The 72089-nt window shown below is 29.3% G+C and overlaps 2 protein-coding genes across 3 annotated transcripts in view; both read left to right on the top strand.

Annotated features, from left to right (window-relative positions):
* LOC107444081 (atrophin-1) overlaps positions 1-6107 on the top strand; it is a 65926-nt gene extending 59819 nt beyond the window's left edge. Inside the window, exon 2 of one of the 2 annotated variants that reach the window (XM_016058894.3) lies at positions 2521-6107. In XM_016058894.3, coding sequence (XP_015914380.2) covers positions 2521-5442 — 2922 coding nt within the window. In that variant the 3' untranslated portion in view covers positions 5443-6107. The remainder of the gene's footprint in view (positions 1-2520) is intronic. The other variant, XM_071187021.1, reaches the window with a different exon arrangement.
* Positions 6108-30541: 24434 nt separating this feature from the next.
* On the top strand, positions 30542-62229 carry LOC107444519 (synaptopodin 2-like protein). Its single transcript, XM_043045131.2, has 6 exons — positions 30542-31116; positions 40426-40574; positions 42655-43000; positions 57804-57929; positions 59117-59334; positions 61749-62229. The coding sequence occupies exons 1-6, from the start codon at positions 31006-31008 to the stop codon at positions 62122-62124; spliced, it is 1326 nt and encodes a 441-aa protein (XP_042901065.1). The 5' UTR covers positions 30542-31005; the 3' UTR covers positions 62125-62229.
* Positions 62230-72089: the final 9860 nt, after the last annotated feature.

Raw genomic sequence — 72089 nt, 5'->3', positions numbered from 1 at the left:
TATTTTGGTTTTATTAATCAGAATAACGGTTTTTTTACTAGAAATATCATTACTATACAGTAGATACTATATTCTTTTCTCCGTATATTAATAAATAATTCGAGCTGAATATACACGTTTACTCGCACTTTAGATATTTTTCACCCCTTCTCTACCAAACATAGCTAAATATTAAATTCTAACTGTTGGCTTTAGTTACCCACATTGAGGGGGAATATAAGTTACCCTTCTTACTCTTTAATTTATGTTTCTTTTTCCTTCTTTAATGCAAGTTTTAGTAAGCTTTCCTGCATATAATCCAAGTTTTATTGAATTAATTCAATAAGACTTAGAAGGGTTCTGAAATCGAAATGTTGTTTAAGTAACCCTGCTTAGTGACGATATTTATTTTTACTCTAAGGAAAATGTTCATAAACCTGAAATCATAATAAAAATACCTTTTTTATGTATCAAATACAAAAGCATTAAAGAAGATTATAAAATAAACTTCCCATCATTTAAAAGGAGGTAGATTTTATGAGGATATCGTATTTTTATTAATTTGTGTATTTCGCTAATTCGTGATTTCTTTAGTTCTCAAAATATCGCAGGGAAATGAAAAAGTTATCTTTGTAATACATTTTGTGTGTGAAGATTGAGTCAACCGTAAAATCAACATATTTGGTTCCTCTAATTTTTCATTCATATGACTTATGAATCAGAGGAAATTCGCTTCACGTTTTCATTCATTTCTTGATTTTAAGCATGGATGAATATTCACGATACTTAGTTTAAAAAAGATCAAGTGGAATTATAATTTTGAAGTATTTAAAGAGAAATTAACATCGCAGATATAAATGCATGGTTGATTTATTTTAAATATGAATACTATATGTTAAATATTTTAAATATGAAATATGCCTTTTAAATATTATTTTAAATATATGAATGCTATAAAATTAATAACAGTATAGTTAAATGGAAATTTAATAACTGTTTATATTAACACAGTAAAAGCTTTTTAAGGGCTTCTGTGGCATCTTTAATAAAATCGAGCCCCGAGAAATAGAGCTAAGTGCTGGGTTATGATCAGGTGGTGTGTGGGGCAAGTGTACGTGAATCAAAATACAGGGTGTCCGAAAAGTGCTGTCAAATATCTCAAGAAATTCGCACCGTGTGAAATATTTTGAAAAGAAGCATTCAATAATGACATACTTGACCCTCTCTCTGTCTTTTTTTCTTTTTATAAAAGTATTTGATAGTCTCCGGTGGCAACACTTCTTTTTCTGGTGAAGAAATTAATTTTAAAGTCGGGTATTCAGTAATTGAAATAAACTGAAGGATGTGTGATACAATCATGTTTAAGACATCCTTGACATACGTTATGTAAATACGGTAAAGAATAAAATATCACACTATGTAATTTTGTACTTTCAAGATTAGTTTAAATTTCGGTAACATTAAGTTAACACATTTGCGTTATCTAAGCTATTTTTGCTTGAATACGATCATGAGACATACTATACTATAAATTCTTACGAAACAAACAACAGTACATGTTTACAAGTTCACCAAAAATGGTGATTCATACCTCTTCCATATGAAATGGCATACAGTATAAGCAATTCAGGATCAAATTACGGTAAAAATTATCGGCACTCATCGTGCTGGTACTTTTTACCATAATATTATTTTTTCCGAAACAAGTTATACAAAACAAAAATTCTGATATAGCATAATTTTTACAGTAATAATTACAGTAAAATCACTGAATTATTCTCGTTAAATAAATATTATTGTAATAATTACGGTATAATATTTTACGATAAAAATAGATTTGACAGATGTCGCATTAAAAGTTCCGGTACTTTTTACCGTAATTTGATACGGAATTTTTTAAAGTGTAATGCAATTCTAATGCTCTCAGAAATGCTTTTTTTTCTTCCGCATGACGGCATTTGAACACTACTATCTCAAGACATGGGTAAAGATGCTATGTAAAGACTGTTTCAAAAAAAAAATTTCTGAGACCAATTCTGAGTACTTTTTATTAAATTTACATTCGCACAAATTTTATATAAAAATACCTCAACAAGAATGAAACTTAAACTGAAATAAACTGTTTCAAACAAAAATCTCAAACCTTTATATATAGTAACAAAATGCCACAGTTTCATAATTTTATTATATTTTATTCCATGGTTTCTTCACATCACATACCTGACAGCTAATCTAAATTACGTTAAAGTTTTTAGAGTTTAAAATATTTTAAACTCTAAAAACCATTTTTATTTTATCATTTTTATTTAAATTTTATGGCTTACTGGTAATTTCAGTTTAGTTTTAATTTCCCTATCCGCATTTCATTATTTATTTTGATAAAATTATTTGACAATGTTCTCCGATAATCTGACTAACCGATCTAACCATTTTGTGATCTTAGAGAATCATTAAGATTTCTTGTCTTTTATACAAATTTTTGTTATATTTCACATAAATGTAAATCTTTTATCTTTTTGATAAAAATTTCTTATTTTTCAGGCGGCTCACATGACATCCCCAATTATACTTCTGTGCTTGTTTATCATTGTAAATGGAGTAAAAAATGAAGATCAAGATGCTGATGCTTCTAAAATACTGACCAAGGCATCCAAAATATCCGAACTTTATATTGGTGATTTATTGCGAACAAATGGCAAAACAGACCTAGACTCTGCCAGCACACACCATTATCAGGCATCTTCAACACCAAATTACATTAATGCCGACAAACTATTGGGCAATGTTAACAATCCCAGGCAATTAAGAAACCCTGCACAGACAAGATCGGAATATCTTCCTCCTTTAGCTGAAGATTTTCAGATTAATAGGGAAGTGAAAAGGTCCGAACAAGTTCCTGTAAATATGTTCGAAACATTCTTAGAAAAACAAGGCGGTATATTAGAAAGAAACGTTTTAGCTTCTGAACAAAGCCCTCCTCCATCTCGAAGATCATATTCTAATGATTATCCACACAACGAAAAAGCAAACTGCAATAAAAATTTACATCAAGCTAGCACTAATAAGCGTCCTGAGTATTCCCATTCGCGAAGACGACATCCTCAACAATCTTCTCAATCCGAATATGACTCACCACCCAGTCATCACCCATATACCACCAATGAAGGTGATTCTAGACCCTATTATTCAAGTCACAGCGATAGTGGTCCGGTTCATACTAGTTCTAAAAGTAAAGCTATTGATTCAGATTCAGCATCTAAATCTTTAAGTTCGTATACGAAGTCAAAAAGTTTTTCTAAATCATCCACATCAACTCCCAATAGAACTCGCCAAAAGGCTATTATTCTAGGACCACCGGGTCAACAAAACTACGAAACTCCATATAATCCAAATAAAAGCGAAGAAGACAGTAGTGCGTATAGTGGCTCTTATGCTCCTAACAGCTACGAAAATGATGCCCCTGGTCAGCGTGAAACATATCATCCATCAGGTCATCCTGATAGGTCTTATCGAGACTATTCACCCCCTGACCATACCAGACCAGCAGGAGCGAAACACCATTCACTTCCAAAAGCTGGAAAGACATATTCACCACAACCCGCTCCTTACTCAACATTAGAACATAGTTCTGGAAATCAGCATTCTCATTGCAGAGGCCCTCATTGTAGTAATTCTTATTCACCATCCAGAGAGCCTCAGCCAGAATATTCTCGCCATCAGCAACCTGAAAGATATGAAGCACCAAGTAGACCTAAACCCCATAAGCAAAGCCGACACAGAGGAACTCCAGGCTATGAAGCACAACCCCAATACACGTTAGAAAATGGACGTCCAAGTCAAAATTATGGACCATATCCTCCTGAAAGAAACTATGAGGGTCATCCCTCAAACTATCAGAGAGACGCACAAAGAATAAAACATCCTTCAGAAGGAAAGCATAGGCAACAAAACTATGACTCTCAAGGAAGTAGGCCTTCTCCATATCCTGATCAATCAAGGGAAGGATCAAATTATGAACCAAGATCACTTAAAATTTCTCGGCCCTTTGAAACATATGATACACAAATTAGGCCTAGTAGAGAGGTTAAGCCTCGAAAAGAAATGGTATACCAGAAAGACGCTAGGTCACCCACATCAGACAGGGAAATTCCATCGGTTGAAGAGAGCCGACAAGAAGGGAAACTGCCAGTTGGATCATCTACATCAAAATCAGTATCATTCTCGGAGAGTCGAAGTTACCATTTAGATCATGATGATGTCTCTCAGCCTGCCCTTCCTCACGGCCAACAAATGACGGATCAAAACCCAAGAGAAGTTCAATCTAGAAATCCAGGACACGCTATGGCATATAAGCCGTATAATTCAGAATACCCTGCGAGCTATGCCAATGAACAACGTCAACATCCATTGCATAGCAACATTGAACAACGTCAACATAAATTGCATAGCAACATTGAACAACGCAACCAGCCATTGCGTAGACCTCAGCTCTCAAACAGTCGATATCCAGAACAGCGCGCAAGTCCTCAAGCAAGAGGTGATGGATCAGCAGGTCACCATGTTAACACGAAAAGCACCCATGAATATAAAAGTGACATAACTGGGTATAAAGATGAATACGCTAGCCATGAACCATTGGAACTTGATGATGAATTTTTTAGAAAGTATGGAATATCCAAGAAAGCTAAAATAATTGTGGCGACTGCTAAACAACCTAATCTTTTCGAAGCTGATGGCAGTAAATTGAAAGAAGGCGAATCCAATGCAGGCCTTCATCCCGAAGAACCATATAGTCCTGAATCTTATGGTCAAGGTCCTGAATCTTACGGTCCTGAACCATATCAACACGGACCTTACGAACATAATCCTGAAACGTCACTCGAGCATAATCCCGAAACCCCATATGGTCATAAGCCTGAAACCCCATATGGTCATAAACCTGAAACCCCATATGGTCATAATCCTGAATCATCTTATGAGCACAATCCTGGAATATCATATGGATATAAACCTGATACCCCTTTTGGGCATAGTTCACAAGAAGGTGGTGAATCAATGGATGAATTTCCAAGCTTGTATCGCCAAATGGAATTGGCTAAACCAATAAAAATACCAGGCTCGTTTGATGCTCTTGTAAATGCTGATCCATCTTTTTTAAGAAACGTGGGATCATTTGAGCTTTCAAACCCAGCCGAATCCTCGGGAAGAGTGTCAGTGAGCAACGACGATAAGCAACCAAAATCCTTTGCTGTCTCAAAAGGAGCTGGGGAACTTATCCAAAAACATGGAGATGGGGTCAGTCGAATCATTTACAATAAGGGATCCCACACCGACAGTGAAGCTTACGACGAGTCAAAGAAGGTAGAAGAATTCCAAGCTCAAGGAAGTCAGCCAGAAGGAACGAAAGTAGAAGTTGACAAGTCACCTGAAAATAAGGATAAACCAGAGAAAACTGCGACGTAAATTCTAGAGCATTCGTGGTAGAAGAGATGACATTAAAACTTCAAGCAGAATTCAACTCTCTGTGCAATAAACTAAAAGCATTTAAAAACTATTATAGTCAAGCTAAATTAACTTGTGTGATAGCCTCAAATTGCACGTACTGATGAAGATTCATGCATTTTTATTTTTTGTTGAAATAATTATAGGTATAATGCGCCTTTAAAGTTATGCAGAGGTGTTAAGTACGCCAATACTCTTACTGAATTATAACGTTACATTTTTGAGAGACTACTTCTCAGGATAGACCTCATTCAAAACGACAAGTTCTCTGATTTGAAATTATTTTCCGAAGAAATTCAAGTCATTCAGATCAACTGCTTACACATCTTTCATCCACTCAAGCATAATTATGCAACTTACCACAGGAAAATGTTTATTTATCACGAAGTGCTTCTAAAAACATTTTGCTATTTAAAAACATTTAAAATAAAAATATGTTAAAATATGTATATAATAACAATAATATTTTCAATAATTTTCTTTTTTAAAAAATGAATTTGTTGCTTGATTTTAGATTTATTGCCACTTTTGTATATAGTTCCCAATATAGTTTTCTCTTAAAGAGCATAAACTATATTTATTGTAAATAGAGTTACAGTATATTTTTTGTATAGTTTTTTTTTAAATATTTATTTAAGATAAATAAATATTACTTATAAACATATGATCTGTCCAGTTATTTAGTTGAAGCAACGCATTTCAATTTTATTTAAGATTAATAATATCTTACTCAGAAAATTTTAGATACTTTTAACGCAGAAAAAAAAGCATTTACAAAACTATTTAAAATTTACTAAGAGCAAAAATGCTAATTTAATAATACTTTAACCCCAAGAATGAGAAACAATGCAATAAATAATTCGTTAAGTGAAAGCAATAATTAATAAAGATGAACAATTTTATTTGAACAATTTCATCAATTGCACATAAATTAAATATTTAATGTGTTCATTATAGCTACTACGTTTTAAATAGAATTTTACTTAAGAAAATATTATATTTTACTATTTATTCTTAATAGCATTTTATGTACAATGCAAAAAATTCCGAATAAAATTCCGACATAAGTTTTGGAGCATCACCTGTGAAATCCATTTTACCATAAAATCCATTTTTACCGTAAAATATTAAACCGTATTTTTTACAATAATATTTATTTAAATAGAGTGATTCAGTGATTTTATGGTTGTTACTGTCAAAAATCGGTACAGCAGATTTTTTGTTTCTTAACCGGTTTCGGTAAAAATGGATTTTACGGTAAAAAATACCAGGTAGAAAGTTAAAGTAATAAGAAATCTCAAACAAGTAAGTTTTAATCCAATGAATGGATAATCGAATATTTAATAGTTCGAAAGACTTAACTTAAATGTTCTTATTAATATATGTTGACGACAACTAGGTTCTAAAAGCAGATGTAAAAACGTCTTTCTCTCATTGAGAGAAGAAGTATAATCTAAACTACCATATTCAAATAAAATTTACCGTGTTTTTGACTCTATTGGTACACAAAAAAGTTCAGAAATTTATAACGGAGTGATTTGGTTATAATAACAATAAAATATAGCTTCATAATGTGTGTTAAACATTGGTAAATGTAATAAAATTTGGTAATTCTATCCTGATACCTTAGAGCATGGCGTAGAAACCATTTATTCGGGTTTAATTTAATTTTCAGTTTTGATTTTTTTATTTAATGTGTGGTAATAGAACTATAATTTTGAAAACTAGAATTTCTGTTATGAACAGAAAAATTACCAAATGAATGCTTTAAATACCGTATATTTTGTTTTTTATAAACCAGAATTTTGTTTTTTATTCTTACCTGACAGGTCATTACCATACCTTACTGTAATTTTACCAGATTTGCTTTATCCATGCTTGATAAACAAGAATTTTTTTTGTTGCTGGAATCGGATTTAGCACTCAAAATACGAGAGGGAAATAATCACAATAGGAATATGTAGCGCCAATAGTTTAGCCAAATGATCAAAAGTTTTTTGTAATTTTCAATTTTTGTATTTTAACCGAGCGAATTTTAAGTTTTTGAGCATAATTATAAAATTAGTTTTCCCAAAGATATTTTAGTGAAGGAAATAATATTCAATAATTATTTAATAGCCTTTAATGATTTTTAAACCTTTAATGATAATTACCTTTATGATAAAACATTTATTGATTTTCATATTATGTAACTTTCTTCAATATTAACTGATGAAATCTAAACTTTGAACGAAATGGGTTAAATAGTTTCAGAGAAAAATAATTTGAAATATTTTATGCTTCAATATTTGTTTCTAAAAATCATTCAACTGTTTTTTGTAACATCATTTGTTATTTTAATAATAAAAATGCTAAATAATTAATATAAAGTTTATTTTGCATGAAATTACCTTTGGTAAAACGAATCCTAAAACTGCGTGCAAAAAGTGTTTAATTCGTTCTAAATAAGTAATAAAGACATGGTAAGAAATTTAACACATTATAGGATAATAAAGATGAGTAACTCGAGTATGTATTATTGTCTTTTTTTGAATTTTAGATAAGCGCAGCAAATATTTTATTAAATCGATGAATAAAATTGTTAGACCAAAATCTAATTCTATTCCATATGTATTTCCACCAAAAGCTATCAAAATACTAAAATAGTCATTTCAACCAGATTTTTTCTTTTAAACTAACAATAAAGACTTTTAGATGCTATAGAAATTAAAAAGTGTAGCATTTCTTGAAAAATTAAACTTTTCTGAATGACTCATTAACAGTTCTTTCATTATATTTTTACATGCTGCGTATTTAATAATCTAGATTCGCCCAATGGTTTTTTTTAAATATACTTTTTATAAATCAAAATGCTTTAAGAATATATATCACTAAATACCTAAATACACTATTTAATATTTATGAATTCAGGAAATTAATCTCGCTCTGAGCTTCTAAAATTTGAAAGAGTAAATGGCGTTTCGATTTGAACTGATTTTAAGTTAATCTTCACAATAAAAGGTACTCCGTTTATAGCTAGTTCGAAAGCAATCATTCTTAATTTTTCTTTTGGTACTGTTGAAGANGAAATCTAAAACTTGAACGAAATGGGCTTAATAGTTCCAGAGAAAAATAATTGTTGTTGTCGTGTCTATGCATACAGTGCTAGTGCAAAGATTAGAGTCCTCCAAAAGTCTTGATAACAAGATTTGCAAGTTCTGGAGCCCGATGGCCATGGAGAATTTCGATGGGAGGTGCTCGAAGTTGAAAGAGGGAGCCGATAATGGCCTGGCAGTCAAAAACATGGTCTGGAGTTAGTTGCAAATGAGGACAGTACTTGCACATGGGATAGAATTTTATATGGGTGCGTGAGATCTTCATGCCCTTGAAATGTCCAGTAAGTAACCTAGCTATTGTAGAGGAGAGGTTTCTCGGGCAGTTTAGATCGGGGATTGTTGCCTTGCTAAAAAGCTGGAGAAAAATAATTCAAAATACTTTATGCTTCAATATTTGTTTCTGAAAATTATTCAACTGTTTTTTATAACATCATTTGTAATTTTAATGATTAAAATGATAAATAATTAATATAAAGTTTATTTTGGATGAAATTACCTTCGGTAAAACGAATTCTAAAACTGCTTTCGAAAAGTGTTTAATTCGTTATAAATAAGTAATAAAGACATGGTCAGAAATTCAACACATTATAGGATAATAAATATGCGTACCTCAAGTATCTATTATTGCTTTTTTTTTAAATTTTTGATTAGCGCAGTACAGCAAAATCTGGCATGAATACCATTTAATATTTTAATAAATCTATCAATAAAATTAGACCAAAATCTAATTCTATTCCATATGTATTTCCATCAAAAGCTATCAAAATACTAAAATAGTCTTTTCCTCCAGATTTTTTCTTTTAAACTAACAATAAAGACTTTTTGATGCTATAGAAATTAAAAAGTGTTACTTTTCTGAATGACGCATTAACAGTTCTTTCAATATATTTTTCATACTGTGTATTTAAAAATCTAGATTCATCCAGTGTTTTTTTTTTAAATATACTTTTTATAAATCAAAATGCTTTAAGAATATACATCACTAAATACCTAAATACACTATTTAAAATTTATGAATTCAGGAAATTAATCTCACTCTGAGCTTCTAAAATTTGAAAGAGTAAATGGCGTTTCGATTTGAACTAATTTAAAGTTAATCTTCACAATAAAGGGAACTTCGCTTATAGCTAGTTCGAAAGCAATCATTCTTAATTTTTCTTTTGATATGCCAATAAGATTTAAGAACAATTTATAAATCTTAAAGAGAGCAGCAACAAACAGTTAATCTCAGACGACCTTGCATGGCATACTTTAATCCATTGAAGAGTTCTTTTTATTTGTTTTGATAAAAATATACGATGACAATCAACTTTTAAAAATTCTGAAGATTTGTTCGAAAAAGAAAATTACACTATGAGGAAAATAAAGAAAGATTTACGTTTTTAAGCAATCTTAAGAACACATCTATTTATGAAGGTGGAAATATATATATATTGAATTGATTTTAAAAATAAGCTAAAGAAAGCTTTTCAAAACAGAGCATATTCTGATTTTTCTGTAAATGGATTACTAAAAATAAATGTTCTGGATTTCAATGGTACAAGTTATGGTAAAAAAGACAATTGATAAATTCAAAAATCAAAATAGTTTTTAAAAATATAACAAAAAACATATCGTGTGCTATTTTTTCAAATGTTTGTGGGCAATTATCTTTAAAAAAAATTACGGGAGCTCAGATAAAGACGAGCGATGACTGATGTATTGCCACTTACACTGAAAAAAATTCCTGATCAAATCTGGTCAAAAGTACTGCTAAATAAAATAACGATGGCCGAGATAGCCTGGTCGGTAGGGCGCTGAGCCCATGTCCGAGAGTTCGTGGTTTCGAACCCCGCCGGCCGCAGACTCCCCGTGTAGTAAATGGTGGCTGAGGTTCGTTAAATCAGTCGAGTCACAAAGTCCTCCACGTTCCCATATCAAATTAATACCTTTGGGAGTACTGGATTGGAGATTGATCGTTCTCTGATTCAGGTTAAAATTACGATCTGCGGATGAATTAATGGATGTATAAATGGGTCCGCCCTATAAACGGTTGCAACGTTTGGGTGTGGCAAAAGTCGAATTCTAGGCCATAGATGGCGCTACTGGAAAACAAGAACAATCGCAACTCTCTGCATAAACAATAAAATAACACACTAAACCAAAAAAAAAAAAAGGGACACAGTTTTTTGTGCAAACGATTCGATAAAATTCATATTTTCGAAATCAATTTGTTTTTCATTTAATTAGTTTGCTTTTTCAAAATAATCATATGTATATACAATGCAAAAAATTACGGTTAAAGCACCAACATTTAGGGAGCCCGGTACATTTTACAGTTAAATCTATTTTTCTAGAACTTGTTACAGAAAAGAGATTTTAGTACAGTTTTTTACAGTAATAAATTACCGTAAAATCACTGAATCACTCTAATTAAATAAATATTTCTTCAAAAATTACAGTATTATATTTTATGGTAAAAATATATTTTACGGATGATGCAACCTAAGTGCAGGTAATTTATACCGTAATTTGATCCGTAGTTTCTTACAGTGTGGAGTCATTATTGTACTTTCACGGACACAAAACTCTTGAAATTGATTTGTTTTATTATTTTAAATTGAAAATATTCTCTTTTTTTATTTTTATGTTAAAAGTTTTAGGATTTTATCTAAATTAAAACTGTAGATACGTTTTAATTCATTCCTCTTTTCTTCACCTTTTTCTAAGTGATACTGGAGATTTTTTCTTTCTGATCTTCAAATTTCTTTAACGATAACGATCAACGATAATGATAAAACGATAGATCTCAAAAACTGAAAAGATAATTACACGGAGACATTTAGAATGTGTATAATTTAAGCATTTTACTTTGATTGGTTCTTCAGGAAATTAAACAATTTGTTTCCAAATTCAATGAGTATTTTTAAAAAAAATGAATAATTTTGAAATTGAAAATTTTTTTAAATTCTAAGCGAAAACATTTATGATGACTCATTAAGGCTTAGATAGTCCTAACCAATATAAATCAAAAACTTTTAATATTAAAGCGTACTTTTCTGAAAAAGGTATGGCTAAAACCATCAGAATATGGTAACATTTGCCGCGTTTCTCGCTTCTGAGATCAAGTTTTTACCAAAGTGTTTTGGTAAGAAATGACAAAAAATATGGTTTTTCAATATAAAGTAAAATGAAGTCCAGGAATTCTCATGTTTTTTGGATTGGGACAAAAATTACGCATTGGTCGTCGTAAACTCAATATTGGGTCGGCTATTCAACGACGGTTATAAAATAAAGTGGCAGCTTACGAAACAAAATATTCATTTAGTTAAAATATGAGCGCAATACAGCTTTTTAAATTGCATAAATTTGTACATTACTGTAATATAAAAATTCAGGGGTTAAAAACATGTAATCCTGAAAGCACTGCGTTGCAAAGCTCGTAAAACATTCAATGTCTGTTAATTTTCATTAAAAAATAAAGATTATTGAAATTTATTTCTTCAAAATTCAACTATTGTGTTATTTTAAAAAATGGGGGAATTTTTCGTGGCATTTACTTCTTCTTCGTCACAAAGTTGCCTCCTTTCTTCAAAATATTCATAAATCATTTTATTATTTATCTAAAGTCATTTACCCATTCTAAAATTTGCATTTTAAAGTAATCTCTTAGCTCCAAATGAAGAGTTCATCCATTACATATCTTCCCTCTAAGTACTACAGAGATCTATTTTGCAATGCGGAACTTTATAAGCATCCCATTTTTCGGTGGGATGCTCTTCTTCTTCTTCCAGATACATCACATCCATCTTTTATGCCATCCCGGCGCCTTTTCAAGAGAAAGAGAGAACCTCCCACGCATATAGAAACGACGTCATTTTTAGCTGATTCTTCAAATTTCGATGTTTATTTCTAAACCGACCTCTTTTTCGCTTGTTTTCAGCTTCTCGACCCTCCGCATACACGGATAGGCATCATTATTTCCCATTAAGAAAAGAATATCGGGTTCATATGTAAAATATTTTGGGAAAAAATGGTTTAACCTGGAAAGTATCCATTCAATTTCTTTTTTTTTTTCTTTTTTTTTTAAATTCGTAAATACTCAATGTTAGGAAAACGCATCTGCTTTTAAAGCTTGAGTGAAGAATTTATATAGTAAAGTTTCATTCATGCATCTATATCAATTTGAAACAGTTTAGTTTATTATATTCCGTTTCGATCTCTTCCCCAAAGCTCTCCCCCAAAGCTTTAGAATTATTACTCAATATTAAAAAAAACAAGGATCGACGAAGTCAGCTATGTAAAAAAATAAAATTAATAAATTGCAAACAATAAAGTTTATTACTAGAATTATTACTCAATAATAAAAAAGCAAATAGAGACGAAATCACCTATGTTAAAAAATTAAATAAATAAACTGCAAACAATAATGTTTATTACTAGAATTATTACTCAATATTAAAAAAAACAAGGATCGACGAAGCCAGCTAAGTAAAAAAAGTAAATAAATAAATTGCAAACAGTAATATTTATTACTAGAATTATTACTCAATATTTTTAAAAAAGCAAGCATCACCAAAGCCCCCTCTATTTAAGGTGTTCTACTTAATGTTACGCTTAGATTTAGTACTCAAAAACTAGCAAACTTATTAACTTGAAATCACCAAGAGAAATGCACAGGAATTACGATGAAATAAAAAATTAACATTCAGTAGTAACTTAGAGAATTATTGACTGTTGAACTTGTCAAAAAAAAATACCATACAGACCGCTCTACAGGAGGCAGAAATGCAACTACAGAGTTGAAATTTGGCATGTTTAAAGAGCCATTTTCAAATAGGAGCTTAACGCAGAATTTATTTTTTCAAAATTCTAATTTGTTCGAAAGTTTTTTTAAATTTTAAACCTTTTTTGTGAATTTCGTCTCACATTTTTTTGTTTTTTGTTAAATTTTATTTTGCCTCTTTAAACTATAAGACTTAGAAACTTGAAATTACGAAGGTGTGTGAAAAACTATAGAAGGAGTTTGATGGAATGAAAAATTCAACGATATGATTATTAGTTCGGGAATTTAATATCTGTTAAACTTGTAGTAAAGAAAAACCCTATTAGCCGATCTACTGCCTACTGATATGAAACTACAGAGTTGAATTTTGACGTGTTAATAACATCATTTTGAATTATAAAAAAACGAGCGTTTTTTTCTTCAAAATTCCATATTGTTGGAGAGTTATTATAATTTTAAGTGATTTAAATGTGACTATTTACCCATTATTGTTGAAAAATTTATCTTTCTCCTCATTTCTATTTTACAAATTCCCCTTGACTTGTTGTCAAAAATAAGTACATAATAAAATGAATACATAAAATATAAGATAAAAAGTTCAGATGTTGTTCACTGTTAAATTTTTCACTTGTTACATTTTTAAAAGAACTAAAGAGAGGTAAAAACTGCATACAATGCGAACCTATACATGACATAAGGTTATAATTTTATAACGTTTTAACGTTATAATTTCTTTACGCTAAAACTGTTTATTTATTACTTTTCATTGTGTCGCACATTCTGTAGTCTAAAGTTTAAAATCCCCCCCCCTCCAAGTACAATTGGTTATTTTTCAAATCTAGAAATCATTTCATTTCGTTACGTTTAAGATATTAATAAAATATATTAAGATAAAATTATAATATTTATATATTTTATATACAAAATGACATTTTTATTGACTTTTGGGAAGAAAAAAAACAATAATGAATGCGAAACAAACACTGGGATGTGAGCGAAGCGAAGAAGAGGCGGTGTCTTCTAGTCAAATAAAACATATTAAATACATATTTAAAAGAAACATATTTTCATATTCTTACTTTGAAAACCTCTACCAAATTAACGGATAAAAAACTTTATTATCAATGTTAAAAACCGTGTTTTTTCACACATTTAAGAGTCTTCATCGTTTCCGAATTCATATAGACAATTTTCATCATAATTTTCATAGACTAAGCAAAATGAGCCAGAGAGGGACAGTTAAATTATAAGAGAATATTAAACAAAACATATTTATAGAGATAAATATATGGAAAAACCATAAATATAAAATAAGTACAAGAACACAGATAGCTTCGTTATAACCATCTTCAACGTTTATTTCTAAATTCCGTATCGAAAATTCGATTTATTATGGAGGGTCAAATAATTTATATTCAAGGGACGCAGAAACATTAACGCTATTGAAATATGCAGAATCACTAAAGAGGGATGCGGGATGCGGATCATTAAAAAAATGATTGCGTGATTAAAGTTGCAGGTTTTACTAATAATCGCATTTCAACTTCTTACAACACACAAAGCAGTTTTGACAATTATATTTCTGCTTTTTCAGTATTGATCATAAGATTTTGACAGCATTCCTTTTTCCCTTTGCTTAAATATTTATTTATGATTCCTAACAAACATATTTTTCATTTCTTTTTAACACGGAATTTAATAATATATATTAAAGGTGATTATTACGGAACGCCCAGCATATACTTACATTTTTATAAAGTCACTTCGGATATTCTAACTGCGCTGAGAAAAAAGTATTGGCTAAACTTACCAGAATACGGTAAAATTTACCGTGTTTATGGCTGTATAGAAACATCAAAAAGCTCGGTTACTTTTAGAGAAGTGCTTTGGTAATGATTTTGATAAAATTAACTACATAATATGGTTTTATAATAAGAGATAAAATTTGACAAATGCGGTATAATTTGGTAATTTTTTCATGATACTTTAAAGCATGCCATAAAAACCCGGTTAAATTTACTATCCTGTATTGTAGTTTTTCATCACATTCAAACCTTCTATTCTTATTAATATTACAGGTTATGAATGCATGTCAGTGATAATCACTGATTTAAACTATCATTTCATGCGTAACAAAAAGTTAGTTATAAACTAGTCTCAAGAATTTTGATATAGTATATTTAGGTTATGTACTTTGGCAGAAGTTTAGTATACTTATTTTTGATTAAGGTTTTCAACACGAATTTACATGTTGATATGAAATAACAAAATGTTACAAAAGTTGAAAATATAATTGTTATTTTTATAAACAGATACATCGGAATGAAAATTCACAAATCTTCTTTTCTCAGAAATTTTTCATTTATGCATGAAAACTTTTCAATAAATAAAAGTTAAATATCTGATAAACTGAAAGGTTTAAAAACTAATAATAAGCATCTCAATACATAAATATTTTTAAATGCTTTTTTACCCGAAGATTAGGTAGAAATAATAGAAATTATAATTAGATTTCCAGGAATAATAATTAGATTCATATATAATATTTTGTCTAAATAACCCACAGTATTCGTAGTTGCAATTCTTCAAAGACTATTTTTTTTAATTTAAATTGACTACTAAAACAGAATTTAAATTTTAATAATCATTCAGTTATTTCAAACAGATGTTTTGCAGTGTTTTTCTTTCATTTTTGTGTGACTCTTTTTTTTTCCTTGTTTTTTTTTCAGTTTTAATTAATTCACCACGAAACCTCTGTTAAATTAGTCATGAGTCCATGCATATATANGCCAGCTACTTAAAAAAATAAAATTAATAAACTGCAAACAATAATGTTTATTACTAGAATTATTACTCAATATTAAAAAAAACAAGGATCGACGAAGCCAGCTATGTAAAAAAATAAAATTAATTAATTGCAAACAATAGTGTTTATTACCAGAATTATTACTCAATATTAAAAAAGCAAGAAGAGACGAAATCACCTATGTTGAAAAATTAAATAAATAAATTTCAAACAATAATGTTTAGTACTAGAATTATTACTCAATATCAAAATAAAAGCAAGGAACGACGAAGCACATATGTTAAAAAATAAAATTAATAAACTGCAAACAATAATGTTTATTACTAGAATTATTACTCAATATTAAAAAAAAGCAATCATCACCAAAGCTCCCTCTATTTCAGGTGTTCTACTTAATGTTACACTTAAATTTAGTACGTAAAAACTAGCAAACTTATAAACTTGAAATCACTAAGAAAAATGCATAGGAATTACGATGAAATAAAAAATTAACATTCAGTAGTAACTTCGAGAATTATTGACTGTTAAACTTGTCGGAAAAAAATACCATACAGACCACTCTACAGGAGGTAGAAATGCAACTACAGAGTTGAAATTTGGCATGTTTAAAGAGCCATTTTCAAATAGGAGCTTAACGCAGAATTTATTTTTTCAAAATTCTAATTTGTTCGAAAGTTGTTTTAATCTTAAAGCCTTTTTTATGAATTTTGTCTCATATTTTTTTGTTTTTGTTACATTTTATTTTGCCTCTTTAAACTATAAGACTTAGAAACTTGAAATTACGAAGATCTGTAGAAAACTGCAGAAGGAGTTTGGTGGAATGAAAAATTCGACGATATGATTATTAGTTCGGGAATTAATATCTGTTAAACTTGTAGTAAAGAAAAGCCCTATTAGCCAAACTACTGCCCACTGTAAATGCAACTACAGAGTTAACAGTTGACGTGTTAATAAGACTATTTTGAATTATAAAAAAACAAGCGTTTTTTTCCTCTAAACTCCATATTGCTGGAGAGTTATTACAATTTTAAGTGCTTTAAATGTGACTATTTACCCATTATTGTTGAAAAATTTATCTTTCTCCTTATTTCTATTTTACAAATTCCCCTTTACTTGGTGTCAAAAATGAATACATAATAAAATGAATACATAAAATATAAGATAAAAAGTTCAGATGTTCACTGTTACATTTTTCACTTGTTCAATTTTTGAAAAGACCAAAGAGAGGTAAAAATTACATACAATGCGAACCTGCGCATTGCATAATTTTATAACGTTTAAACGTTATAATTTTTTTACGCTGAAATTATTTCTTATTTATTACTTCCCATTGTGTCGCACATTCTATAGTCCAAAGTTCAATCCCCCCTCCAAGTACAATTGGTTATTTTTCAAATCTGGAAATCGTTTTATTTCCTTACATTTAAGATATTAATACAATATATTTAGACAAAATTATAGTATTTATATGTAATAAACAAAATGGCGCTTGTATTGACTTTTGAGGGGAGAAAAGCAACACTGGGGGGTGAGCTAACTGGGGTGGTGTGGTGAGAAACTGGGAGGTGAGAAACAAACACTGGGGAGTGAGCTATGCGAGCAAGAGGCGGTGTCTTCTAGTCAACTAAAAAATATTAAATACATATTTTGAAGAAACATAATTTCGTATTTTTACTTTAAAAACCTCCACTAAATTAACGGATAAAAAACTTTATTATCCATGCTAAAAACCGTGCTTTTTCACACATTTAAGCGTCTTCACCGTTTCCGAATCGTTTTCTTCTAAATCGGTTACAGAATATTTTTTTTTCATAGACTGAGCAAAATGAGCCAGAGAGAGGCAATTTAATTATAATAGAACATTGAACAAAACATATTTATAGAGATAAATATTGAAAAAACATAAATATAAAATAAGTGCAAGTACACAGACATCTTCGTTTTAATCATCTTTAACGTTTATTTTGAAATACTGTATCAAAAATTCGATTTATTACGGAGGGTCAAAATATTTATATTCAAGCGACGCAGAAACATAAACGCTATTGAAATATGCATAATCACTAAGGAGAGAGGCGGGATGCTGATCATTAAAAAAATGATTGAGGTGATTAAAGTTGCAGGTTTTACTAATATTTGCTTTTCAACTTCTTACAACACACAAAGCAGCTTTGACAATTATATTTCTGCTTCTTCAGCATTTTGACAGCCTTATTGTTTTTCCTTAGCTTAAATAATAATTTATGATTCCCAATAAACATATATTTCTTTATTTCTGTTTAACACGTAATTTAAAAATATATATTAACTGTGATTATTATGGAACACCCAGCATATACTTGCATGTTTATAAAGTCACTTCGGATATTCTAACTGCACTGAGAAAAAAGTATTGTCAAAACTTACCAGAATAAGGTAAAATTTGCCGTGTTTATGGCTCTATAGAAGCACCAAAAAGCTCGGTTATTTTTAGAGAAGTGCTTTAGTAATGATTTTAATATAATTAACTCTATAATATTGTTTTATAATAAGAGATAAAATTTGACAAATGCGGTAAAATTTGGTAATTTTATTATGATACTTTAAAGCATGGCATAAAAATAATTTATCCGGTTAAATTTACTATCCTGTTTTGTAGTTTTCCATCACATTCCAACCTTCTATTACTTATTATTACTAATACAGGCGGCAGTTATGAATGCATATCAGAGATAATCACTGATTTAAACTATCATTTCATGCATAGCAAAAAGTTAGTTATAAACGGAATACTAGTCTCAAGATTTTTGATATAGTATATTTAGGTTATGTACTTTGGCAGAAGTTTAGTATACTTATTTTTGATTAAGGTTTTCAACACGAATTTACATGTTGATATGAAATAACAAAATGTTACAAAAGTTGAAAATATAATTGGTATTTTTATAATCAGATACATCGGAAGGAAAATTCACAAATCTTCTTTTCTCAGAAATTTTTCATTTATGCATGAAAACTTTTCAATAAATAAAAGTTAAATATCTGATAAACTGAAAGGTTTAAAAACTAATAATAAGCATCTCAATACATAAATATTTTTAAATGCTTTTTTACCCGAAGATTAGGTAGAAATAATAGAAATTATAATTAGATTTCCAGGAATAATAATTAGATTCATATATAATATTTTGTCTAAATAACCCACAGTATTCGTAGTTGCAATTCTTCAAAGACTATTTTTTTTTAATTTAAATTGACTACTAAAACAGAATTTAAATTTTAATAATCATTTAGTTATTTCAAACAGATGTTTTGCAGTGTTTTTCTTTCATTTTTGCGTGACACTTTTTTTTCCTTGTTTTTTTTTTCAATTTTAAGGAATTAACCACGAAACCTATGTTCAGTTAGTCATGAGTCTATACATAAATTATATTAAACAAAACATTATTAAACGTGCCTTTTTAAGCGAGCATCTTACACAATTTTAAAATTGAAAAATAATGTCTTAATTCCAATAAAATATTAAGAAGAGTTTAAATAAGTAATGATAATTTACAGGTAATGATTGTTAATATTGTTAACAAAAGTGTTTAAAAACATTTTAATGTTTACATTTTTTCAGTTTTCACCGAATTCATCACGATACACTCATTAGTGTAAACAAACATATATGATAAAATAATTATATTATGATTAACATAATAATATTATGCTAATCATAATATTTTTATATTAACATCGTTCGTAATTTTCAAATCAAAGGAAAAATCCTAATTTAATAGACCATAGCCATATTTTTTTATATTATGAAAGTGTTTCTAGATATTGCATAATTGATAATTTTTCATAAGCGCTCAGTAAAAACATTGAAGATCTTATTTTCATTTTAAATAGTAAACCGTTCGCTAAATTGTATTTTCTTTAGAAGACCTAAATCAATGCGAATTCCTTCAAAAGATACGTATTGTAGAAATGGAAACATTTTAAAATGAACGGAAGTCTGATGTCTGAAACTCTTCAATTTGAGCGCAGGCTGTCCAGATGGCATCTGGATGCTTGAAATGATGAGGATGAAGATTCATCTTGAAAGACCAAACATCCGACGGACAGATGAAAGGATGCTAGAAGAACTCTATCAGCGTCCTCTCTTGCAAGATGAATTCTTTGATGACACCAGCGATGAAGTAAGTTTTTTTTCTGGTAAACTTATACTTTTACTACCTACGTATACTACTACGTATACTTCTACTTTTACTAATAATTTACTACTTTTGTATTTAGTATCCTTTAAGTTTGATATTCCGGTCAGTTTATGAGACTGTGACAAAAAACAATATCTGACATTTTTAAATTTATTATTTTGGTTAAATGGGGTTTCAGTATACACGGTAAAAAGCTCCGGTACTCAGGGTACCGGTACATTTTACCGTAAATTTTATTTTTACCAGACATGTTACGAAACAAAAAAATCTGATATACTGTAATTTTTACTGTAATAATTACCGTATACTCTAATTAAAAAATAGTGTAAAAATTGTGGTATAATATTTTACAGTAAAAAGGAATTTTATGGTAAAAATAGATTTTATGGATGATGTACAGTGACAGTACTCTAGACCGTAATTTGATCCAATATTTTTTTACAGCGCATAAAATATACTGCATTATAATTTGTTGTCAATATCGTAAACATTTAAAACCAGAATAGAGTTTAATTATTTAGTTAGAAAATATTAATTATGAGGATATATAATGAGATTTATTATTGTTTATATTAATCTTTTTACGTAAACTTTTTTCCCTACGATACTTGTAAATTATATTTTTTTACAATTATATTTTTATATTTTTTTTATACAATTGGAAAAATACTAAAAATTATAAGTACCAAGAATAATTCAATGAATGCTTATTACAAAATAAAAATTTCGAATAAAATTACGGTAAAAAGTACCAGCACATAGTGTGTTTAGAATTTTATAAATCTAAGGTTAAATTTGTGGGTAAAGAAATTAAATATTGTCTAGAATATTTTTCAGAAACAAAATAAAAAAGTAAAGGGGGGCATTTTTTAAATATTACAAGGTACAATTATAACGGAAGAGCAGTTTTTAAAATAGTTAAAAATAACAACGAATTAAATGGCTCAGTGTTTTACTCATTACAAAATAATGGTAACTGCATGTTTTTAAAATTATATTTATAACATCTATGTTTTTTTTTAAAGATTTTTGTTTTAGATAAAATTATGAAATATAATAGATTAATAGATTAAAATTGAGTTAAATAAGTTATTAAATAGGTAAAACTTAAAACAGTGTTTACAACAAAGTTATTCTCCAGCAAACGTTCTTGGCGTTGTTATAAAAGGAACATTTATGAATTTAACCTTGTTCGTTAATTTGTGAAAATACTAGATAGTCAGACCTTTTTTTTCTACTGTCGCTTCATTTGAAAAATAACTATTTACCATTCTTAACGTTTTGAAATTATGAGAACGTCTTTAAGGTGAATAAAATAATATTAACCCATAACTACGAATATTTCACACCAATAAATGAAATTTTTCTTGAACAAAACAAATATTTTTAAAACGATGTTCATAAATTTTTGAAAGTTATCTGCACCATACGAAAATGTATATTTTCTTATAAAACTAATTTTTTTTTAAAAATCTATACCATTTTTAAATATTTGGGTTATTTGTTGTAAAGATAAGTTTAAAAGTATATTAATTTATTTACGTTTTTGTCATTTAGATAAATACTCCAATAAGCATCTATAAATTAGATTACATGATATGAAAACTTTTTTTATTAATTTCTATTTAATAAGGATTTATTTTATACTGCATCGAACCAAATTAATGATAATTTTAAAAAAAATTATTTTGACAAACGAATATCAGTGCTTTTTAAAATGCTAATTTTATTGATATAAAATTTTCCATAAATGACAAATTAAANTTTTTATATTTTTTTTATACAATTGGAAAAATACTAAAAATTATAAGTACCAAGAATAATTCAATGAATGCTTATTACAAAATAAAAATTTCGAATAAAATTACGGTAAAAAGTACCAGCACATAGTGTGTTTAGAATTTTATAAATCTAAGGTTAAATTTGTGGGTAAAGAAATTAAATATTGTCTAGAATATTTTTCAGAAACAAAATAAAAAAGTAAAGGGGGGCATTTTTTAAATATTACAAGGTACAATTATAACGGAAGAGCAGTTTTTAAAATAGTTAAAAATAACAACGAATTAAATGGCTCAGTGTTTTACTCATTACAAAATAATGGTAACTGCATGTTTTTAAAATTATATTTATAACATCTATGTTTTTTTTTAAAGATTTTTGTTTTAGATAAAATTATGAAATATAATAGATTAATAGATTAAAATTGAGTTAAATAAGTTATTAAATAGGTAAAACTTAAAACAGTGTTTACAACAAAGCTATTCTCTAGCAAACGTTCTTGGCGTTGTTATAAAAGGAACGTTTATGAATTTAACCTTGTTCTTTAATTTGTGAAAATATTAGATAGTTAGACGTTTTTTTTTCTGTCGCTTCATTTGAAAAATAACTATTCGCCTTTCTCAATGTTTTGAAACTATGAGAACGTCTTTAAGGTGAATATAATAATATTAACTTCTAATTACGAATAATCCACACCAGTAAAAGAAGTTTTTCTTGAACAAAATAAATAATTTTTTAAGATGTTCATAAATTTTTGAAAGTTATTTGCAACAAACGAAAATTTATACTTTCTTATAAAACTATCTTTTTTTAAAAAATCTATACCATTTTTAAATATCTGGGTTATTTGTAGAAAAGATTAAGTTTAGAAATATATTTATTTATTTACGTATTTGATTTTTTAGATAAATATTCAAATTAGCATCTCTAAATTAGGTTACATGATATGAACACTTTTTTTATTAATTTCTATTTAATAAGGATTTATTTTATACTGTATCGCACCTAATTAATAGTATTTTTAGCAAAATTATTTTGACAAACGAATATCAGTACTTTTGAAAATTTTAATTTTATTGATAGGAAATTTTTTATGAATGATAAATTAAAATTTCATATTACAATGCAATCAAATCCTTTCATTTTAGAAATTTTAAGCTTATTCATGTAGATATCATCTCATTTATATAAATAAATTTCAAATTAGCAAATTACTCGTTTCAATTCGCAATTAAAAACACGAATATATTCTTAATATATTTATGAAAAAAATATTTTACCTTGAAGGACATTTTTAAAGAAACAGCGAAAAAGAATAGTTTTGAAAAAAAATATTGGACTGCTTAGCTGTCTTAAACAGATCTTAAACACAAGTTAATTTTCTGAATCGTTATAAAAAATATTTTAGTAGAATAAATTTTTAATCGGAGAAGTTATTCACTACACATGCAAAACCCTTTAAAATAGATTTACAATTCATAAGGATCTAACCCTAAACGCTAAAGATAAATGTGGTGTGTTCATATTCTCGACAAACTTTAACTGACCATAAAATTTTTTCGTTCTCGAAAAACGCAAGAATAAGATGGATCTAAGATATGGGAGAGAGCTTTCTATTCTATTTATAATCTAGCACTAAAGCTGAGAGGAAGGTTTACATATGATCTTCTTTGAGGTAGTTTGGCATTCTGTAAGAAAATTCTTATAAATATTTTCTTAATATTTGTGATGGGTTCTTATATTAGGAGAGACTGAAAACTAATTTTATACTAAAACAGAGTTTTACTCTATCTTACTAAACTAAATCGCATTGTATGATGCCCATATTTAAAGAGTTTTGGAGGAAAATAAACATCGCCTACGCTTATGCATTATAATTTTTTCTTTGGATTTTTTAAAGCCTATTTTTAAATACTTTATTCTCACATTTTACGAGTTTATGCTAGAAAAAAATATATAAAAAGGCTTTTCTCCAAACGCTGGAATTTATAATTGTGTATATAGGGGAATGCTGTAAATTACTTGTTCTTAATTTAAACTTTAAGTAGCATGAAATCGCTTGCAAATCAGATCATAAGACACATAAATCGAATTTTAAGGTACATAAATCAAATTGTAAGATTCATAAATAAAATCGCCATGTATTTAAATTGAATAAAAAGTAAACTTTTATTTTTTATTGCAATTATGTGCAGAATTTAACAGCCGGGGGAAAAGATGCCATTTTAAAGATGGTGCAAGTAGAAAATAGGCTTCAAAATTTAAAAATTTTAAATTTTTTAAATGTTAAATTTTTTTAAAAATTTGAAATACAGAGCAATTTTTTTTAAAAATTTATTTTAAAAATGTTTATTTTGTTCAAAGACAAACTTTCATGTGATCTAATCAAGAAATATAAGGACGTTACAACGTATAAGGACGATGCAAAGTTTTTTAAATATTCTTTTCGAAAATGTTTCTTTCATTAGAAAACAAAATTTCATGTGATCTAATCAAGAAATATAAGGATGATGCAAAGTATAAAAAAGATGCAGCATTTCTTTAATTTATTTCAAAAATGGTTCTTATGTACAAAAACAAACCCTCATGTGATCTAATCAAGCTATATGAGGACGATGAAACGCTTAATGATAACAATGGAATTGATGAAATTTTAAAATAATATAAAACTTAATAAAAACAATGCAATAAAATACCGTGTATTAACAATGTAATAAAATATCGTGTTAAAACAATGCTATAAAATAGCGATTGTAAGATAGCCTGGTGAACTAAAAGGTATGTTAAGAGCTTCTCTCATCAGAGTTGATAAGCATCAAGAAATTCTTCCTCACAACGGGCAAGAATCCAAAACAAGAAAAACATTATCATGAGTATTCATGCAAATGTTACAAAAACTTGATGATTATAGCAGTCTTAAGCATTAACTTTCTTCAACATTTATTCTATTACTGTTCAGGTTCTGGTTCAGCATCACCAATTAAGCATTAGTGTAATGTACTATTAAAACTTTATTTCCATTTATTCGATTTTTATTGGCATAAGCATTTTAAAGGCAGGCTGGTTATCATGCCCCACCATAAAATTTAAAGCCATATTAACATAAAATCAAGAGCACTTTTAGTTTTTACATTGTGAAAAGAGTTTCTAAAAGTTGAGAAAAATTGTGTTAAAATAGATCTGAAATAAAATATCGTCGAATTTGAAAACCCCGCGCATTCAAAATTGAAACAGCATATACTCGCTTTTCAGCTAAATATATGGTCTCAAAAGTGAAGTGGAGGGGAAAATGTGTGAGAGATGTTCGTTGGCAGATGGCAGGATTCTAATCATGCACTTCCGGTCTCAGTAGGATGCTTTATCCACCTTAATTGTACTATACAATCCAGGGAGAGTTAAGAAACTTTATATAGTAGCCGCTACAAGGGCACATCATGTAATACTATTACCCAACATTTCGCAAAAGTGGTCTGGAGGGAGAAATATATAAGAGAGATGTCCGTTGACTCACGCCCGGATTCGAATCAGGGAACTCCGGGCTCATNTAGTATCATGTAATATTATTTCCCAATTTCTCTCATAAGTGATCCGGAGGGAAAAATTTGTGAGAGATGTTCGTTGGCTCGTGGCAGGATTCGAATCAAGGACCTCCGGGCTCATAGTAGGATGCTCTATCCACCATAGTTTTACAACACAGTCCAGAGAGAGTTTTAAAACTTTATACAGTGACCACTAATAGTATCATGTAATATTATTTCCCAATTTCTCTCATAAGTGATCCGGAGGGAAAAATTTGTGAGAGATGTTCGTTGGCTCGTGGCAGGATTCGAATCAAGGACCTCCGGGCTCATAGTAGGATGCTCTATCCACCATAGTTTTACAACACAGTCCAGAGAGAGTTTTAAAACTTTATACAGTGACCACTAATAGTATCATGTAATATTATTTCCCAATTTCTCTCATAAGTGATCCGGAGGGAAAAATTTGTGAGAGATGTTCGTTGGCTCGTGGCAGGATTCGAATCAAGGACCTCCGGGCTCATAGTAGGATGCTCTATCCACCATAGTTTTACAACACAGTCCAGAGAGAGTTTTAAAACTTTATACAGTGACCACTAATAGTATCATGTAATATTATTTCCCAATTTCTCTCATAAGTGATCCGGAGGGAAAAATTTGTGAGAGATGTTCGTTGGCTCGTGGCAGGATTCGAATCAAGGACCTCCGGGCTCATAGTAGGATGCTCTATCCACCATAGTTTTACAACACAGTCCAGAGAGAGTTTTAAAACTTTATACAGTGACCACTAATAGTATCATGTAATATTATTTCCCAATTTCTCTCATAAGTGATCCGGAGGGAAAAATTTGTGAGAGATGTTCGTTGGCTCGTGGCAGGATTCGAATCAAGGACCTCCGGGCTCATAGTAGGATGCTCTATCCACCATAGTTTTACAACACAGTCCAGAGAGAGTTTTAAAACTTTATACAGTGACCACTAATAGTATCATGTAATATTATTTCCCAATTTCTCTCATAAGTGATCCGGAGGGAAAAATTTGTGAGAGATGTTCGTTGGCTCGTGGCAGGATTCGAATCAAGGACCTCCGGGCTCATAGTAGGATGCTCTATCCACCATAGTTTTACAACACAGTCCAGAGAGAGTTTTAAAACTTTATACAGTGACCACTAATAGTATCATGTAATATTATTTCCCAATTTCTCTCATAAGTGATCCGGAGGGAAAAATTTGTGAGAGATGTTCGTTGGCTCGTGGCAGGATTCGAATCAAGGACCTCCGGGCTCATAGTAGGATGCTCTATCCACCATAGTTTTACAACACAGTCCAGAGAGAGTTTTAAAACTTTATACAGTGACCACTAATAGTATCATGTAATATTATTTCCCAATTTCTCTCATAAGTGATCCGGAGGGAAAAATTTGTGAGAGATGTTCGTTGGCTCGTGGCAGGATTCGAATCAAGGACCTCCGGGCTCATAGTAGGATGCTCTATCCACCATAGTTTTACAACACAGTCCAGAGAGAGTTTTAAAACTTTATACAGTGACCACTAATAGTATCATGTAATATTATTTCCCAATTTCTCTCATAAGTGATCCGGAGGGAAAAATTTGTGAGAGATGTTCGTTGGCTCGTGGCAGGATTCGAATCAAGGACCTCCGGGCTCATAGTAGGATGCTCTATCCACCATAGTTTTACAACACAGTCCAGAGAGAGTTTTAAAACTTTATACAGTGACCACTAATAGTATCATGTAATATTATTTCCCAATTTCTCTCATAAGTGATCCGGAGGGAAAAATTTGTGAGAGATGTTCGTTGGCTCGTGGCAGGATTCGAATCAAGGACCTCCGGGCTCATAGTAGGATGCTCTATCCACCATAGTTTTACAACACAGTCCAGAGAGAGTTTTAAAACTTTATACAGTGACCACTAATAGTATCATGTAATATTATTTCCCAATTTCTCTCATAAGTGATCCGGAGGGAAAAATTTGTGAGAGATGTTCGTTGGCTCGTGGCAGGATTCGAATCAAGGACCTCCGGGCTCATAGTAGGATGCTCTATTCACCATAGTTGTACAGCACAGTCCAGAGAGAGTTATAAAACTTTATACAGTGCCCACTAATAGTATCATGTAATACTATTTCCCAATTTTTAGGGACCGAGGGTGTGCGGTATTGGTCCTCGTTAAACTGTTCTACCGTAAAGTGCTTGACTTCGCGTGCAGGTTGTCGGGCTACCGAAGCGGGGGTGCCATCCCCTCTGCAAAGGATGAAAATTGTGATGGCATTTCTTTGGATCATCCTCAGGGATGTTTTCCAGACCGTCGCCAATAGCCCATTGTGCAGCTCTAATGTGAGGTAAATGAACTACAACAACAACAACAATATACCGCACATAAGGAATTTTATGTTATGCAATAGAATTAAAATATTTAAATAAAATTATTTCAATATATAACTAAAATATATGTACAATATCTAATTAATAATAATTTTATGATATAATATAAACGTTTCCTTTTGTATTCTTTAGCAAAATTATGCATTCAACACAAAGTATGTTAACATTCAATGATTAATGATAATTAATAAAACTACCAAAACAACAAAGTATATTCTCAGTAAAATCTTTCTAAAGCTATACTATAATAAATGCACCATGAATCATTTTGCGCAGTTTTCAAAAATATTTAAAATGAAAGAATCTTTGAATTTTGAGATGAAGTATTTGAAATTCAGTGGCTTACGTGAAAAAATATTAAGTAATAACACATTGCCTGATATCTGTGCCCGTTTTTCAGGACTCGATCTTTCAAAGGCCTTAATATAAGTCCCTTGTAATTTTGATCCCATTTAAAAGACGTAGACAACACCCGAGCTGATAACCCTACTTTTCCCAACTTTCCTCCACAACCGACAAGACTTAAAGCCACGACAAATTCAACGTTCCCATTGTTGTGTTTGTATACCGGATATTAAGTCGGATGTAAAGTTCGAATTCCCAACCTCAGCTCTCTTTCACTTGTAACTGATATATTTAACCGAATCTGCCAATAGGCAGAAGCTTAAGTTAAACCATACTTCCAAATTATTCCGCTGAATATAAAAAGCATTTTTGATAAAAAATACCATGATTTCTGGATGGAAAGTTGGATAATTCTGTATATTGTGCAGCTGTCTAGCTAAAATTTTGGAAACACGTAAAGTATGTCTTCGGAAACAATACTAAGGAAATTTCTGATGTAAAAATGAACACCTGAAGTACAGTGTGGCTTACCACTATGTTTACCCTAATCCATTCATTTCTTCAAAATTCTCTTTGAAATTAGCTAGTTTGATGAAACTTTATTTTGGTTATGACCTAATAAAATTTACCAATATTGAGAACATTTCAAGTTTAAGTATATTTTTGTTTTAGTGTTACCATATAAATAATAATTATAACTTAATTTTATAATCTAAATTTAGAAATGAATTTTGCCTAGATTAAAAAAAAAAAGAATCGGTGGCAATTCCGAATGCAAAATTCAATAATATAATATCTTTAAAAAATATCTGAGTTTTAAAATGGTCCTAGCCATGAACATCATATGAAGTCCTTATTTGAATAGTCGCCAAAATGTGCATTTTGTAATTCATAGTTTTCAAGTCATCTAGGCAGCAGAAATAAACCGAACTTGCCCTATTTTTAAAATAAGATAGAAATGAATGGTTCAAGCAGTTTACTCCATGTTCTTTTAAAAAGGGAAGTGCAAAATTAAGAAGTACAAAAATTTGAGACAATTTCACTCCATGTTAATATTGTAATACAGGAGTTTCCAACTTACATGTGGCCGGGGGGCACGATTAAAACACCAGCCAAATGGAGGGCCGCAACTTTATCAAACTTTTATATAGGTCTCTTTTTTATGTTTGAAGGAACATTAAATATTACTGTCATATTTTCATCCAGTTGTACAAAACAAAAGTATTGAATTACAAATTAAAATAAGAAGTAGATTTTTAAAAATATTTAATTACATATTAAAAAATTCTGCCTACAACAACTTTAATGTGCACCTATGTATTAAGCAATTAATGTGCAACAGATATCTAATTGTTAAGATATAAAACTTTAAAAAGGTTGGTGTTAAAACTTACATAGTAGCACACAAAATGTTCAATGAGAGAATTGAGGTTTGTCTGCCGCAACCACCAGAGAATAGAAATTTACATTTTAAATTTTAAATTTACAGATGTAAATAATTTCGTCCAAAATGAGGGGTTTCAGAAAGTTAGATCGGAGAATTTCTTCGAGAAAATTTCTAATGCGAATATACTAAATTATATATACAAATACAAAAAAAAAGGAAAAAAAGAGCAACATACACGATCATTTTTGTATTTGTATAAAGACTTTCTTGGATTCAAAACCTGAGAAATAAATTTTTTTGCACAGTTAGTAAGTTAAATTTCACAGAAACGAAGAAATTAGGTTTTTTTTTAACGAAAAAAAAGTATTTTAAACCCATATAGATTTTTTATGAAAATTGTCCACAAAAAAATTACAACTAAAATATTTAAGTTCGCGGGCCACAAAAAAGGCTTCGCAGGCCACCAGTTGGTAACCACTGCTGTAATATGTCTAAAAAATAGTGTAGCTCAATACGCTTCGATATTACTTACAATGTATGATTTAATTACTTCGACAATTTTTCTTTAAATTGGAAAATTTATAGCAGACAGGCTGAAGTTTTATTGACACAACAAACAAACAGTGTTTTTGTATCATTTTTTACTCCAAGTTCATATATATTAAGACTTATAACACCATACAATCTCTCATTATATATAACACGATGAATCAACTGTCTGTTAGCTCCAAGTTAAACAACAGAACTCCCTCTTTCTATGTCTATAAATACAAAATTTGTCCAAATGCCAACTTTTACCGATATCTCAACAGGATTTGCCTTGTAAATTCTTCCAACTTATCTTAATTACACCTTTCCCTAAATGCCCTTTTCATTCCAAACTTCAGGTGAAACATCAATTGTTCCTTCGAATCTTTCATTTCTGCGGACCACATGGAAAAAGATTCCTTTCTTCAGGTTGTTAGAGAATGAGAAACATTCCAAAAAGGGGGGTCCGCCTCGTTTTTCATTTTTTGGAACGTCCTCACAGCGAGCGAACACCTCCTGAAAATCGCTGACGCAAACCTTAAATTAACCGCGTAGGACGAAAGTCGGTTTTTGTGGTGTCGGTGGCTTATTCGACAGTACCGACGGCTCGGTCGTTCGAGCCGGGTACTTTATCCAATGCAAATTAAGAATTCGAACGAGTGTGTTGTTTAGAATTAATTTAGAAATAGTTTGTAAACTTGTTGATTGGCGAAAATGTGTTCCGGGATTATTGATGTCAACCTCAACAGGGATGCACCGTCCACCCCATGGGGATTCAGACTGCATGGAGGAAAGGACATTGGTTTTCCATTGGTCATTCAACGAGTGAGTTTTATTTAGTGTAAAAAGAAAGTACTGTAAATATTTTTTAAATGAAATCGGTTAGCGTTGATTTGACCTTCATGGGTCGTGATGTAGTTGACGACCTTCTTTTGTCTTAGTAGGATTGTTTGGAATTGGTTAATCTGTTTTCACCCCCATCATCTAGTTTAACCTCCTTATGCATTGACATTGAAACATGAGGAATAATAGTCTATTTATTTATTATGAGGAGTTTATTTATTTTAATAAGAAAATTTACTATTAATAGTTATCTTAAAAATGCATCAATATTGGTTGAAGAAATGTAATATTTTGTGAATATGTTTTTAATATTTCAGGAATGAGCAGTTTATCGATTTCATATAACAACTAAATTTTATAATTACTTTGTGCCGAAAGTTTCACATAAGTTTCCATTTTTAAATACCACAAATTTAAATACCTAGAGGTATACCCTCCATGCACTTCAAATTGTCTGCTATACTATATCTAACAAATACAATGTCATTCTGATTCAGTGATTTAAATATCACTCTGAATAACTTTTGCTCTAAGAATCGAATTTTCGGGCACTAAATGACTATATTTATTTAGTTATATAGTATATAATTATATACTATATAATTATATACTATATAATTTATATAGTTGATCTCAGTTATGTTAATTAATGAGAGTTAACTATTGAATATGGAATCAGACACAGAAGCGTACAGTCTTTGAATGTTTTATTATTATATTTATTAATGCATATATTTATTAATTTATTAAATTTTTATTAATTTTTTATTGCTAGTTTTTATCATTAATTTTTTATTATTAATTTATTATTATTATTTTCTTAATATTTATTAAATTTTTGTCGATTGATTTGGATTCTTTACTATTGAAATATGAAAAATTGTCACAATCAGAAAAACATGATGTTAATTGTTAAGTTAGAAGAGAAGTCGGACGGTTGTGTTGCTTAATATTAATTTTCTTCTTTTGAGTAATTCGCAGTGTCTCTTAATGGGAAAAAAAATCTTTGAACACAATTTTCAAAGTTACTTGTCCAAATATAATTTCAATATAAAAATAATTTTCAATATTTATTATTTATTACTATTTTATTAATTCAGCAAAAGTTTGACAATTTTTTTAATTGTTATGTATACCAATTTTAACGCGATTTTATGCGATAAAATTTAAATGATAAAATCCAAGTTTTGAATGAAATAGATTTAATAATTCATAAGTTATAAAATTTAAAAAAACAACATATTTTTAAATTTTAATTTTTCGAAGATTATTCAATCAATATTTTTATAAGTTTGGATTTTATCATTTAAAATTATGATTTAAAGCGAATTATGGTAAAAATGGTATGGTCGCTTAAAATTAAACACAATTAAAACTGCATACACATAACTAAAACTGTCAGCTGAGTTATTGCGGAATAAAATTTGCGAAAGATGAAAGAGAATTCACGATTTTATTCGGTAAATGGTTAATTTCTTTTTTAAAAAATTTTTGCAAAATGCAATTTTTTTTTCACTTTTCAATAAAAATGCTTGCAAACATTCTTAACGTAAGAAAAATCATCTTACAGTAAAAATATTGTAATTTTAGTTATTAAAATTCTAAAAAAATAGTTTATTATAGTCAGTTGAACAATAATGTATTCTGTAAAAAAATTCCGGACCAAGTTAATGTAAAAAATGCTTGGTGATGGTACTTTTTTCCGTAAATCTCAATTTTTACTGGAACATGTTACGGAACAAAAAATCGGATATACTATAATTTTCACAGCAATAATAACCGTAAAATAACTGAATTCCTCTAATTATATAAATATAAATTAAATAACTTTATTAACATTTAACAATATTTAAAGGCAAAAATAGATTTTATAGATGATGCACCCAAAGTGCTGTTACTTTCTACCGTAATTTGACGCGAAATTTTCTACAGTGTAGGTATTTTGAACGATAAAATAGTGCAAACTTTCTTAAGCCTTTATAAAATAAGTTGCTAAATAAACCATAGTATAAAGTACTTAAATTTATTAAGTACGATAACATGGATCAATTTCGTAAAAAGTAATGTGGACATGGTTCAGCAAACGTGAGTGATATTATGGTTCAACTGCGCCATATGCCTAATTGCGTTAGCAGTTTCGCATTTAAGGTAAGGTAATGGTTCGAAAAAAAAATTCTTTTCCTTCCATAGAGATAATGTTAAGGTTTATACTTTGTTTTTCCTGAGCGGAGAAGAATAATCTGGTAAAATAACCTTACTTTATCGTAATGACACTAATGGTAAAAAAACATGTTTCCAGTAATGAAAGTCAAGACATATTGTTTTTAAACCATTAATTTGATAAATATTTTCATACGAAGAGAAAATGGTTTAAAGAAAATTTTGATTTTTAACATTATAATTCTAATTGTCCCACATTTAGTAAAAAACTGAAACTGAAAAGTAATTTTAACCGAATAAAAGAAGCTAATTAACCATGCTCTAAAGTATCATGAGAAAATTACCAAATTTTACCTCATTTACCAAATATTATCGCATATAATAAAAAAACATTTTTTATTGTTAATTTTACGAAAATCATTACCAGAATGCTTCGATAAAAATTACCGATTATTTTAGTGTTTCCATAAAGCCTAAATTGTTTGCATAAAAGTGTTTCCATAAAAGCATTGTAAATTTTATCATATTCCAGTAGCCTTGACTATACTTTTTTCTCAGTGTGCTAATTTAAAATAAAATTGTTTTTAAACAATGGCACAAATTTTGGTCAAACATTAAAATTGGTTGGTTTTGCACTTTGTCACAGATTTATCTTATATCAAAAAGTTGTTTTAATAATTTTGTTAAAAAAATAATAGATTTTCCAATTACTAAATAGATGTTCCCTTTCTGTAAAAAAAATTTCTTTTGAAGAATTCAGCATTCAAAATTCCATTGTAAGTGCATACATTTTAAGTTGGAAATGGAAGAACTAGTTAGCAACAAAACACTTGGAAAAGCTAAGGATATTTTAAGATGCGAAAGAGAAAAATCGTATTACCTAATTCATTAAGCAAAAGTAAATAAATGGAGAACTGTGTAATTGGCAATGACTAACATTGTCAGACAGCTGGTCTATTTTCTCTTTCTTTAAAGAGATTCTAAAATAGGAGGCTCAAAATTAAATTTACTTCCGTAAACATTTTTTTAAGTAGATGATGGGGTATTTATACATTTTTTTTAAGGTAATAGTGCATTTATAAGTTTTTTCACGCAGATAATAGGGTATTTATACATTTAGATTATAAGGTATTTATATATTTTGTGTAGATAATAGGGTATTTAAGCAACGTAGATAATGAGCTATTTATACATTTCTTTTGTAGATAATAGAGTATTTATATATATGTTTTTTTACGGAGATAATAGTAAGAAAAGGTAAACTTTTTAATCCAAATTCGAAGTTTTTGTTCTTTAAAAAGTTGCCACTGTGGTCATATATATAACAAAAAGTTTTCAGTCAAAAAAAAAATTATGTCACTCAAAAAGATCCTAAATTTATTATATGTGTCAAAAAAACGTAAATTTTATTTTTTAAAACTGCGTAAAATTAAAAAAAAATATTAGATTTTAAGTTCAAAAATGTAAAGTTTAAAACGTAAAGTAAGTGTAAAAAAATTAGGGTTAACATAGCATTCCATTTAAAAATTTAAAAAAGTATTTTTTTTGTTTTTTTTTTTGTGACAAATAACATGCTATAGAAGTTAAGACTAAAATATACATTAACAATAATTAAAAAAATTTTCTTGATGTAAATGATCATTGCCAATTTTTACAATTTTTTCTAACTCTCCTCATCAATCATAGCCTTTTGATCTCTTGATAAATTTTAACCACGTATCTGTTTTATTAAACCATTGTTCAATAATTGTAATTTTGCATTTGTTGCTTGTAACGATGGCACAGTGGTAAAATATAACCATATTTTTGAAAAAAAATTTGTGCTCTTGAAACAAACTAAAGCAACAATGACGATAAAATCTATATGAACTGAAATTCAGAGCTATTGTGCTTTTACGATTTATATATTTAGAAACTAATATATTTTACCGAAATTTTTTTGCAGCTAAAAGTTCTAAAAAATATATAAAAACACATGTTTCTTGACTGAAATTCAGTTTTTGTGATGTTCACTTTTGGGTGAATTTTTTTTTACTCTGCTTTTTTTAAATGGCCAAAAATTATGATACATTTCACACAAGATTTAGGAGTTTTATTTTTGTATAAAAATTTACTACCCAAGCTGAACATACAAAATAATGCAATAGATGATAAAAATATGTATTGAAGATTGGAATTCAAAAATGCTAATAATTATATATATGATTTGAATAATTATTTTGTTAATTAAGACCAATAATGCTCCGAAATAATTCGAAATCAACATGTTTATAGATGTCAATGCTAGACTTTAATGAGAGGTTTATAAATAAATAAAAAGCAAGAAATTTTAAACTTCACGACTTTTTTAAATATTAAGAAAACTATAAATACATAATACGGTTTACGTTTAAGTTTTCAGTTATGCTTCCGTTCTACTTCTCCCGAATTGAAAGAAAAAATTCCCGTTTCGTAGTTTATTTTAAATCTTCGTTTTTAAAGTGACTAGACGAGGAGATAAAAATAAACTGGAACGTTATTTACGTTAAAACAGTTGTTCTTTTTGAAAAATGGTGTTCTAAAATCGTGCAATAAAATAATACTCAGCATATTTTTATAAATTTTTTTTTGCCAACTATGAGAATTGAGAAGGTTGACTTCAGCAATAATTTTTCTCCCTTTTTTTTCAGAAATAAAATATCTTTATTTTTGTTTTTGCTATTTATATGAACGTAAAGTTACTTTTTTACTAAACAAGTACTTAACAACTAATGTTAATATGATTTACTTATGTTAAATATTTATTAAGCAAGTAATATTAAATTTCAATTAAATATGTTTTGAGTATATTTTTAAAAATGCAATATTTTAGAAAAAAGTGTTTAGTCTTTTTAAAAATAAATTTAATAATCTTTGATTAATTAATTTAGTTTTATAACTCAAGAACATACGGTCTCTTCTTCGTTTTTATTCGCAAAATATCAATAAAAAATAAAACAAAAATAAAGTGTTATTCATGTAATTTAAATTTATATTTTTGAAAAACCTTTATTCAAAGCTGCAGCAGTTTTTCAACAAAAACAATTGGAAATTATTTAATAATTTTAATGATTTTCATTAATATGAAAATCTCATAAAATGTCACACTTGCTAGAAAGTATAATTACTTTTTTAAAATCCGCTTAATGTATTATTTTTTTAAATCTCATATTGAAGACTAGGTTATTCTATTCAGGATTCAATCTGTACAATTTAAAAATAATGCTTTGGCATTCTAATGCTTTTCAATACACTTAATCTCTTTAAGAATCTCAAACTGCAACTTTCAATATCTTCCAGGCAAAAACCCATCAAGGAACACCTTTCAAAAAATTTGTACAAAAAGTTCCCAAAATATTAATGAAAACCATTTATTCTGTCAAATTTACTTTTTAGTCATACATTTTTTACTAAATATTCTGTAATAAGAACTATCATTTTGAAAACCAGAATTTTTGGTAAACCGTTACCATGAGCACGGAAAAATTACCAAATGAATAATTTAAATACCGTACATTTTGGTCTTGTTAATCAGAATTATAGGAACTTTTTTTACCAGAAATACGGTTACCATACAGTACGATAATTTTACTAGATTTTTTAATCACCGTGCTAAAAATTAATTTAAATAAAAATATTTTATTTTCCGCTAAATTTAAATTTGTGTAAAAATCGTTTTCATCCATTACCATAAGCGTAAAATAAAATTTCTATAATTTATTGCAATATTATTTAAAAAAACATTAAATTTTGAAATAAACGAACTATAGTTATATTATTTATATCACAGAGAATGTTTAATAGCAAACTCTTTGCAAAAAAAGCATAGAAATAAGAGTTGATCAAATTTATCTGTTTTCAATATTAATATTGAAACATTTCCTGTTGAAATTTTACTCGTATTTTAATCATAACTGTTTATTTTTAAGTAAATAACTGTGAACTAAAATATTACTTTGATAAATATCTTTTAAATTTAAAAAAGAAGAAGAACATTTTATATTCGCGTCTAGAAACGGCAAAAAAAATATGTTTTTCTTTAAAATACTTTTTCAAAACTAGCACTTTACTTTGTATTCGGCCTTAAAAGATTTGCTTTTTACGAAGAAGAGAATTTTAGAAACGAAATCTGAAAACGATTATTATAAGTATTAAAAAAAAGAGCTTAAGGTCTTTAGAGTTTTTTCATCCCTATCAGAGACGGGTATCTTTTCTATTTTGGTCTTTTTTATCAAACAACATACATACAACATATTTTTTCTATGAAAGAAAATATTTTCTACACAATTACAATTTACCAGAAAAATATAGTTTTATTTTTATTTTTCATTTGTTACGTAAGTATAAATTATTAAAAAAAACTATTTAGAAAACTATTCAGGACAAGCATTATATTATTGTCTGCTTAAAACCCTGCAATTTGAAAGCCTCACTGAAGTCTGATTAAATTGCATTATTACTTTCAGATTAAATAAAATTTATTTTTATTCTATTTTTAATACTTAATTCATGTAAAAATTTTGTATAAAATACGTGTAAATTTCTTTCATTTTTTAACTTTTGTATTTGAATCGGAATTCATGTGTCGTATTAGTTTTGATAAAAATCACGTTATGAAACTATTGCTTTGAATATTGAAAAATTTTTATATGTTACTTGAATTACTAGCTTTAACAGTGTGATATAAGGGTGTTTTGGTATATTAAAAACTGTACGTAGGGTAACTATTGAATATTAAAATTATTGGTATAAAAGCATACTTAAATTTGAATTTCAGGTTTTGCATATATTTAACTGCTAAAACTTACCATTTAAAATTAAATCAGTCAACTAAGGGAAATATATCTTCTTTTTTTTTCTTTTTTTTAAAAAAAAAAAAAAAGAGTTTTGATGGAAACAAGGATGACATTTTTTCAATAACTTTTTTTCATTGAATAATATTTTTACTTAAATTATAGAATGGAAAAAAAGTAGCAGCATAAAAATTTAGAGTGACAAAGAAAGTACAGTGAGTGATACTTACTAGTGTTTATTATTATGGTTTATTAGTTTATCTAATATATATGATTGAACTTTCTTTAAAACTTTGATGGCAACAATTTTGTTTTTACTAAACTTTTGTCTAACATATATCATTTTTTTATTTTATCTTATGACTGGCGTGGAACAGCAGACGGAATTCTGAGTTTAGGACTACCATTGTTCAACTCAATAACCTTGTAATTTTGAACCCAATTGAGAAGACAAGGGAACTTTTGGATCAAGCATTGGGAGGAATTTGCCCTCGTTGAAAATGGCCCGGATTTGCTTTACATGGAGAGGAAAACCTCCCGCGGTTAGCCAGACGGCAAGGGGACTCTAACCCATGATCCGCCTCCCACTGAGGAAATTTTACGTCAGAACAGCGGTGTGCAGTCGGTACAAGCCAGGCGAGGAATTCGTATCGACCAGCCATCTCTAGGATTCGAACCTGGAACACTTCATAGGGAAGCGAGCTCTTTATCTCCTGAGCCATCACGGCTCAACATACACTATTTTTTTTATTTATTTAATTACCGACGTTGAACAGCTAACCCAATGTTCACGAGCACCAATGTTCAACTCTGTAGGCTTGTAATTTTGAACTCAATCCAGAGAACAAAGGAACATCTGGATCAAGTATTGGGAGAAATTTGCCTTCGTGGAGGACTTTTTGATGAAATCAACCCGCATTTGCGTTACATGGAGAGGAAAACCACGAAAATCTCCCACAGTTAACCTGACGGTTAGGAAACCCTAACTCATGCATGTGTAAATGCACCGCTGCAGTGATAAAATATGCGCTATGCGTCAGACTAAATTTTCGTTTTCTGATAACCTGGCAAATGTAAATTGGTTGTTAAAAGGCATAATCTCCGAAGTTATACTGTTTAAATCAGTTAAAACTAAAATTATTTGTGGTTGAGAAGATGATGTACAGAGATATATCTATATAGTTGGAGTTTTCATCGTTAAAATTAATGCTTAATGCTTAAACTCTATATTTAACTCTATGATTATTAAACATTAAATTGCTTAATATTTAGCTTAAAATAAAACATTAGTAACTATATTTTATTTTTCATAAAAATATTATGAAAGAAAAAATAAGGAAACTTAATTTTATCAACGTTTTTATCATAAATAAATTTCATCGATAGTATGTTGCTTCTTCATCCTGTTTTTTTCTTTCAGATTTCAACTTTAGAGTTCATAAATTTAACATTTTTTTTTTAAAAAATTATCATTGAATGAGAGGAATGAGATGCCACGAATTTAATAAAATGTACACGGGGAAAATAATTCCGGTAAAATTAACATATTGTATTATCATATGATATTGATATTTCTAGTAAAGAAACATTCTGGTAATAAAAACCAAAATATACTGTATTTAAACTATTCATTTAATGATTATTCCCTTAATATGATAATTCCTTACATGATAATCCCTTAATATGATAATCCCTTAATATGATAATTCCCTTAATATGATAATGATGATCCCTTACCCGTATGATATTGGATTATTGCAAATACTGGTTATCAAAATTATAGTTTTAATTACCACTCCTTCAGTAAAAGTTTCACGACTGAAAAGAAAATGTAGCCGAAAAACAGGTTTTTATGTCATGCTCTAAGGTATTATGATAAAATTACCAAGTTTTACCACATTTGTAAAATTTTATCACATATTATAAAACTATATTTTATTGTTAATTTTACCAAAATCATTACCGAAGCATTTCGGTAAAAATATCGAGCATTTTGGTCTTCTCATAAATCCCGAAACACGGTAAATTTTACCATATTTTAGTAATTTTAATTCCGCTTTTCTCTCGGTGTAATATTGTTAGAACAAATTCTAAAAATATGTACATGTGCTTTTTTATATTTTTTTTAAAAAAATGCTGCAATCAAAAGCGTTATATGGCTCAGCGTTACATATTTTATTTTCTTGTACGCTGTCACATTATATTGACATGAAATAATAACAAGCTGACAGATAAGTAGATAGTACAGTCTGATAGCAGGTAATTTTAAGTTCAATTTGGAATATTGCATTTAAATCTCTTTATTTTTATTGTTCTCTAGGTGTTTATGGGTAGTCCATCGGATGGGGAACTTCAACGAGGGGACACCATTCTTCAAGTCCAAGGCAGAGACACTGCGGACTTGACTCACATGGAAGCCCACGACATCATTAAAGCTGCTGGCGTTCGATTGCAGCTCCTCATTAGAAGGTCGGACATGTCTTTTTGTGATCTTGATCAATTGTATTTCATAAGAATAGCGCTCTTATTCCGTAAACTTGTAGAATTGGATACCTGCAAAGTGATGTCATCGTAGGTAAATCGTGGCATTTGTCGATTCAGGCCCCAATCAGGTTCAATACACACGCATGATGTCGTATACAATTAATAGGCTTCCCTTTTTTTCGAGTTGCAAGTACGCGATTAAAGAAAATATAAAAGAAATCTGAGCAAAACAGTTAATTTTTAGAAAGGAACTTTCATGCTCTCTTTTATACCTCCATACGCAGCTTAGCACTCAATTCATTAAAAAGCCTCGACTTAACTTTGAACCATAATACTTATTTTTTATTACTGCAACCTGAATAATGTTGTAAACTGAAATACGTTTACGTTCTAGTATAATCATAGAATTGTGTAAGCAAGTTTAAGAAGCATAATATTCCAATCCAATCCTAGGTTCGTCCAGCCATCATATTAATTTTAAACTAGTTCATAACTATTATGGATCAAAATTGCCAACATTGTAACATATTTTACCAACTGTTCATAAATTCAGATCTAAAAATTTAAAAAGAAAAATGCACAATTGTTACAAGTATAACCATAGAATTGTGTAAGTAAGCTTAAGAAGCGTAATATTAAGCATAATATTAAGAAGCGTTCGTCCTACCGTCATGTTAATTTTAAACTGGTTCATAACTATTATGGATCAAAATTGCCATCATTGTAACATATTTGACCATTCGTCCATAAATTCAGATCTCAAAATTTAAAAAGAAAAATACATAATTGTACCACAATTGAGCGTGCTCTATGAGGTCTTGTTATTTCGCATTTACTAATCAACATTTGTGCAGTTTCTTCTTTTACTAAGTTAATTATTACTTGAAATATGTAATTAGTGAAATAAAAATTAACAGAAATTAATGATGAATTCATCATTAGAAATATATAAATTACGCTCACGAAGATTATTTCGATGAATAAAAAATACAAGCTGGAAATTACCAGGATGTTAATTCTCGCAGATGAAAGACTTCTCACAGTATGATTAGTAATAGTTAGTTGTTAATTGATTAGTGTGTTTCAAGGAACCTTATATCATGAAGATTGTAACAAAATAGGTAAAGATCCTATCAGTATATAATGCTAGAAATCTCGGAAGAAATGGTTAAATAACAATTTTTTTTATTGTTATTTTACCATATTCAGGCAAAATAATCGAATAACCATAAATAAGATGGTATTCAAACTATTAACTATGAGACAAACCGTTTCTTATCTACTTTCGCCCAATAAGGTTAAACAATCAGAATTTTATAGCACCAACTAGACCCACTTAATGAAGTCACTTAGTTTGTTGCAGTTGGGTACATATTTTAACCGAGAGAGTAAATCCGTCAATCTTATGATCGCTATAACAGAGTTCGAGTCACAAGGGTTCGTTGACACCACAATAGTTCCTCCACTTTCTTCAACACATGAAGAGTTTACACTGTCCTGCATTCCCCAATTTATGACTCTGAACTATTAGAACACGATACTCTCTTTCACGCATGTATGGCAGTTGCATAAAGCCTAGTATTTCCCATCTCTTACACTAGGTGAAACAGCCATATAAATAAATCAAACCCCGTTCCACAGTTCATTTGCTAAATCACAACTCAACCTACTCCAATGCCCATTACCAAACGAAAAGCCTTGCTCTTACGTCCAATTAAATTTCTTTTCTATGGTTTTAAAAACATACTAGCTGTAAATGGTTAAAAGAAATATATAGTAATCGAATCCATGTTTTTTTTAAAACTATACTAGTTCTAATCAGTTTTAAAACCGTAAAGGAAAAAACTGTTCTTTTCGCTAAACTTTACAGTTAATTGGATAGACGGGCTGCTTTCGACTATTTTACCTTAATTTTAGAATGAAAAGTCTTACAGCGTATCTAAAATAATTATTAAACTTTTTTGTTTCCAACTATATCACATTTTCATTCTCACATTAACCTTATTTACTTATGATAGAAATTAATAAGAGTTGTATTTTTTTGAAATAAATATATTTGTTACAGGTTACCTGGAGCACCACAAACACCGACGACACCGATAAGTCCTTTGCCCACAGTCGACGGAATGCATCCGTATGCGAAGCTTTTGCGAGAAACCGAATCGTCCCGAACGCTTCCGAAAGCAGCACCGATGTTTCAGCCGATGTCCCCACCGAGGTACACTCCACAGCCAGCAAGGACGACACCAACACCAGCTAAAACCTACTGCTTTTCTCCACTGCCAACTACTCCAATCCTAGATCCTACTCCTATAGGAGGATTTTTCCCAACTCCTAAGAGTCAAGCGGATGCTGAGTTTTTAGATTATAAAATAGAAAAATATAAAGAAAAAGATGCCATAGTTAATCAAGTAAGCTGCACAATTTAACATAACAAAACTAACTGTAAAAAAATTACATATGTTACGAAGGGATAGTTTGAGAAAAACAAAAACATTCTTTGTAAATATCACACTTATTTTGCAATAAGACAGACTAATCGGAAAATTCTCATCTTACTGACATTTTAAGGCTTTTTACAATCGGCTCACATGCAGATATGCTAACTAGGAAATTGCAATCAGATTGAATTTGCTTAAGCTTATTGCAATAAACCCTGAAGATATTTACAGCACAAAATGAAGATATTTACAATAAGGCTTTTTTACAATAAGCCTATAATTTAGGAAAGAGCGATCTAATTTTTAATTAGCCTAAATTTATTTGGACTCGGTTTCATAAGCCTTAAAAGTGGTGGACTAACTAGAAGACTTTTCCAACTACTCTGACTCAATGCAAAAGGACGACTAATGTTTGAAAAGAGTTGAATTATTAGAAAAGTTTAAGCTGCCTGATGTTTTTAAGTTTCTTTTTCTATATTCAACTCACATAAATTTAGGCTAATTCAGAAATTGCAAAGAATAACGTAGCAATTCGATTGAGTTTTCTTAGGCTAATTGCACTAAACCTTTGAAGAAGATATTTGCATGAGCCTATAATTGAGTAAAGAATGATCTAATTTATAATTGACCTAAAAGTATCTGGGACCGTTTTGATAACCTTTAAAAGTGGCGGACTAACTAAAAATGCTGAAGACTTTTCCACCTGCTCTAACAGATTTCCTCAAGACGATTACTGTTTACTAAGAGCTGAATTATTCATTTAGTTATGTAATTATCGAATTAAATAATTACTCATTCCAATCAACAAGTAGCTGCTAGTTTATTGCTCATTTAATCAATCTATCTAAATAATTGTCTAATGTAATTAGCATTTGGAGTGAACAAAGAGAGTGATCACTATGAATCTGATGTAACACATACAAATTTTTACTTAATTTTAAAAAGTGCAGTTTTAAATGGAAAAATATAAAATGGGAGCGTAATCTATTGAATAGTTTCTGAGTAATCAAATTTTGAAAAACTCATTTATTAAATTCATTCATTTCTCCAGAGCTATTCGACCGATATAGTTGAAATGTTGTATTTAATAACTAAAGATTTCAGAACAAAGATTAGATTTCATTCGATTAGATTAGAATAAGACTTCGTTCTTATATTCTCAAAAGCCATTTTTGAACATTAAGTCACCTTTAAGTTCTATCTCTCGTTTTTTTTAAATAACTGTTTTCTTACAAATTTTCATGATTTTTTAACTGAACGAAATTTCTTAAAAATGCATAACTGCTTATTTACTCATGCGTTATTGATGTGCATTATGAGAATCCTCTAAGAAAGAGAAACTTTTTCCTTAATTTGATGAAATAAATCAATAATCGGTTTCAATAAAACGAAAATTATTTCTTAAATATTTTCTTGGTTTTGAAAAGCATCCAAATAATTATCAACAGTAAAAATAAAATCTGATAGTCTAATCTCAGGATTCTTATTTAGTCAGCAAATAAATAAAGATACTATGCTCAAACGTCGAACAAAAAATGAAAATGGCGAAAGTTAATAAAGGTTCCACTGCAGAAATCGGAGAGAAAGTTTCTCTCTTTGTTCACAAAAAAAATTCCTTTTTTAGCCCTTTGCAATGAAGAAAGATTGCGAATACTTATGTTATGTAGAAATGTTCCCGAGAATCGAATACGAACTACCGCGATTTCAGGAATTGTTCTATTTCAAACAGATTTATTCTGAGAATTTTCAATTAGCGCTTGCAGATTTTTTCGAAGTCAGTCTTCCTGTCATCCCCTGAAAAAGAGAAGGCAGTTGTTTCCTCAATTTGATGAAATATCCGCACGAAAAAACAACAAAAAATGGTTTTCAAACGAAGAAAATTATTTAAATATTTTCTTGCTTTTAAAAAGGATCCACGAAGTCGTCAAAGGTAAAAATAAACTCTGATGATCTAATCTTTGTTTTCTTTCTCAGTAAAACAAATAAATTCAGATGCTGGGCTCAAACGTCGATGGCTGAGGGGAGTGTAGAAATGTTCCCGAGAATTGAATCCAAACTACCGAGCTTTCAAGAATTCTTCTATTTCAAATAGATTTTTCTTATGAATTTAAAATTAGCAGGGGAGAGTGGGGTCAATTGCAACATTTTTTACTTAACTATTTTTAACTAACAAAAAATCCAATATATTATTAGTATTAATTGACAGACGAGTAAAGTAGACTATCCTCTACTAGAAAAAAAAATAAATACCTGATTTTAAATGTTATTATATTAGTTATTAACAATTTTTGACAGTCGTGCACTTGTTACAATTGTCCCCACTTACGGGGTCAATTGTAACAGTTCATAAATTCAACTAAAACATAGTTAATTATACATATTATCATAGTTGTGATATATTTTTTTATTGATCAAAATAGTAGTGATATTTTAGGAGTAAAAATAATAATGAGCAGAGACCTAAAGGGTTAAACTTTTAACTTTAAGGGGTTAAAAATTTTAATTTATGCTGTGAAAGGTGACAAATAAAATAATGCACATGCAACATAATATAAATGATATAGGAAACTATTGGTGGTTCTTAAAGAGTTAAGTAATGGTTTGTAAACATAAGATTATTTATTTTCAGCTGTTACAATCGTCCCTTTACTTATTGTTACAATCGTCCCCAAGACGCCATTTCAGCTTCATTTGTTAAAAACAATGCTAGTTAATTAACAAAACTAATCTTTTTTTTTTTAAATGTTAATTAAGGTGTCCACTTACATATTCGGTTAATAATTTTTATTTGTTTAAACAAAATTACTTTGTTACAATATAATATTCTAATACCAAAAAAAGTACTTACGTAGCGTGAAAATATCTTTTGTGATGTAACTCTTTCAAAAGTACATAAAAATGGTTGCCAGCAGGGGTGTACATGTAGATTTATTAAATACACCTTGTGCGCCACCTAGGAACCAAATCTAGAACACGACACTCGAAATTTTTGCTCTATTACAATCGTACCCTGTTACAATTGACCCCACTCTCCCCTACTTGCAAATTTTTCTTTGTCAGTTTTCAAGTCTTTTGTCAGTTTTCAAGTCTTTGTCAGTTTTCATTTAAACAAACCGAAAGACCAACGAATTTCATTTACAAGTCAAACAGAAATTGCGAAATCATTCAAGTCATCTCCTTAATTTCACGGTTTGAAACAAGTTATCCCAAATCAGTTGAAGTGATGGATAGCTGACAACATGCCAACTTCATTTAAGCTGATAAGATGAAGTCTGAGAACTACAGTGAGAAGTTGTTAAATGCCAACGTATTTTACATTTTCGCCCAACAAGATATAATGTTGACAAATATAATTTCCCATGAATAGCTTCTTTCAAGACAGGAGAAAATAGCTGCCATAAAAAGAAATGCATAAATAGATACCTATGGGTCCAATTATCAAATAGTGCTTTTAGAATATTCTCTTTAGTTTCAGCTTTTAACCCTTTGACGCACATGGGAGACCGATGTCCTTTTTACATGTTTTTTCTGACATTCTAATTACATGCAAAAATATTTTTTGATACTTTTAATTATAAAAACAATTTAATAGCTATTAAAAATATCTATTAGAGTATCGGAATTTTATTTGTACTAAAATATAAAATACAAAAAAAGTTGCTTGAAAAAAATTTTTTTTTATTCATATTCAAAAATGTATCAATAATTCATTTTGTAAATTAAAGAAAGTTCAATGTTGAATAACTGTTTTTCTTAGATCTAAAAAACTGCATATTTGAAAAATTATTGTTTTTAAGTGAGTCGTATTCGAAAGAATTTGCTTTTAACGCAGAAAAAGACACCGGTATTTCCGGCTGTATTTCTTAATAAATATGACATTAAATATGAAATGAAAAAAATAAATTGTCGTATTTTTGACTTATTTAGACCTAAATTAATATAAAATAAAGAGAAAAAGTTTAAAAATATGTTTAAAAAAATTCTGCGTTAAAGAGGTAAATACATGGGTCAATATTTGATACAGTTTTGTTTCTTAAGAAATAATATCGTAAGATTATTTTTCTGGTTGCAAAATTTCACAAAGCAATTTTCTATGTAAAATTGTAATTGCTTTTATCCTTGTTAGTCAGAATTTTTGATTACAACAAAAAAAAAATCGTAAGAAATGTGAGAAAACTTTCGGACAGTTTTATAATAGTTAAAAACTAATAATTATTTTATTCAACAATTAATAATAATTGAAAAATATTAGATTTAAGTAATAAGTAATTGGAATTTTTTATCGCGTTTATGATTTTACTTTAGCTAAATATTTCTTTAAACTCCTTTAAGCTAAATGTTTTCATTAAAAAAAGCTTTTTTTTTGCCATTATCTGAAACTCGGCTTTAGGTAGGGTACTCATTAACTTGAAATCATAGCTTCGAGTCAGAAGTTAGGGCAATCACTTCAGTGTTAGATTTTCTTAACATTTATTTGATTATTTGAAATTATTCGTTATAGAAAACAAAATTGTTTTGCACCTTATTGTGTAGGTTTTCTTTTTTACTAAAAAAAACTCATCTAAAAATAATATTTTAATGGAACATTTATTATTATTTATTCTTTAATAAAACAATAATCGAAAATATTGGATTTTTATTACGTAAAATTATTTTTCATCACGTTAAGCTACATAATATCAAATTTCAAATTCTAATATAAGTTGATTTTAATAGATATTAAAATATTCGAACCATTCGTAACGTAAAGTATTCGAAAACTATTTACCATTTCACTTATATTTTCAAACTGAATAAAAAATCTCAAGAAACTGAAACGATAAGATATATCTTTTGATTAAAATCTCTATACGCTTAAAAAATATGCATGTTTGAAAGAACAGTCAACATGCTTCAAACGATCAAAAATAATACCGGAAATCGTAAAAGTGTTGCATATTGTTATATTGTTGGATTCTGCACATTGTAAATTTAATTTCAACTAAGCCAAAATTATTTACACCCCAGTCACAACAGCTCATCTTGATACCTTGGAATCTTGTTTTATTCATATGAATGCTGATTCCCTTGCTAACGACATTAGCTCCTTACAAACTCTCGATAGCGAGTGGAAATGCATTTTACCCAGCATTTGCCATTTCGGTCACTTTTTTTTTCTTTTGTTCTGTTTAACATTTTTTCTCTCTCGGATTCTGTGGTTTTTCTAGTTTTGTTTCGCATTTTCTTTTTTCTTTTTTCACTGGAAACTTTAAGTTTTAAATTTCTAATCACTTTTGTTTGTTCTCGTACACGCCTGGCAAGTCTTGAAAAGGGGTGCCTATTTTCGAGCTTTTGGAACGTGTAAACTGTTACTTCAAGTTCGTACATTTTTGAAGCAAATGTAATTTTTAAACAAGTATTTTTCAAACTATGTCACAAAAATTGCGTACTTCATTCTAAAAGAAATAAGATAGTCCTAAAATATTTCAAGCATTCAGTTAATTAGTAAAAATATTCATTAAATAACTTTCTGATGAACAAATGTGAACCTCACTTTACAACTGGGAGCAAAAGCTTTATCTGCACAATTTTTTTTTCAAAAATATGGGGAAACTATAAGGATAAAAAAAAGAAATATAAATAAAGATTCAAATTTTTTATCATTTTTAGTGCGCATTTTTTGTTTGACTAGTCTTAGTTTATCATTCTTCATATGATTGCGGATATCCATAAGAACTTGGTGAGAATCTGCTTAAAAAATACTTAATGGAGATTAACCTATATACTTATAGCTACTAATAAAAAAAAAATTGCCGCCACTGTTTGTATTGATGGCTAAGCATGAAGTTACATATTATCAATGTTATTATGTTAGCAGTAACAGTAAATTTATTAACTACCATCCCTGTGGATATGTTCCAGAACAATTTGATTTAACTAAATAAATTAAATATGCAAATTGTTCCTTAATAACCACCATTTAGATGTATCTCAAGAATCCTTATCTAAAATCAAGTAAAAAAAAATACATACATCAGGGATCGAAATTTTTACCAAAGCGCTTTAGTAATGTTGGCAAAATTAACAATAAAATATAACTTTATAATGCGTGATAAAATTTGGTAAATGTGATGAAGTTTGATAATTTTATCATAATACATGGCATAAGAACTATTTATTCGATAAAATTTACTTTTACACCAAGTTGACACTCATCTTACCAATCATGAATTATTTTTGCTTCCAAAACAACAATTTTGCATACAGTAAATATCGTTAGAAGATTTTCTTGCAATCGAATATGAAAAGTCGAGTGAGTTGGTTGTTGTTTTGCATGCTGTCACAGCAAAAAGAGTTCGTCGTTAAAAAATTGATGCATGATTTTAGTTGTGTAATAAAGATAATTATATTTTTATTTTCAAATGTCTGTGTTAAATAACTTCATAATATTTAGTTTCCAATCGCTTCTAGTTTGCTAAGAATAATCTGAATTCGTATTAAGATACTCTATGTAGTATGCGTATGTTGAATTTGAAAACAAATTTTGCTTTAACAATTTGTGTGTACGCATCCTAAACAAACATTTCTTTCCAGTAAGTGTTTCTTTCTCATAGCAGTATCTTGTCATTGTATCGTAAAAAAAAACTTTATTAAGTCTTTTGTGCATCATATCTAATTGTTCTAGTAATTTTTAGTGTTATTGGACACCGAAATTGGGGACAACTACTTTACACCAGAAGTAATTAAAAGTAACATTCCTGTTGCTTCACACACATTTTTGGGGGTAAAATTGTTGCCATCATTTTCAGCGTTAAGAAATACTAAAATTTTTTTTCAGCGTAATTGAACACCTGTAAGTGACGTCACCCTGGGTAAATTTTAGCATTTGTTGATTCAGAAGCCAATGAAATTTGACACACAAGTGTGACGTCGCTTGCAGGTATCCAATTAAGTCTGATTTTAATCACATGATAAGACATAATCACTTCACTTCTTCTCGAGTTGCAAGCACCCGATTACCCCATAGATTATAAACTGGAAATATTCATTGTTGTTTTATTACTTATAAGCATCGATTTCAAAAAAGAAAAAAAAGTTATAAATACATTTTTAAAGAATAATCCGTTGTGCTCTCTTCCTTTTATGCTTAGAATATTTGCCAAATTATCCACCATCACACATATGTAATAATTTTCTCATAGTTTTCTTTCCTGTTAGAATGTGGAAATTAAATAGTCCGCTTGGCGTCAGTATTTTTGTTTGAATTCTTTTATATTTTTGAAAGCAGAGAAGAGGAATGGCGTTATTTTTGGCTGCCTCGGAGTCAAAATCTTCTCTGGAGTGTTAAAGAATNAAAAATTTATCAATAATTCATTTTGTAAATTAAAGAAAGTTCAATGTTGAATAACTGTTTTTCTTAGATCTAAAAAACTGCATATTTGAAAAATTATTGTTTTTAAGTGAGTCGTATTCGAAAGAATTTGCTTTTAACGCAGAAAAAGACACCGGTATTTCCGGCTGTATTTCTTAATAAATATGACATTAAATATGAAATGAAAAAAATAAATTGTCGTATTTTTGACTTATTTAGACCTAAATTAATATAAAATAAAGAGAAAAAGTTTAAAAATATGTTTAAAAAAATTCTGCGTTAAAGAGGTAAATACATGGGTCAATATTTGATACAGTTTTGTTTCTTAAGAAATAATATCGTAAGATTATTTTTCTGGTTGCAAAATTTCACAAAGCAATTTTCTATGTAAAATTGTAATTGCTTTTATCCTTGTTAGTCAGAATTTTTGATTACAACAAAAAAAAAATCGTAAGAAATGTGAGAAAACTTTCGGACAGTTTTATAATAGTTAAAAACTAATAATTATTTTATTCAACAATTAATAATAATTGAAAAATATTAGATTTAAGTAATAAGTAATTGGAATTTTTTATCGCGTTTATGATTTTACTTTAGCTAAATATTTCTTTAAACTCCTTTAAGCTAAATGTTTTCATTAAAAAAAGCTTTTTTTTTGCCATTATCTGAAACTCGGCTTTAGGTAGGGTACTCATTAACTTGAAATCATAGCTTCGAGTCAGAAGTTAGGGCAATCACTTCAGTGTTAGATTTTCTTAACATTTATTTGATTATTTGAAATTATTCGTTATAGAAAACAAAATTGTTTTGCACCTTATTGTGTAGGTTTTCTTTTTTACTAAAAAAAACTCATCTAAAAATAATATTTTAATGGAACATTTATTATTATTTATTCTTTAATAAAACAATAATCGAAAATATTGGATTTTTATTACGTAAAATTATTTTTCATCACGTTAAGCTACATAATATCAAATTTCAAATTCTAATATAAGTTGATTTTAATAGATATTAAAATATTCGAACCATTCGTAACGTAAAGTATTCGAAAACTATTTACCATTTCACTTATATTTTCAAACTGAATAAAAAATCTCAAGAAACTGAAACGATAAGATATATCTTTTGATTAAAATCTCTATACGCTTAAAAAATATGCATGTTTGAAAGAACAGTCAACATGCTTCAAACGATCAAAAATAATACCGGAAATCGTAAAAGTGTTGCATATTGTTATATTGTTGGATTCTGCACATTGTAAATTTAATTTCAACTAAGCCAAAATTATTTACACCCCAGTCACAACAGCTCATCTTGATACCTTGGAATCTTGTTTTATTCATATGAATGCTGATTCCCTTGCTAACGACATTAGCTCCTTACAAACTCTCGATAGCGAGTGGAAATGCATTTTACCCAGCATTTGCCATTTCGGTCACTTTTTTTTTCTTTTGTTCTGTTTAACATTTTTTCTCTCTCGGATTCTGTGGTTTTTCTAGTTTTGTTTCGCATTTTCTTTTTTCTTTTTTCACTGGAAACTTTAAGTTTTAAATTTCTAATCACTTTTGTTTGTTCTCGTACACGCCTGGCAAGTCTTGAAAAGGGGTGCCTATTTTCGAGCTTTTGGAACGTGTAAACTGTTACTTCAAGTTCGTACATTTTTGAAGCAAATGTAATTTTTAAACAAGTATTTTTCAAACTATGTCACAAAAATTGCGTACTTCATTCTAAAAGAAATAAGATAGTCCTAAAATATTTCAAGCATTCAGTTAATTAGTAAAAATATTCATTAAATAACTTTCTGATGAACAAATGTGAACCTCACTTTACAACTGGGAGCAAAAGCTTTATCTGCACAATTTTTTTTTCAAAAATATGGGGAAACTATAAGGATAAAAAAAAGAAATATAAATAAAGATTCAAATTTTTTATCATTTTTCGTGCACATTTTTCGCGTTCGACCTTTCTTAGTTTATCTTTCTTCGTATGATAGCGGGTACCCATAAGAATTTATTGTGAGAATCTGTTGAAAAAAATATTTCATAAAGATTGCCCTGTATACTTATAGCCACTGCTAAAAAAATTAGCCGCCACTGTTTGTATTGATGGTAAAGCATGAAGTTGTATGCCAGCAATGTTATTATATTAGCAATAATAGTAAACGTCTATAAATTTATTTAGATCCCTGTGGATAGGTTCCAAAATAATATAATTTAACCAAATAAATTGAATATGCAAGTTGTTCCACAATAGCCACCGTTTATATGTATTTTAAAAATCTTTATCTGAACTCAAGTAAAAAAAAAATACATACATCAGAGATCGAAAATTTTGATGTTTTTATTTATGTTCTCTACAAATTTGATTCGATAGATTCTGATATCATTATTGCTTTTTCGTCTCTTAAATATGAATTTGCGATTTCTAATGTGATTACGTTATTACTTTTCGACTTTATTCTAAAGACTTATTCTATATTAAAGGCAGATTTTACAAAACACTTTGTATTTTTACACTGTGAAAAGAAGTATGTTTAAAACTACAAAAATAGGTAAAATTTAAATTTTTTCTGGCTGTATTGGAACACAAAAAATCTTGATAATTTTTACATAAGCACTTCGGTAATGATTTTGGTAAAACTAACAGTAAAATATAACGTATTAAATTATTTAATAATATTTAATTTCCAGTAGCTTCTGTTTTTTAAGCCTAATTTGAAATCATATTAACATGCTCTCTGTAGAATGCGTATGTGGATTTTGAAAATAAATTTTATTTTAACAATTTGTGTGTATGCATCTTAAGCAAAGATTTCTTTCTCTTGAGTGTTTCGTTATCGTAGCTGCAATTTGTCATTGTATCGCAAAAAATAACTTTGCTCACACTTTTGTGCATTATATCTTAATCATATATTAAATTTTAGTATTACTGGACATCGAAAATGGGGACAACTACTTTACATCTAAGTTAATTAAAATTAACATTCCTGCTGTTTCCCACACATTTTTAGGCGTAAAATTGTTGTCATTATTTTTGGTGTTACGAAGCACTAAATTTTTTTACAGCGCAATTAAATACCCGTAATTAACGTCATCGTGGGTAAATTGCAGCATTTGTTGATTCAGAAGCCAATCAAATTCGACACCAGGGCTAAAGAGATTGGAAGGGCTAGTTCACTCCGCTCTTAGAGCTGAAGCTACGATTTCCCTCCTCATGACGTCACTGTGTCCACAGATCTCGGAGATCGCGAGCAAAGATATGATAACTTCGCATCTTTCTCTTTGTAAAAATAACTTAGACTTTTTCTGGTTATTAACCTTCAATACGTAATTAACACATTATTTCTGTTCATAAACATAGTTCAAAAAAAAAACTTTCTTGGTTATTATATTAAAAAAAATACCATTTTAAACTTATAAAAATGTTTTGCTAGTTGGTGAAAATGACACGATAAATACTGACACGATAGTTCAGTTTTAACTTTAACTATTAAGAAAAATGAAGGCATATATCGACACTTTTTTTATCTACATACTCATTTATAACGATAAGTTAAGTTAAATTTAGAATCCCTGATTTCAAAATATGTCGTTAATAGCAATTTGTTCATACTTAATCATTAGGAAACATCAACCTTAAACGCTAATTACTGAAACAAAATAATAATTTAGATTCATGATGAAATTAGAAATTTTACAATTGTTTATAGACATTTAAATTTATGATGATATAATTTATAGATATTTAAATTGAAGAGAATATAATTTTTAAAAAAAATCATAAATATTTAGAATAACTACATTAAAAAATATGTTATGAAATTAGGAGAATTTCAACTATATACTATATATTTTATTTATACTTTTTACTTACATTTTAATTTTCTTTGACTTTATCTATTTTTTAATTCTTTTCACCTGCCTTTCTTTATGAAGTAACGAGGCGGTTTCTATTTAGATAATGAATTTTTATAAAAGTTCTTTACGACAGAATAAACGTATTGCTGTTTTATATTAACTGTGTCATTTCGGAATCCATTCTTTACATAGTTGTTCATTTACTTTAGGGAACACGCGAAAAATTATACTTTTTCCTTTTGTTTTTATATCAGAATTTTTGCAAGTTGCAATCGCGCAAACTGGCATTTCGATAATAGTTTTAAATTCTTGTAAATTCACTGCAAAAACTGAGGAAAGTCATTATAGAAAATAACAAATGTCTTAGAATATCTCGCAAAAAGAAATGATCCAATATTAGTTAGAGCTAGTAAGGCCAAACGCTCCGTTCTTGAAGTAAAAGTGCGAGCTTTGCGCCAAAGTGACGTCACTAGAGTGACGTCGGAGGATCGGCGCGGCGAGAGATACTTCAAAGGAGTGAACCAGCCCTTCTATTCTCTTTAGCCCTGATTCGACACACACGTGTCAATGTATAGGGAAAAAAAGACTTTGCTAACTCTTTTGTGCATCATATCTTAATGATATTTCAAATTTTACAGTTACTGGATACCGAAAATGGAGACAACTACTTTACATCAAAAGTAATTAAAATTAACATTCCTGTTGTTTCCCCATACAATTTTTGACTTAAAATTGTTGCCATCATTTTTGGTGTTAAGAGACATTAAAATTTCTGGCAGTGCAATTGAATATCTCCAATTGACGTCATCGTGGGTAAATTGTAGCATTTGTCGATTCAGAAGCCAATCAAATTCGACACACACGCGTTAATGTATCGGGAAAAAACTTTGCTAACTCTTTTGTGCATCATATCTTAATGATATTATAAATTTTAGCGTTACTGTGGACACCGAAAATGGAGATAACTACTTTACATCAAAAGTAATTTATATTAACATCCCTGTTGCTTCTCCATACAATTTTTAACTTAAAATTGTTGCCATCATTTTTGGTGTTAAGAGACATTAAAATTTCCGGCAGTGCAATTGAATATCTCCAGTTGACGTCATCGTGGGTAAATTGTAGGATTTGTCGATTCAGAAACCAATCAAATTCAACACGCACGTGTGACGTCGCTGACAGGTATCCAATTAAGTCTGATTTTATTCACATGGTAAGACATAATAACTTCACTTCTTCGCGCGTTGCAAGCATCCAGTTACCCCATAGATTACAAACTGGAAATATTCATTGTTGTAGTATTACTTATAAGTATCTATTTCAAAAAAGAAAGTTATAAATACATTCTTAAAGAATGATCCGTTATGCTCATTACCTTTTATACTTAAAATAATTATCCACCATCACGCATATGCAATAATTTTCTCATAGTTCTCTTTCCTGTTAGAAGGTGGAAATTAAATGGTCCGTTTGGCGTCAGTATTTTTGTTTGAATTATTTATTTTAGATTCTTGAAAGCAGAGAGGAGGAATGGCGTTATTTTTGGCTGCCTTCGAGTCAAAATCTTCTCTGGAGTGTTAAAGAATTTATGGATATTTTTATTATGTCTTGAAAATGACTGTTGAAGACTTGGCACTCAGTTCATAGAATCAAAATTCCACACTTGTTTGAAGGACAGACGAAATGAATATATGTGAATTTCTGGAGAGAAAAAGTTATAACAATAATAATAATAATAATGATTATAATAATAGTAATAATAATAATAAAACTAATAGTCGTAATAATAGTAATAATAATAATAAAACTAATAGTCATAATAATAGTAATAATAATAATAAAACTAATAGTCATAATAATAGCAAAAGAAAATAATGGTCATAAAAACAATAATAAAAAAAATTCCATTGTATATATCGTTTCAAAAAATTATAATGAAATAAAGGATGAAAAAAAGAATTTACTACTAACTAATTCTGTTTTTTAATATTTACATAAAGTAATATTGTTTTTTAAATTTTTTTTTATTCTGATTCTTCATGCTCTGATTTTTCAGATCATTATTTTTATGTGTACACAAATACTTATTGGTCTAATTATGTACACAAATAATAATCAAAAAGCATGTAACTTTTTTCTATTAAATAATAATAATAAAACCAATAGTCATAATAAAAACAATGAAATTAATAATCATAATAATAACAATGAAATTAGTAGTCATAATAATAATAATAATAAAAAATCCATTATAACTATTCCTTCCACAACAAATAAAATGTATATATCGTTTTAAAAAATTATATTGAAATAAAGGATGAAAAAAAGAATTTCCGATTAACTAATTCTGTTTTCTTATATTTACATGAAGTAATATTGTTATATAATTTGTTTTTACTCTGAATTTTCATGTTCCGATTTTTCAGATTATTATTCTTATTTGTACACAAATAATTATTGGTATAATTATGTACACAAGTAATAATCAAAAAGCATGTAACTTTTTTCTATTAAATAAAATGCATTTTGTTTTAAAAAATTATATTGAAATTAAGAATGAAAAAAGGATTTTTGATTTACTAATTAATTTGCTTATTTAATATGAATATATAATTTTATATGTATAAAAATTAACATGCATCAAAATTCAGGTCTTATAATTAAACAATTTTTCATCATAAATTAATTAAAATCACTATTTCTCTTACTGTTTTAAAGATTACAAAAAGAGATTGTTCTAATAATTTAGGGTAATATTATAATTTTAAATATAACTGTTCTGAAATACACACTTTTAATATTAAAGGGAAAAATGTTTGCATATTTATATGATATTTAAAATGCACTATTAGTTTTAACTTCATTATCAAAATTTTATTCCAAATTTGGAATGGTAGAATTAAAATTAAGTTAATATCAGAAATTGATAAATAAGCTCTTCACATTTGCAATTGCTATTTTATCAATGAAATGTTATTAATTATTGATATAATTTTAATATAATGTTTTATGATGATTATTGAACTTTTGTTTGAAATTTATAAAGCTGGAATTCAAACAACTCAAACTTGTTACTGTCTTTAGTGTTCCTAGAGTTTAGTATATATATGAAAGTATGATATGAAACCAATTGAATTACGCATCAAAGTTAATCTCAGGTTAAAGTTCTAGTCACCAGCAAATTTTTTCATTTTAATACTTGCAAGGCACGTTATCGCTTATAAATAATGGGTATTCGTTTATGCCTCGATTCAGAAGCCAATCAAGATCGACATATATACACGTGACGTGGCTTATAGGTATTCAATTAAATCTGGTACGAAAATTGATTCAGCGTGATAATAAACCAACCTAATTGATGTGGGATTAACCCATCAAGCACAACCGCATGATTGGGCACAACTATGTGATTTAAATCACATGATTAGGCCTTATCACGTATTCTTTTTCTCAAGTTGCAAGTATCTAATTAGTTTAAGTTTTAAAATAAATATTTGGATTTTTTCTCGTTGAAGTTGCTATTATTTATGATTTGATAAATCACGTAGTTTTATTCTTTTTCCAGGGCTATAGAACATTACCCTTAATAGCACCTGGGCCTAAAACAAGGCATGATATACCAATGGGTTCATATTTAAGGCACGTGCATGACCCAAATTGGAAAGGAAGGTCTACTATTCAACCTACTACCGTAAGTAAAACAATTTAAAGCAAATAAATCCTTTAAATTAATGCTAAAAAAGAGAATGTTGATTTCAAATGATTTCGTCCTTAAATTTAGTTTTACAAACCAATTAAAATTTAAAATTATGAACGTAATTAATATGTCTTAAAAATTCATAGGTTATGTGATAAATATTCAACTGAGAAGCAACGTCCAATATGTTGGACGACATTTGATATGGTTTTGTCACTGAAAAAATAATATTTTTAGATTTTTTTTTGTTTTTGCATGCATTTTAAGGGTTAAAGAAACAATTGGATTTACCCTCTTCTGATCGAAGTTTTTGATTACAATTAAAAATTAGTAGAAAGGCAGGAAATTTAATTCAAGTTGAATTTCGGATAATTTTATGACATATAAATATCTTATTATTCGAGCCTAGTGGATCTTGTTTCTTGACCAAAATGCAAGACAATACACAATAAAAAAATATCCCACACTATGCAAAAAATGCTGTAAATGCTGTATGTATAAAAAATAACTGAGGGAAGTTAATTAAATTTAATTAGTTGAATTTCTTTTTAAAATGAAAAATTTCATCACATTTTTAAATTTAATTTCTTCTGAACAAAAATAAAAATGATTGCAATTATTTAAAACTAGGTCTATCTCAAGAACTATTAAACATTTTTTCTCTTACATCTAGTGGATTAGTTTTAATAATTGATGGAGTGTATTGAAAAAAATAAAGTAGATTTTTTTGTAGTACACACAAATGTCTTATTATTTGAGTCCAGAGGACTTTGTTTCATGACCAAAATGCGAAGAAATACGCTAGAAAATTACGTTACGCATGAAAAAAAATGCTGCATATTTAAAATTATAATTTCTTTTGTAATAAAAAATAACTGAGAAAATTTAATTAAATTGAATTAATTGAATTTCGCTTTGAAAATTTTATTGCATTAGTGAATACAATTTTTTTTAAAGCAAAAATCGAGTATTTTTGCCATTATTTGAAGCTAGTGGATTTCAGGTGGCTATTAAGCATTTTCTCTTGCATCTAGTTGATTGGTTTCCAAAAATCATTAGAGTTTTTTTAAAAAGAAAAATATAATATTTCATTGTTTAATGAATTATGGATTATGATGAATTTTGTGAGATTTTGAATTTACTGGATAGATTAGTTAGTATCTTATCTCTTTTTTTTTCAGCCAAAATTCGGGCTTCTTCCTACACCAACGTATTCTTCCATAGGCCATTACAGTAGACGACCACAAGCACCAACTCCTCACCCAGGAGCTCTTAATTTCGAACGCAATCTTAACGAATCTGCTCAGCTTGTCCACCACCAATATAATTCTCCAATGTTCCTCTATTCTCAGAAAAATATCGATGAAACGATCAAAGATCAGACTGGCGTAGCACCTGCGTGAGTTTTTCCTATTTGTAGTTTCAAACAATACCAATTATTATATTCACCGAAGAGCCATTACATTATGAACACCCTGCTAATAACATGTAGGAACACCTTTAGCCCTCAAAACTGCTAGCACCCGCCGTGGCATTGATTCCACAAGGTGCTGATAGGTAGTCTGAGGTATCTGGTACCAAGCGCTCAACAACTGGTCCTGCGATTCCCTCACATTACGTGGCAGCACGAATTTGGTTTTCCAAGTGGGACCACAAATCCTCTATTGGATTAAGGTCAGGTGAATTTGGGGACCAAGACATGACTTGAAAGTCACTGGAATGTTCCTCGACGATTCGACCCTTATGACATGGTGCATTATCCTGTTGGTAAACACCATCCCCCGCAGGAAGAACTGTAGCCATGAATGGGTGAACCTGGTCTGCAACTATGCTCAAGTAGTAGCTTACAGACGTGAGGGATTGTTCTATGAGGATTATGGGATTATGTGCCTCATGAAAACATTGTTCCTGGGCGAGAAACCATGAGAACCTGGGCGAGCCCATTGTTATAGATGAAGGGTGGTCATAATGTAATGGCTCTTCGATGCATGTACGAAAATCCTCTGGAAAATGCAGCAAAAAAATCACGTTTTGCAATGTAAAAGAATAAAAAGTAAAAGCATTATTAGAGGCTAAAATCGTTCTTCTAAATCCTGGATTGGAGCCGGTTTACCTGACGGAGGTTGATTCTTCAATCCAATCGTATTTTAAGGTTGAAAAACTAGTTGGAGAAATTACAAATCGAATTTCGCACATCAAAATTTTTTCTTCATTGATTAATTAGCATGTCTTAGGCGACGCACTGAAACTACGAATATTGTGACTAAGTATGAAAAATCCAAATCATTAAACTAAGTTGCTTAAATTGTAACTTTTTTCACAATGCATATCAGTAACTATTTGTAAAATTTACAGACTGATTAATACTTTTATAAACCAGGATGCTAAAATATATTTTTCCTTAATTGATATGCTTTTTTTCTAATCTTCTTTTTTTTTTCTATATATACGAATATCGTGACAAAGTATGAAAAATCCCGATCATTCGCAAAGAGCTATTTTGAGTATAACTGTTTTTAACTATGCATTTCACTAACTGTTTTTGAAAATTGCAAACGAATTAATATTTTCACAGACCAGGATGTTCAAATACAATTTTCCTTCACTTATATGTCAATAATTTCTACTGGTCTTTTGTGTTACTATATCTTTTTTAATAAATAAAAATAATCTTAAATTGTCTAAAAATCTATATGTATAGAACAGCTTTTAAAATATTTCTTTAAATTCTTATATGAACATCGGAATTCTGCAGTGCTCGGTGAATTATTGTTGAATAGAGTACACAGCGAGAAGAAATATCCATAACCGAGGTGAAATTTTAACTGTACCGTTAAACAAGCATTTCATCGAAAAAGAATTTCCCGCAGTGGACTAATCGTGAAGACGTGATTCCAAGTAGACAATGGAATCAAGCATCACCGTCAGCGGTCAGTGAGCATGTGGGTGGCAACTTTCATTTGTCAGCGAATGGTCCAAGGGCACGTGATATTGGTCCTCGTTAAATTGTTCTTCCGCAAAGTGATCGATTTTGCACGCAAGTTTTCTGACCACTAAAGCGGAAGAGCCATACCCTCTAAAGAGGATCATAATTGTATTTATTCGGATCATTTTCAAAGATGTTTCTCAAATCATGTCTAATAGCCCATTGCGTAACTTTAGTCAGACGTAAAGAAAGTACTACTATTATAAAAATAAAATGTTAAGTTCCAATTTTTTTTCAATTTTTTTTTTTAGATATAAGTTTTAATGAATACCAATCTAAGTCCGTATCGCAATAATCCTGCATAACATGAAAAATGTCCTTTAGATGAAAATATGTGTTTCTTGTATATATTTGAAAATAAATATTCCGTAAGTATTTTTTTTTCTTCCAAATTAACGACTTAGCGTATTTCAAGAGTGCGGAATAACAACTTACAGGTAAGGGAAAAGTACTCTCCTAGACCATCGCCAATTTGGTCACAATTTTTGTTGGTTAGCGTCATTTCTGGCGACAAAAGTTTTATTTACCTTATTAAACATTCGAGACTTCAAAAGCATTAAGTAGCGAAATATTTGTGATAATCACAAGAAACTTGGTGAATTTTTTTCCACAAAAACTTTTTTTTGTATGGATAAAGCATTTTTTGTTTATGGTAAATAACATAACTTCATTAAAAAAAACAGGAAAAAAATGCCGAAATTTCATTCACAGGAAATTAAATTAAATGATTATAATGAAAGCAAAACTATCATACTTGCTGTTTATTTTTAAAGACGTTTTATTTTAATAAAATTAGCATTGATATTTTGTTGTATTTCTGAATTTAGAAAACCGCCACGACTAGCTGTAAACAATGCAATCCCAGCTAACCAGTCCGGGCCTTTATCTCCTGGAACACCCGGAACTCTGGCTCCCGCTAGACCTGGAACCAAATTAGCCAACATTGTGGACATAACGTTATCACCAACGTTCCAGATGATTCATGAAGAAGAAAAAAGATCTGCTAGTCCTTTGCCAGAAGTGAGAACTCCTACCTTGCCTCGTCGAGGACCGGGCCCTCAGCCTACTGGCCCAAGGCCCTTTGAACAAGATAGGAATAATGCTTTTGGAAGTCCTAAGGAAATAATCCACCAATCTGGAAGCTTTAAGACGCTGATGTCTGCTATGTATGCGCATCCGCCTGCTGCAGTTGAAACGGCATGATTCTTTTTCCTCTTTTGAGATGTTTTTGTTGTTTTTATTCATACACATGTTGTGCCTTATGCTTCTTTGAAACTTGAATCAATAAATATGGCAGTGTATATTGAAGTTGTTGCTTATTTGTGGAGATGTCACGCTGTAATTCAATTATGTACTGGATGTATGTACGTAAAAATTATCCAAAGATATTTCCTAAATTTTACTTACAAAAAAAAGTAGTATAATTAAAAATATACAGTAGTAAGCTCAATTACCAACTATGATGTATATTTTTAGAATCTATGTAAACGAAAGTTTTAAAAAATATACAACACTAAAACTAAACTCAGCGGCGCGATAGCCCATAGAGGGCCAAGGACTACTGTGCCCAGCTCAGTTTTCTTGACCTTGGGCTCTGGGGTGCAGAAGCAGACGTATATACAACACTATAGGTTATAAATTATAGTTTAAGAGGAGAAAAAACGAAAATTCTGTTGCAATCTACCAACTCAATAGAACAGACTGTTGGATAAAAACATGAAAACCAGTTTGATTGCCAGATGAAACTTGCAGCTCTCCGGTGGGGCAGTCGGTTAAGGTATCGCTCACATCGCTGGTTGGAGAGCTGGGAGTAGTGGGCTCAATTCTGACCAACTAAATCCGCGTATACGCGGCAAGATGCACTTTAAATCTGAAAGTGGATGTGTAGAAGTCTAGAGAGAGGGGTAAAAGCTCAGGTCTTGTCCGCGTGACCTAACCATTGCCAAAATTACGTAGCATTCCTACCATGGCCGTTAAAAACCAAGAGCTCTAAAATGGGGCTAGGTGCTTAGCCATGGTTGGGTAATTTGATGAAACTTGAATGTGTTTCCAACAATAGCAGTTTAAATCTTTTGTTTTCATCCAGCGTTTTCAACAGATTTTGCTATTTTCAGTTACAGCCTTTACAACAGTAATCTATTAATGCTTATGATTTTATTTTAGCTTCCGTTTAGTTTGCTAATCCTTACGTATATATTTTTTTCTACTTCATTTTTGGTAATGTTTCTAAAAATACGTTTTAAGGAAATACGTATAAGTAAAACACCTCCCTTTCTCCAGTATCTTTGAAAAGAACATTAAAGAATTCATTAAAATATTCCAGAATAAAATTTATTTCAAACAATTATATTAATTTTAAATATGTAGAACTGTATGTAGTTAAATTTTATTACTCCTCTCATTCGACACATACAAGAAGAGAAAAGGCCTTCGCACGGTTTACCATAATCGAGAAATTTGATATTTTAGTAGTCCGGAAGTAGTGACAACTTTCTTAGTTTCCTCCACTGCGTAGTTTAGTAATTCAAAAGTTGTGATCTTTCTTAACTATTCCCACGACGCAGTTATGTTCGTTATGAGTAAAGCTAACATAATGATGAAGAATTTGCAAATTAATATATATGTATTTGCAGAGATATTTTTGAAACTGGTATCATATTAAAAAAATCCGCTATATTTTTCTTTACAAAAATGTTAAGTAATCTTCATGAAATATTAATTCTTTTTTACTTAGTCCAAAATAAGGAATCACTTACAGATATAGCGCTAACACAAATGCACATTTGCACATTTTTTATAATTTTTTGAATCGGGAAACTCACTTGGTAACAGGTCTTATATTAAAATATGGAAACAAAATTTTCTATAAATTTTCATAAATTTTCTTATGCAAGTTTATTTAGTCAAAAGTACACAAAATACGGTACCGTCATGTGGGGCTGCTTTGTGCAGTGAGGGCTACTTTGTGCAAATTCGAATTTGGCACTTTTCAAGAGTTGCTATTCAGTATTATGTTTTTTTTTCAAGTTAAAAATGTGTGGAATTTGAAGATAGAAGTCTCCTCTATTACTACAAACTTTTTTTCGAATTTTAAAACAATCTCAGAGTGTGTTTTGCTTATCCAATGTCAACAACTTTCCGAGAACACTGGACGTCGAAAAGTGTGCGTGGAGACTTTAGCTGTGAAATCCTAAGACGTTGATAAAACAATTGTCGTAAGTGCAAAATAAAATCAGTTCCCCCACATGGTTATAATAAGTTAATACATATAATAAGTTAAAACATACCTTGCACAAAGTAGCCCCACATGGGGGCTACTTTGTGCAAGGTATGTTTTGACTTATTATTTGTAAATATTACATACAAATAATGCCAATATTGATCAAATTCACTCGTCTGAGTCCAGTTATGAATATAATATCGATAAGTTTTACTAAAGTTTGAATTAACATAGTTTTTTTTTTTTTACATGTCAAAGTTCAAAAATTGCGAAATCCTGCACAAAGTAGCCCCACATGACGGTACACATATAATGCTAGTATAGATATTTTGCGAATTCTTGTGACGAAGGATAAATTGGGAACTGATTTTATATTTACGTTTGGGAGTCCTATTTTCTCAGCGTATTCAAATTTGTCTAGGTAATAAATTATTTGTAAAAAAAAAAAAAAAAAAAAAAAAAAAAAAAAAAAAAAAAAAAAAAANTCTGTCGAGTCTCAAAGTCCTCCATGTTCCCACAACAAATCAATACCTCTGGGGGTACTGATCCAGGAGTTTCCTTGTCTTCTGGATTGGTTCAAAATTACAAGGCTACGGAGTTGAACATTAGTAGTCGTAAACTCATGAAATTGGGTCGGCTGTTCAACGACGGTTATAAAATAAAATAAAATACACGTTAAGGCCAGTATTTATATAACGCTTGCATATAAAAAATTTTCCATTTTTTCCCCACCGTGAAATGCATAGTTAACGGGTTTTATATTAAACTGTGGGCATTTTGTTTTTCGAAAATATCTAGATGTAACAAAGAATAGCTATAGAAAATTTTTAAAAAAATTCTTTTTTTTGTCACACGTTTTTTTTTTTTTTCCCCTCTCTGAAATTCGCATTTGTTGCATTAAAGGGCGAAAGTATCGCAATTTTATTCCCTTTTTTCTTGTTTCAAGCAATGACTACTCATCTTTTGTCGTAGAATACTTCATTTATCTCCCTCAAAATCCTTTTTTATAAGGTGATATCATTAAAATAATAAGAGGAGAAAAAGAAGAGAGGGTGAAAGAGAAAAAAATGAAAGATTAAAAGTCACCAAAAAAATTTTTTCAAGCACAGTTGATTAGTCTTGAAATTCAAGCAGATGTTCATTTTTTTTGTATTAGCATATAAATTTTTTTTACAATAGTGTTAATATTTATGAGCCGTGATGACTCAAGGGATAGAGCGTTCGCCTTTATTTATTTATTCATTTTGTTCACCGAAATAAATAAAAAGGTCTTAGCTCTAAAACTTCTTTTGCATTGGAAGCTTTGTTAAGTAGACATTAATCACATGATATTAAATAAATAAATAAAAGTATCTGTGGTCGTACGTAGAGTATTGGAATTCAATAATTTCTCTCAAAGCAAACATTTGTATTGTCTATATGTAAAAGTAGATGGCAGCACCATTAATTTTGGCGTAATTTTGTCATCTTTTTTTTTTTTTTTTTNATTGCTTAAAAATTTGAAATTTTTTTTTTTTTTTTTTTTTTAAATTTAATCATTTTTAAAAGTCTGTAGAATGATAAAAAATAAGTCGATTACTTTCCTTTCAAAACCAAAAAAAAGAAAGAAAAAAGAAAGAAAAGAGCTGCATTTTAAATTTGAAATTAATTGAGAATATACTATAAATAAAATTTCATTTTTTGAAACTAATTCAGTTGTAAGTTGGAAAAGTTTTGCGCTAACCATCACTTACATGAAATATTAAACAACTGTCAAAGACTATTTTAAATTAAATCAAGATTTTTTATTAAAAATTTACGTTTTGTTTTGTAACAGTTACCAACGGATCAATCTTGGGATGTTTAAACTTTTTAATATCGGTGCTAGAATGGCTTTTAATATTGGGCAATAAGAATTCCATATAAGGCCGATATTTGTTTAAAAGAGGCTAAATAATATCGTGTGAAATGGACATTTCTATATAGGGTTAGTGAAATTGTCAGTAAATCAGTTTATGAAAATTAATTGTGGTGCTAAAACTTACCTTCAGTATAAATTTTAAGCATTCGACTTTTTTCAATTTTTTTTTAACAAATGTAAAACTTCTGTGAGTTTAATTTTTTTATGACATTTTAACAAATGATTTATTTTATCATTAGGTGATTTTTCACTAACGTTGCAGGTGGTGCAAGCTGGGTGCAGTGGACAAACTAAAGAAGGAAAAAGAAGACTCGACCATTCAACATTTAAACACTTATATAAAATTTAAAACGAGCCAGCCTCCTCGTATTGTTGCTTTTCACAACTATTTTCTGTTATAAAATGTATATAACTGGCTTTTACGATTCACGAGTTCTTAAGATAGTTTTTACCTTGATTTATTTAAGGGAGGCTGCACACCATACAAGAACGAAAATTTTACAGTTTCGTAGAATTAATAGAACAATGTTATTGATTGCAATGAGTTAAATCTTGGTAATCAAGGATTTGTTAGTCTTGTATGCCAAGAGGAGTTAAACCATGGCCTACAGCAGCTGCTGTCGCCATCTAGTGATGATAACAAAAAGCAAACGTTCACCACTTATTTGAAGAATATTTACTGTATAACAGAGGCTCCCAATTTTTTTCGGGTGTGGAACTCTAAATGATAGACCTTATTTTGGCGGAACCCCGAGACTTCATGTATGAATTTCATAAGCGATTGCGAACATATTAAATAACAAATGAATATTAATTATTTTGTTAATTAATATAATATAGAATGAATATTATAGAATGAAATATTTTCATTATATAGTTTTATTAAGATTAGTCTTAAAATTGGTTTTTATGTCTGGCAGTTGAGTTCCCAGGTCTAGAGTGGCTAATTCTTAATTGATTTTAGTGCAAGCAAAAATTGAAAATGGATGACTTAAAATAAAACTTCCATTAAAAGAAAAAAAGGACTAAAATAAAGGTAAAGAATGTTTATTCAGAGAAACATACTTTTTCATTGCTGTGTTAGGTTAGTTTTATTTGATGCGATGTACAAATGCAATTTTTCACAAATGTCATATCCTTTTCATTATTCATTTATTATATTTAATGGTCAGAAAACTACATTTTCTTTGTAGTTAACTACAGCTTCTTTTTTTTAAATGTATCGACTACAAACTACTTTCGAAATGTAGTCACTACTTCGCTACTTTTAGAAGGCAAACTTAACTGGAGAACTTAATTTCCACCAATATTCAAAATGATTTTGAATTAAAAAAATGGCTAGATTAAATATGAGGAGATCTTAAGAAGTTTTAATTCATGTTTATATGAAATAGTTTTTTTATTCTAATGCACTTTTTACGAATTTACTCTTTCAACTTTCAAACTCTGTGCTTTTCTCGGCAGGGATTTATAAAATGCGAGGAGATTATCAAATATTTGTGATTAAAGTGATCAGTTCTTTTTTATATCATCCAAGAAATAAAGTACAGTGCGAAAAAACAAAAAAATGGACCACCCTGAATAACTTTTGATCTAATAATCGGATCTTCACGTTCTAGGAATCATTATTGAGGGGGGTGACCGCAAATATGCTAATTAATTAATGCCAACAATATTTTAAGTTAAGGACACAAAAGGAGTCAGACACAAAAACATACTTTATAGTTCCTGTGAAATCTAATTTTAAAAAAGCCAGATATTTAAAATTCGATTTCTCAGAAACAACTCGACCGATTTCGCATCGACTTTTCCGAACATCAGACATAGATTTTATTAGCGCTTTCACACAGAAGCATTCTTATCGCGTATGTTGAGGGGCCCGCGAAAGATTTTCAGATTAGAAAATGCTTTTGCACTTGAAATTCGTTTCTTTATTTAACTAACGTTAAAAGTGGTTGCCAGGAATGGCTACAAACTACAGTTTTTTAGTATCGCAATACTCACTACACTTCTTCTTTTAAAAAATAGCGCACTACACTACAAACTACGGAAATAAATAGCGACTACAGTAGTTTCGCTACTTGTAGCTCACTACTTTCGACCGCTGATTAGATTCTTATTAGAAAAATAAATTGTTTTAAATTTTCTTCTGTCACAAGTATTTTAATTAAATATAATTTCAAAAATAAATAAATAAATAACGGAAAAATTATGGATTATAAATTGATAAATAAATGAATAATGAATAAATAATGAATTATAAATCGATACAAATTTGTTTTGAAAATCATAATTGGTTAAAAGAAAAAATCGTAAATCTCGGAACCCCTGTGACCCTTCTATGGAATCCTGGAAACTGAAATGAAACCTTTCCCGAAACACCATTTGGAAATCGCTGTTCTTCCCAAATGTTGGGAATTTTCCCAAATGTTTGGGTGCTAGGATTTCTTAAAGAATTCGTACAGCTGAAAGAAGAAAATTGCTTTAAATATCGAGTACACATTAAAATTTATTGTTTTGCTTTGTATTTGAAAACTAATAAATTTATACTGCATACACTAAATATTAACAAAACAAGATTCCAGGAAATCAAGATGAGCTGATGTGACTGCAGTGGAAATAATTTTTGAAATTGAATCTATCTCCAAGATTCCAACAACTTGCAACAATTGCATTCTTGATAATAAACTTATCTGACGTGTTCCTTAGATCTAAATTTCTTCAACTAAAAATTCAACTCTTTAAATAATTGATAAAGTAATTCATTTGATAATTAGCAAGTTTGCAGTGTTCTTTGCAGTTGTTTCCCAGGCATATGTCGAATCCTACATGGATTCTGGAGAAATACTGTATGCTAATATGCATGAACATTCTATGGTAAGTTTTCAGTCCCTTGATGCTCTTTATCATCCGTTTTGATTTGTATGTCAAATTTTAGAACGCAAACCACTAGTATAAAAATACTCAATACTAGTGCTTACTGACAGTGATACTAGTGCTAGTATAAATATCTCACATAGTTAGAAATGTTTCGGAAAAAAATGGTCAAATAACAAATTATTTGATTCGTATTTGACCACATTTAAACAAATCAGTCAAATAATTATAAATAAGACGATATTCAAACTACTAACTGTGAGAAAAACAGTTCACCTAATAAGATTAAACAACCAGAGATAGGTACATACTATAGCAGAGAGTGCTAATCTGTCAGAACAGGAATTTGAGTCCCAGCCCTGACCCCTCAATTTTTCCTCCTGTATTCTCTCAATAGATGAAGTATTTCTAGAATCCTGCACTCCCAAGTTTGTGACCCTGGACTATTAGAATATGATACTCTCATTCACCTATAGATGGCATCACCATAAAATTTCTAAACACAAAAAAAATCCTGTATATTAAATCTCTTACGATAGGGGAAAAAACTGACAAACTAATTAAAGAAACTTTCCTCTGTCCATTTGATAAAACACAACTCAACCACAATCTAGCTCCAATGCCCATTACCTTGCGAAAAGTCTAGCTCTAATGTCCAGTAAAATTTCCTTTTTACGGTTTTGGAACCATGCTAGTCGTAAATGGTTAAAAGCTGCATATTTTTGTATTCAAAGTTTTTAAAACCGTGCTTGTTGTAAATGGTATCAAAACCGTAGCGGTAAAAATGTTCTTTACCGTAAACTTTACGGTTAATTGTCTGTCGGTTATTTTACCGTAGTATTAGAATAAAAATTCTAACAGTGTAACTTAAATTTAAAGAAGGTAATTTATGTTAGCAAGCCTGCCTAAATTGAACTTTTTGATTGTTAAAAAAATCACCTTTACGTATATTTTTAATTTGAAAACTGAAAAAAAATCTACAATGAAAGAGGCAAACAAATAAATTTCCAACTTCCTATAAAAAATAAAAAAAAGGAAATTTTGTTAACGCTATTTTCCTTCAAAATATATCAAACTATATAATATTTATAAATTTTATCTTTATTTTTCATTTTACTTTTAATCTATAATCAGCGTAATAGAAAATAAATTAATATTTTTCGATCCATATCAATTTCGAACAAACATTTGTCGGCAAACTGTCAGAAGTAATTACGTAACGCTGAATGAAATAAAAACCATAACGGATGAGTCATCAAGATTGAAATTGATATACAAATACAAACAGCTGTTACGTCGTCTGAAAATTTTGAGTTGATAGGTTACTTCACAACCGATCGCCCGCCATATGCATTCGCAAAAGAGTTACGCCTCATATTATGTAGTCATATCATGCCTCAATGTCCATATTTATTCCATGTCTCAATGATTTTTCCGGATACCCTAAACAAAAATATTCAGACACGAAATAATAAAAAAATGATATGCGCCAACGGCAACATTTCGATCACTTTCTGCGCCACCGAACTTCAATTTTTATTGTTTTATTAGGATGTGGAGTTAAACCGATGGAGAAAAAGGTAAACTTTGCAGCTGCAGAAGTTGATTGGTGGTTTTTTTTCATCATGAGTTAGTATGTTAGTTACACGTTTCCATGGAAACACACCTGCTTCAATATCTAGCATTTATGAATGGTTCCTTTAAAATAACTATAAATGTAGTTTTAAACGTTCGTAAAATGTAATTTTAAATACTCGTAGTATGTTTCTTTATTCCCCTTCTTACCAATGGTCTTTTTCAATCAATTAATCGGTGTTTTTAGAGTTTGCTGGTTTCTAAAAGATTATAATAAATTCTTTTATAAAAGTAGTTCGAACTAAATATATAATTGCTATTAACGAAATAAATCTCTAACAACCTGCTGTTTCTAAATTCATAGACGTGCCCTTGGAGCAGACCTGTTGCATAGCTAATTCTAGTACATATTTCTCAAATTTATTTATATTTTTTTTATACTTATTTATACGTGCAAAACACATAAAGTACAAAACATATTTGCAAAACACGCGAATTTCAGATTATATACGTATCGCTAACAGAGTAAACATGCTACGAATATTTCAAATTTTTTTATTGCTATTGTGTACTTATTTGAAACTGGTTTTATATTAAAAAAGTGAGTTTCACTTTATTTGAAAAATCTATCGAAGTTGTTTTGTCTTAAATACGCTATGTTTAGTACAAAGATCGCCGATTTGCTTGAAAACACTATAGCTTGCCACAAGATATATTCACAAAAGGGTTTTTTTTTTAAAAATTGGTGAAAAAAACGAAAGAGAGAAAGAAAATTTGTTTAGTGGAAAACACGCTAAGTTCTGAAAGCGCATGTAGCTAAACATAAAGGTAGATATTTTGTAATTGTTTAATAATTTTTTAAATTCCAAAATAATTTGAAACTGGTTTTAAAATTAGAAATAAAAGACAATTTCTTGAAGGAAGAAACAGCTTTAAATAACCGAATAAAAATTATATTTTATAACTTTTATAGGTGGGAAATTCATTAAAACTGCTTTTATGATTAAAAATGTATCCCAATTTGTTTTGAAAAACCTATACATATCAAGAAATATCTGTTAAAAAATTTTAGAAAGATATCGGCTTGTCCCAAATACATTAAGTTCGTTCTCAAAAAGAGTTTATTACTAACATAAAGATGAACATTTTGGGAATTTTCTTATAACATTACGCGATGAGGAATTAAGTTGAAAATAGCTTCATATTAAAAAATAATCGTCAATTTCACTGAAAATATCCATACAAAATAAGAAATAGCAGTAGAAAATTAAAAAAAAAAGAACTTGCAGCACGTTAAGCTTGGAGTGTTGGTTTATCGCCAACGAAAGGATTGACACTGCTCATTTTTAATAATTTTATCATTGCAGCATTAATTTGAAACAAGTTTCAAATTAAAAAGTGCGAGTTAATTTATTTAAAAATACCTATATAAAGCGAGACATATCATTAGAAATTTTAAAAAAAGAATAAAGAACTTGCAACACGAAAGTTTGGAGAGTTGGTTTATCCCTAACATAAGGTTGACACTTAGCAAATTTTTAATTAAGTAATGGGGAATTCATTCGAAGTTGATGATTCATTTGAAGTTGAAGATCG

Source organism: Parasteatoda tepidariorum, chromosome 10, assembly GCF_043381705.1.
Source record: "Parasteatoda tepidariorum isolate YZ-2023 chromosome 10, CAS_Ptep_4.0, whole genome shotgun sequence".
NCBI classification, from domain to species: domain Eukaryota; kingdom Metazoa; phylum Arthropoda; class Arachnida; order Araneae; family Theridiidae; genus Parasteatoda; species Parasteatoda tepidariorum.
The sequence above is the reverse complement of the archived record's forward strand: the minus strand, read 5'-3'. Positions and strand labels throughout refer to the sequence as shown.

What these genes read in the sequence shown, in the direction of transcription:
- LOC107444519 (XM_043045131.2), top strand. Translation starts at nt 31,006, where the DNA reads ATGTGTTCCGGGATTATTGATGTCAACCTCAACAGGGATGCACCGTCC. An exon ending in TTGCAGCTCCTCATTAGAAG is followed by an intron (nt 40,575 to 42,654) that starts GTCGGACATGTC and finishes TATTTGTTACAG; the next exon opens with GTTACCTGGAGCACCACAAA. An exon ending in AAGATGCCATAGTTAATCAA is followed by an intron (nt 43,001 to 57,803) that starts GTAAGCTGCACA and finishes TTCTTTTTCCAG; the next exon opens with GGCTATAGAACATTACCCTT.